Here is a 72,089-nt window from a genome sequence, read left to right on the forward strand (position 1 = left end):
TCATCTGCACCCACGCTGAAAAAAATCAAAATAAATACTAGAAAAATTCAAAAAAGTTACATTTTTTTGTGAGGTAGACAATTTGATGCGTGATGCCCACTCCAATTTTCAAATCATTTGGACATCCGAGGAGCTCTCAGCAAAAAAGACAAATTGAGGGTTTGTAAAAATGTTTACTATTCATGTATTATTTTGGTCCGATTAGTCTTTTTTCTGAGAACTGCTCAAATGCCCAAATGACTTGAAATTTGGAGCGGACCCCAGGCATCAAATTTTCTACCGCACAATTTTTTTTAATTTTCTTTTTACGAATTTTTTGAATTTTTTTTACCAAAACACCCTACTCATTATATACCTACTATGCAAGTTTCATTGATGACTTTAGCAAGTACATATGGATATATCTTATTAAGAAGATATCTAATGGTTTTCAGATATTTTCATAAATTTCAAGCACTTGTTGAGTACAAATTGATAGAAAAAATATTGTTGCACAATATAATCGGGGTGGCCAATATGAAAACTTAAGTTCCTTAAGAAATAATTCCCCATCATGTCTATTACACCATGATCACCAACAAAATGGTTCAACAGATTTCTAAAAAATTAACACATTGTTGAAGTAGAATTACTCTTGCAAATGCTTCTATGCCATTAAAATTCTTGGATAAAGCATTCCTTATTGCAACCCATCTCATCAGCATGTTGCCAACCCGAGTCATCAACTTTTTGACAACCATTGAATGCCCCCTAGTTACCAGACATGATTCTGCATCTGTTCACATATTTGCGTGTATTCATTGGCCAAATTGTAGGCCCTACAATGCCCGCAAACTTTATTTTAGATATAAGTAGTGTGTTTTCTAGGCTATATTGCTCTTCATAAGGGATTCAAGTGCCTTGATGTTCATTCTAGATGAGTTTATATATGTAGGGATATTGCTTTTTATGAAAACTTGTTCCCGTTTCAAACCATATGTGCTAATATCGCCGTTCTACTTCACAAAGAAATTTTGCTAATAGGACTAGCTCTATCCTTAATCTATCTTTGATCAAGGTGGCAAAAAAATTGTGATGATCAATAGATTAACTCTCCCGCCTCACCCTGTACATGGCCTGTATGGTGCGGAGTCATATGTCTATTTGTCTATAGCCTTGTACGAGAATAGCAGAGGCGTGTGATCACACTTCAATTAGCCTGGTGATAACCCACAAGTGTAGGGGGTTGCAACAGTCGATGAGAAGTATGGAAACCCAAATCTATTGATTCAATACAAGGGGATCCAAATAATATATATAAGCTTCAGCAATTGAGTTGTCAATTCAACTACACTTGAAAACAAATACTTGCCCATGAGAGTTTATTAGTAGCAAATGTGATGGAGTGGCCGTAGTTTGATGGCAATAAAGTAACAGAAAGCAGCAATATCCAATAGTTGCTAAGTACAAAGATCTTAACAAGAGCAATAATTATCAAAAGCATAGGCATGAGGATGGATAACGGGACGTTGGCTGGATTGAATCAATTAAACAACAACGGTACATAGGCTGCTAATAATATAGCTCAAATTTATCAACTCATGTAGGCATGTACTTCGTATGTGGTTGTACATGCTAGCAATAAGTACTTGCACAACATCTTTTGTCCAACCCCCCATTTTTGTGTGATCCTAATGAAAAATAGTGGTAATCAAGGAGCTACTTTTACGAAGCACGAGATAACAACATTAATGCCTAATTAATACATGTAAATACCCCGATTATTGTCACTTTCATATTTGGAAGATGATGTTTACATGAAAGAACCGCTTGGGTTTGAAGATAACCATGCACCATTCCATGTGTGTAAGTTTGACAATGCCTTATATGGACTTAAGCAAGATCTTGTCTCTTGTTGTATCTAGTGTTTGTGTGTGCGCACGCGTGTGTGTGTTGTTTATGACCCTAGTAGGTGTGTAAGTTTGACAAGACCTTATATGGACTTAAATAGGCTCCTAGGGGATGGTATTATCATTTAAGCTCAAATCTTCAATATATGGTTATATTCATTCCAAGTTTGATACTTCAGTACCCATTTATATTAAATTTGGAGTAGTAATTTTGTGCTTATTTATGCTGATGACATAGTTATCATCACTAGCTCATCTAATGAAGAAGCAAAAAACCTATTAAACACATACTTTGTCGTGAAGAACTTGGGAGGCTTAGATTTCTCTGTGCGATTGTAATTAAGAAGATTGAGGATGGTGCCATCACAGGGAAAATATGCACTAGATCTTTTGACTCCAGTTGGAATGTAGGGGCTTAAGCCTTCTCCATCTCAACTCTCAAAACACTGAAAACTTGTCGGTTCTTGAGGGAGAACCCTTGGGATAAGAACATATCACAACAAGTAGGAGCATAGTTGGTGCACTTCAACACTTGAGTATCACTAAACTTGATATCCCTCTCATTGTAAGTAAGGTATTCCAATTTCTGCATTCCCCTATCATAGTTTAATGAACTGTTGCAGAACGTATTTTGAGGTATGTCATGAACACTTTGAGTGTTGATTTGACATTTAATAAGTCATCACCTACCTTGGAAAATGTCTTCGCTGATGTGGATTGAGGTGGAAGCTTGGATGATATATGTAGAAGATCAACTAGTTATTTACAATATTTTTTTCGACTAAACTTATTTTCATGGTATGCTAAGAAACACACAACAATGTCAAGATCAAGTATCGAAGCATAATATAAATCCCTTGAAAATGCCACGACATGAATCATTTTGGTCCAGTCTTTGCTCGCCAAACTTGGAGTGCCTCAAGCAAAAACTCCTTGTATTAGGTGCGATAATTTAGGCGATACCCATTTATGTGTTAACCTAGTGTTTGATACCCATACGAAACACATAAAAATAGACTTGCACTTTGTGAGAGGGCGAGGCACCAACATGTTGATGTACGTTTGATTTATTCATTGAAGAAATGAAGTTACACATGACTTTAGAAGCATTGCCCACGAGAATTCGAAAGAATTAAAATGTAATCTCGACTTGAGAAAGTTGTGATTAAGAGAGGTTGTTAGAGTTTGAACTATTGCATCATTTTAAACATGTTGAATTAGCACGTGTGTGCGTGTCGGCTAGGATCTTGTCAGGTTGTTAGCTTTCCTTATCCCTTTTTATGTTCGAATCAAGTTTGTAACCAACACGATGTTCAGGTATTCGGGAGAATCTCCAACCTATTAAATCAGCGAATGCGGCCCTCTGCATAGGTTGAGACGCTTCCATCAATTTACTAGGCTTCACCTTCCACCTTGAGCTAAGCACCTAACCCGTGGGACAGGACCGAATAATTCTGATAAAGAGATCTAAAATTGTACGGTCCATGATTATAAGAGTTTCGATTACTAATACATTATGCCATTTTCTTATAAGGATTAATATATTAATGTAAATTTGGTATTACCTTCATGGATATATTTGGAGATTTAATGTTGACAATACATTATACCAAAAATATATATGTTAAGTGCCTTACAAATCATAACATTAATTTTTTTTTTGAATGTACAAATGGCCTTTGCACCAATACAAAGTCAAGAACTAGTCAAGACATTGAGAATGCACACAACTAAATTATTAAAAGAAAAATTATACTAAGGTGATTCTTTATATGAATTTAGAAAGGAGAGATACTTGGGTCTGTCTGAATTGATCATGCTCGTCGTTGACGCTGGCGTCGGCTGCGCCTTCTAGGTGTTTGACGAATGACGTGGGCGGACATCTCACCAAATGGGATATTACCGTTGGGTAACAACGCCATATCCGCATGTCCCCCGTGTGGCCGTGTCCCCGCTGTCCGTGTTCCCTACTCATCAAAGGGATAAAAAGTGAATAAGGGATAAAAAGTGAACAATACTCGCGTCCGTTTGGGTCGCCGTCAGGACTCAGGACGGTCGGCCTGGTCCGGATGCAATCGTTTTCTCCCTAAACAAAGCACGCACTCGAATCCTCGTGCTGGCATCCCATATCCATCCATTCTCTCCCGCTCTAACCGATTCATTGCGCTCTAATCACACGATCCTCTTTTATTTCGATCCAATCCAAATCCATCCAACTACTACTAATGATTACGTTCCCTGTATATATAGGAACCAAACACTATACGGATCGATATCTCCATCACCAATCAGGCACTCCCCTCCCTAACAAAAGCCATGGCCAGCGAGGCGGGGAAGGCTCCGGCGATCCCCGGCCGGCGCGTGCTCATGTTCCCGCTGCCGTTCCAGGGCCACCTGAGCCCGATGCTGCAGCTGGCGGCCGTGCTGCACGCCCGGGGCCTCCGCGTCACCATCTTCCACGCCGCCTTCAACGCGCCGGACTCCGTGGCGGGGTACCGCTTCGTGCCCGTCGGAGCCGGCGTGCCGGCCGCCGACCTCGTCCCTACGGGCAGCGATGCTGACTTCGTCGGGGCGCTGCTGCGCTTCAACGAGCGCCTGCAAGGAGCTTTCCAGAACAGCCTCCGCGAAGTGCTGGAGGAGGAGGAGGGAGCGCGGCCGGCGTGCCTGGTGCTGGACTCCAACCTCCGAGGCATGCAGGTGGTCGCCGACCGGCTCGGCGTGCCGACGCTGGTGCTTCGCACGGGCGGCGCCGCTTGCCTCGTCGCCTACATGGCCTTCCCGGCGCTGTGCGACAAGGGCCTCCTCCCGCTACAAGGTACTGTACTACCACACCTACCTAACAAACAAACAGTTCGCAGCACTTTCTGCATCGGGACAGTTGACATGCAAGTAGTACTGCAACTTTTTTTAGCCGATGCAAGTAAAACTTTAGCCTTGAGAATGCCTACTTCAATTAGACTTTTAACACAGAAAAGTAGAAAATCCAGATAATTATAAATTTTGTATACAAACACCATATAAATCCTTAATACGAAATACTTTTGTTTAATATATGAAGTAAACATAATACACCCATTTATATCTATGCATTAATAAGGAAAAACAAGATATGCTTTCAGTGAGTGAGATAAAATGTTTAGCAATTTAGATGAGTATGCAATAGCAAACATTGCATTAGACAGAGAGGTGACATAGCAATTTAGATGCATCATTGAGATGCATGACATTGTAACCGATGGTACAAGTACAACGTAGTTATCTAGATGCATGACATTTTTTGTTATTTTTCTCCTTCACTACATTAATATTCCTTTATGTGTTTTACCAATGTTGAGTCATCAAGTAATTTCCTTTTATATATGACGTGCCTAAAATTTCCTATGACGCTTTTGGATGTGTTTTGAATAGTTACAACATTTTCGGTGGACATTTCTATGGCGCTGGATGAAAAACATCATTTAATGTATGGGGCATTGTTCTGAACTATTGACCTATTTTCTAACTTAAGGTGAACACATCATTTAAAAAACCGCCGCAGTTTGATGTAACAGTTGGAGAGTTTTTCTTGAACTAGCGGCCCATTTTTTAAGGCGTGTTTATAATTATATTGACATTGTCGAACATTTTTCTTGAACTAGTATTACACTTCCTAATGTGAGATGAAGTTAAACATTGGAATTTTTTTTCTTCAACCAGAGGAACATTTTCGAAAACCAGTTGAACGCTTTTGTTGCGACGCTTTATTTTTTTAAAAGAAATGATGCAACATTTGTCAAAACAAAATGTTCCTTAGCATGGAACAACTTTTTATGACCCATCAGAACAACCTGTACTAATGCTTTGTTTGTGTTTTTTTCGAGTTTCTTAGTGCATTAATAGAATTTATGTTTTCTTTATGGAATCCAGAAATTAAGATACACTTCTAGAACAGACTAGCTACCTTTTTTTAGCAAACTGCACACTGGCTAACTAGTTCAGCTCACATCGATGTAAAGCGTTAGAGATGCTACATAGAAACATATCGTGGGCCAGCCCAAGTGAGCAGCGCTAGGGGGTCCCTCAACTACGTCTCTCCTTCCACTAAAAAAACTTACGACTCTTGCGGAGTATCTAATTAAGGGTTATGCCTTGGAGGGCTACCGCAAAGGTCTCTTTCTTGGGTTAGGAGCGTGTCAACTGATGCGCCCAACCCCCGTCGCTATTCACACTTTGGGTGCACCCTCGCGTTTTCAGTATTTTCCACGCGTTTTTGGGTTTTTTTTTGGGTTTTTTCGCCTTTTTGGCTTCTTAATTTTTTTCTTTGTTTTCCCTAGTTTTGGAGGATTTTTTTTTGCCGAAGCAGCGCTTTTTCGTGAGAAGCATAGCCTGTGCTTCCACGAGATGCATAGTTGTTCTTCCCCAAAACTGGGGAAAATACAGAAGCGGAGTGCATCTGCACATTAGGATGCAAGGTAAAATCGTTTAAAATAGTATTTCTTTAAAAAAATCAGTTTTTTTGTTTGTGACTCATTTGCATGAAATCCACGCTGAATTTCGCGGAGTTTGGACATTTCAATAGCTCTTGATAAAAAGACAAATTTGGTGCCTGTGAAAAAGCTTACAGTTTGCGCACCGTTGGACCAAATTTTGTTTGCCACGAGCTGAAATTTGACACGGACATCACATGCTCGAACATCTTCCACGTAAAAAATTCCAGATTTCCTTTTGGGTTTTAGTATTTTTTTGAATTTACTGTTCACCAGGAGCAGATGAGCCCCGGCTCATAATTGATTATTCAGGAAAATACGACCTATGCTATTAGAGGAGCACGATTGTGTTTCAAGGTTCTGGTTTATTTAGTTTCCTTTTTCTATTTTTTTGTCTTTTTTGGTTTTAGGTTTTCATATTTTGTTTTTCTGTTCTCTTCCTGTTTTTTATTTCTTTTTTGTTTGATTTTTTATTCCACGTATTTCATTTTTTAAAGTTCACATAAACCTATTAACTTGTGATCTAGTTTCAAAGATCTCAACGCAAGAAATCCAACAATGAAAATGGTTAGGGCTTTGGACGCATGGTTCAAGAGATAAACCGTTAAAAATGAATCTGTTAAAAAAAAGGAAAACTCCTAGTTTGTGACAAGTGGGGCAAATATAGTGCGTTATTTCTCAGCAACAGAGAAAGTGGGAGTGACATTTACAAGGGTAACCCCTTAATTAGTGATTTCATGGCTCTCGTGCCAACAAAGCCATGGCCTATCAATCTAGTAACAGCCCCGGGCCAAAGTAACGAATATATCAAGCCTATTTTTTCAGACATGATCAATCATGGTAGCGAAAGCTCCTTTTTTTCCAATCAAAGGTAGCGGAAGCCCCTATATGACGCATTTTGCCTCAAATAAGAATCCAATGCACATGCGAGGCCACAACTGGTCTGGCCCACTTAACGCGTATTGTAGCGACCGATGTACTGACTAGTGCACCGTATCAAGTTGGTTCGTTGCAACAACTACCACCATAGTGAACCGGTCACTGTAGTGACCCAGTAACTATAGATATCAATTCTTTATGTTCCTCTTTTTTTGTTTTATTGAAAATACGAATATTTCTTACAAAAGCTATAATATTTTGAAAACACAATTTTTTTTGAAATTTCTAAGATTTTTTTGGAAAATGCAATTTTGTGGAAGTCCAAATTTTGAAACTCGGTACATTTTTTATAATTTCAAAATTTTGACAAGAAGTACATTTTTAAAATTCTCCAACATTTTTTGAAACATGAATATTTTTACATTTGTGAATGAATTTTGATAACATGGATATTTTAGAACCATTTTTAAGTAAAATTCCTGAACATTTTTTAAAATTTATGAATAAAGTTTGAAAATATTATCATTTTAAAATTCTGAAAATGATTAAACATGATTTTTTTATTGTCCTACATCTTTCAAAATTGGAAACAATTTTTCAAATTTCTTAACTTTTTAAAATATTTTTGTAAAAAAGAAACCATAGAAAACCGGTAAAAGAAACAACATGAAAAAAGGCTATGAATCTTTGAGAAGGTTCCAAAAACCGATATCCATGCTGACTAAATGGGCGCGCCATAGGTGAGCTCTTTGCAGAACTGTAGCCATTTGACGCAATGTGCGTCTAACCGGAAGTACTCACGATAGCTAATTACCGAAAATGACCATAAAAAAGCAATCACACAAAGTAAGGACGACTATAATTGAATGTTTTCATAAGGAAAACGATAAATGGGACTTCTTTTTTGTCATAAATTTGACTGTGGTTGATACAGACAGTCGCTTGAATACTCGAAAAGTACCGTGTACCGAGGTGCGGCTCCAAGAAACTAGTGGCAACAACCAAGCAACATATCCTATGGTTCAATAAAATTTAGAAAAGAAATGCTAAAACCAAAAAGTCCACTGAACCAAGCACCAATTGAAAGGGAGATAGTGCAAGCTCCAAGAACGAGTCATACAGAAAAATAGATGGCACATGGAGTGAAGTGAAATTGCATGCAAAAGAGTCGCCTCAATTTAACACAACTCATTGTATTGATTCCTTCGTTTGATATGATATGATTTGCTTCTGTATATTCTTGTTTTTCTTAGAGGCATAAGCCTTGTAGTACCCCAACCCGTCCGTTCATGCTCAAAAATTAAGATAATAAGCAATAGGAAACCTACTTTCCTCCTCAAACACCAAAAAATAACACAACTGGTATTTGGTAAGACTCATGGTAAGAGTATACCGATGGGGTGACTTGCATTAAGATGGAAGAAGAAAAAGCGAAGTAAAAGTAGCTACCTATGGATATAGAACATTTTATAAGCACAAATTATTACTCACATTACATATCTACACTACCACACACAACCACAATCACCTACAAGTATCAACATTTGTTGAAAACCCGACTCACATGTTTAAGGTTCCTAATTTCCTAATGGTGCATTCTCAAATAGTCAACCAATGACTGGCCATTTTTTTTTACCAAATTTTCAGATCATGCGCAATTGAACATGCCACTGGATGATCTCCAACCACTCCAGCTAGGAGACATGGTCTTCTCAACCACAACTCCGCATGAAACAATGTCCAATTGCCTTGAACGCATTATGGAATCTGCGAGGTATTCTTCTGGTGTCATCATTAACACCTTTAGTGAGCTTGAAGGCGCCGACCTCCAAAAGATCATCCATGGTCTAGGTGTTCCAGTGTACGCAGTTGGTCCGCTTCACAAAATATCTCCAAGTGCCCAGAGCAGCCTGTTGGATGCAGACAAAACTTGTTTGAATTGGTTGGATAAGCAGGAGGCGAAGTCCGTTCTATTTCTGAGCATTGGGAGCTTGGCATCCATGACCCAGGAAGAGCTAGTGGAGACCGCATGGGGCTTGGCCAATAGTTGCATGCCATTTCTTTGGGTGATTAGGCCAAACTCGGTTCAATGTTCAGGGAAGGTAGGCCTACCTGAAGGCTTTGAGGAGGTGACACGTGGTAGGGGAATGGTGGTGAGTTGGGCCCCTCAACAAGAAGTTCTTGGGCACCAAGCAGTTGGTGGCTTTTGGACCCATAACGGCTGGAACTCGACGTTGGAAAGCATATGTGAGGGTGTTCCGATGATATGTAGACCCCATTTTGCCGATCAGATGATAAATGCCAGGTATGTCCAGGAGGTCTGGAAGGTAGGATTTGAGTTAGAGGGAAAGTTGGAGAGGGGGAAGATTGAGAGGAGTGTTAGAAAGTTGTTTTGCCACGAAGAAGGTGGAGAGATGAGGTGGAGGGCGAAAGATCTCGAGGACAAAGCAACCGAGTGTATGAAGAAAGGAGGCTCTTCAGAAACTAGAATCAATTTGTTGGTGAATTTTATGATGTCATTACCTTGTTCCATTTAGATGAGACTTGTTTTGTATTTTCATATGAATTCATTCCTGAAACTTAGAATGTTGTTACCGTACATGGACTTGTTTGGCATATGTGTGAACTCTTACATATTGCCTAATACATTTCTGCAAATTCCTCATAATTTCATTTCGCACACAATATTATTTATGTTATATTATAGAGTTATAACATACTTCATCTGTGCTTAAAAAGAAGATCTATAATTTTTTATCTCAAGTCAAACTGTGTGAAGTTGAAAAATTATCACTAACTACGTACCAGATTAGTACCATTAAATACATAGTAAAAATATCATATTGTATATTTTTAGTTTGTAGATGTTCATAAGTTTTTCTATAAACATGCTAAAACTTTGCAAATATTTAGAAACTAGCAAATTGATATTCCATTCATTACCATTTAATATCTGGCAACCGGAAAAATTTCCAGCATAACAATATTAAGTTAAAGAATTAAATGTAAGGTGATGCAAAGAACATGGATGACACAATATTAAAACACAACTATTCTTCGAGCGAGTGAAATAAAATGTTTAGCGAGTTAGTTGAGTATACACTAGGAAGCCGTCACATTAGATGGAGAGGGACATATAAAATTAGGGGAATCATGTAGATTCATGACATTGCACTAATGGAACAACATAATCATTTAGATGTGTAAAATTTTTATTTTTTGCTATTTTGCCTATGTTGAGTCATGTCCTTTTCTCTTATATGTGATGTTCCCGCGGAAATTACTAAATGAACTCGAGCTCCATGGAGCCATTTGTTACAAAAGTTAAAAAATAGGTTTTAAAAATTATGAAAAAAATTCAAGCATACATATGGATGTATACTACTTGTTTGCAAAGTTTCATGGCGAAATAATTTTTTATGCGAATCACAAAAAAGGCAAAATCATGTATTTCTAGCACATGTACTATTCACTATAAAAGTACATGTTTTTTGTTCTTTCTGTACAAATCACATCGAAACACATTTCATGATAAAATTTCACACGTATCATGTATACATCTACAAGAACTTGTGTGTTTATTTTCAGATTTTTCTTGAAATTTAGAAAGTTGATTTTCGAATTGTTTTTGCTCCATGGAGCCCCAGAGCAAAAAATCCAGTCTCACGTTCCCTATATTTTTTAGAATGCTTTTGGATGTGTCTTCAATAGTTATAACATTTTTCTTGGATATTTCCGTGATGCTGGATGGATAGTTGGGACATTTTTCTTGAACCCGCAACACATTTTTGAATGACATGTTTACAATTTTGTTGAGATTGGTGAACATTCTTCTTGAAGTAGCATTACATTTCCTGATGCGAGATAGACGTTTTAAGTCAGTAACAGGACCTTTTTCTTTAACTAGTGGCACATTTCCAAAAGCCATATGAACTCTTCTGTTGAGATGATTAAAAATCTTTTTTATGAATGATGCAACATTTGTCAAACAAAAAAGTTCGCTTGCATGAAAAATAATTATGACCTGTTGGAACAATTTGTGTAGTTAAATGATCAGCTTATAGCAATGCTTTGTTAGCATTTCCTTTGCAAAATTCTTAGTCCACAAACATAATCTATGTTTCTTTATGGAAATAGAGAAATTAAGGTATATACTAGTTTAGCTCACATCAATGTAAGGCATTAGAGATGCACACGAGTGGGCTGACCTGTGTATTGTAGTCCCTCAACTGAGGCCCTATGCTAAAAGTCATAACTTATCATTGGAATAATGGGCCAGTCAGAAAGCAGTGAATTGATGATCAAAGTATATATTTTTGGCAGGATCGAACAACTCACACACCAAGCAAAACTATAAAAAAATAGTTGATTTCATTGTGGTAACAAGTAGCGGCAACCTAGAAGCATATCCTGTGGTGCAAGGAAATTTGGAAAGAAAGGATAAGCAAACAATAAAGAAATCAAAAAATACACTAGAGCAAGAATCGGTTGAAAGGGAATATAGAACATTTCCATTAAATGCAAGCCCCAAGGATGAATCGTAAAATAAATATAGATGGCACATGGAGTCGAGTGCAACTGCATGTAAGACCATACTTGTATATAGAGTGACCACCATTGAGATGGAGTAGACAAATCAGAGTAAAAATAGCTTTCTAATAATGAGCAAGCATCCTCATATACATTTTGTAAACTTGCACTACTACTCATATTCACATATGCATGCACATTGCCACACACAACGACAATCACAATAACATCAATTGTAAACTAGACTCGCATATTTATATTTCTTAGTTTCCTAATAATGCAGATGCATCCTCACATACGTCACCCGGTAGTTGATTATTTTGTTAACTAAATTTCAGATCGTTTGCAACTGAATATGCCACTGGATGATCTCCACCACTCTGGTTGCGAGACACGGTCTTCTCAACCACAACTCCATATGAAACGATGTTCACCTGCCTAGAATGCATTGTGAAATAATCAAGGTGTTCGTACGGTGTCATCCTCAACACATTCTGTGACCTCAAAGATGCTGAGCTCCAAAGGACCATCGATGGCGTAGGTGTCCGAGTGTACGCGATTGGCTTGGATCCCAAGATATCTTCAGGTGCCTAAAGCAGCCTATTGGCTCAAGATAGAAGTCGTTTATATTGCTTAGACAACTAGGAGGCAAAGTCTATTATGTTCATGTGCATCGCCATCCTAGAGGAGCACCGGCGCGCATGGTGCCGCCGCAGCAACAATTCCTACAATATGGTCTATTTTGCAAAATAAAATAAAATTGTAACGTAACATTTTTTGCAGAGGTTTCTGCAACATGACTTATGTTGCAAAGGTTTTTGCAACATTAGCTCTTTTTGCAATGGTGGAGGGCGCCGGTCAACGACTCAATGGCGTCAGATCTTACAGCTTGCAACCCGGCCGATCTATTCAAAAGATCAGCCCAGGGACACATAGCACGCCCCACATAGTAATATATCGCAAGTTTATTTCCAACACATGTGTTAAGATGTATTATACAAGCCAATTACGTGCATTGCCTTATCAATGTTGAGTCAAGAAATTCCATATGTTCATGTGACATATTCTAGAAAATTCCTCTGACCCTGTGGTTTGTATAGGGTCATTTGCACAACTTATGAGAGAGGGATAAAAAGATGTAGCCCAAGGGTAGAGCGGTCCGTTTTACTAGTTTTATAAAAGAGGCATGCATCAGGTGGCACTCGAAACTATGCCCCATCAACAGGTGAGAATTGCTGTCATCTTCATGGTTCAAAATATAATTATGTACATTTTGACAATAACATCTAAATACACATTGTCTCATAGGTGTATATGCACCATGCGTGTAAATTCGGACATTATATGTGTGTGCACCAAGTTTCAATGAAAAAAAAGGACATTTTTTGTGGCTTGTGTAAAAAAATGCAATTTTCAATGCTTGATTACAGCTATTCACGGGGCATTTTTTCATCTTTTTTATACATGCCATAAAAATTTCCCTTTTCACTGAAATTTTGTGTGCGAATATAGCATGTCTGGATGTACATGCGGGTTTTTTTTCTCGAACTTTTAACATTTTGAAATGTGTTTTTATACATATTTCATAATTGGTGTATTTACACCTAGGATCCAAAACGCCATTCTCCTAGAAATACTATACATGAAGGGCAACCTCATATTATAATTGCATTAGTTGATGCTGCCGCTACTGTACAATTAATATTACACAATGGCAATGATGGTGCCCATCATCAAACACATTAAGGTAGAGTGAAACGCCGCTGGTCAGCTATGCCACATGGTGCATGTTGGTTGGCTGCGGTGAGAATTTTTTTGATTTTTTTGGAGCATGTAAGTGAGACTTTTTTCCTTATTCTCTTTGAGGAAAGTTTTTCTAGTTTTTTTTTTCTTTTAAATTTGGATGTGATGTCCATCTGATGTGATATTTTTCCCCCAGTTTTGAGATGAAAGTGAGGTTTTGTTTCCTTTTTCCCTTTAAGATGGAGAAACACACGCACATCTTTCTCTCAAGCGGCCCGCAGTAGCGGGCCCCAACCTCTAGTCCTCTTCATAGGGCTTACTTTTTGGTGCCATGAGAAAGAGCCTACATGTGATGTCATGAGAAAAGAGACTACAGATTAAGAACGAGGCTCCGTTGCCGCGGTTGGAATCTTTTTGTGGTGAAAAAGTAGTGGATGAGATAGGGTGTGTCTAGGGCACATTTAGATATGCCCTAGTTATTGCACATCTAAGTGAGTGAATTCAAGCACAAAGAGAAAAAGAAAAGAAAAAGGAAATATCCACACACGAATCTCGACGTAAGATCAATGACATAAAACTTAGATGTGCAATACTTATGGCACATTTAGATGTGCTTTAGCAAAACTGGATGGGATATTAGGGGCTATTATTGGAGACAGAAAACACGATTCCAAATCGGATTTTGATACCCAACTGGTGATATTTGTCAAACATGCCAACATCAGCAATCAATTAGAACAATCAACCAGATGTGCCGGCTTTTGGGAGCTATCTCAGTTCTGAAGTCAAAAGCAACAGACCAGCAATACCAAACACGAGTATTAGTGCCTTACATGATGAGCATGGATAATTCATTTACGCGGAGATTTATTTTGTCGTCATACTTTATTCTGCACTATAACATTTTACATCATGCCACCTTCCCAAACCCAAACACAGAAATGATGTAACGAAACTAACTTCAAAGAAAGGAAATGGGATGTGGCAGCATCATGGAACAATCTTCAAAACCTTCATCTTATCAATCCATGCGTTGAAGGACTTGGCCGTGTTACGGAATCCAAGGAATCCATGCTCCTTGCTCTTGTTCATGCTATCCAAATGCTCACACTTGACATTGAACACGGCATCGAGGAACCACCAATTGGCAATCTCTTGGAGCTCAGTCGTGACAAGCTCGTTCTCCTGGAGGATCTCTGCCCACACCGCCTCCTTCCCGGCCATGGCGTCGGCGAGCATGAACTGGCTGTCCTCTCCCTCGTATCCCGCCCACTCCACCCCGAATCGGTCAGCCACCATCGGCCAGAGCTGCTTCCACTTGTATAAATCTCCATTGCTGCAATTGAAAGCCTCGTTCCTTGCCAACGGATCGACGGCTGCCCAGATCTCCTGCTCGGCGACAAGATCCGCGTCGGAGGCGTCGCTGAAGCCCTCCCATGCAACCCTGCTCCCAGGCCACCTCAGCATGGCGCCCTCCTTGCGGCAGATGGCGGCATAGACGGATAGGCTGGCCACGACATTCATGGCGCTCCGGGGAGAGAACCCAAAGACCACGGAGGGACGGTGCACAGACCAGCTGACGGCGCCGTCGCGGCGGGAGACCTCCTCAAAGAGGACGTCCTCCTGGTCGTAGTAGAAGTTGGGGTAATCGAGGCGGGGCATATCCTCGGTGTAGGGCGGGTCTGGGACGGGGATCTTGCCGATGGCCTCGTACGGGCCGATGTAGTGCTTGCGGCCGGTCTGGAGGCAGACGTGGGCGAGCGCGGGGCAGCCCGGGACGAGGACGGAGAGCACGTTCCGGAGCATGGCGGAGTTGGCCTCCCGGTTCTGAGCCTCCGTCGGGTGGCTGGACCACGCAGCGTAGAAGACATGGGTGATGTCGGTGAGCGGCTTGAGGGCCTCCGCCACGGCGACAGGGTCGGCCAGGTCCAGGAGCAGATGCGTGACGGCGGGGGAGGGCTGCGGGGACCAGGGAGGGAGCGGGCGACGGGAGACGGCGTACACCTTCCAGGGCCCGCCGGGGGTGTCGTCGCGCGGGAGTATGTCGACGAGCGATGTGCCGACGATGCCGGTGGATCCGATGACGAGGGCGACGCTCTGGAAGGAGAGCTCGGTGCGCTCCTCCTGGCTCTTCTTGACGGCGCCCACCGCGCCCTCCCACCACCAGCTAGCTCATCGCGGGAGTCAGCTAGGCTAGGCTACTATGGCTCACTCGGCACTGAAGCTCACGTATAGGCACAGCACACGCTCGAAGCCTTGGTTGCTTGCATTACAACGGAGGACTCTGGTCATTTTATACACTATATAGTATGAGCTAGTACGTACGCAGTGACGCACGCGTCGTGGCATCTGGAAGAAGGCAATTGCCCTACAACAAGAAGATAGACTAGCAACAACACAAGATAGTTCTAGGTGGCAGCATTATTCAACGACCAGTGCTACGTGTTGGACTGCTTTCCTCGTCACGCGTGAGCGTTCTTGTTGTTTTTCTTGTTCAGATCCACGTGTTTCTTTCTTGTGGTGGCGGCATGGGTGTCGAGGGCGGTCGGGAATTTCTTTTGAAAAAGCCTTAAGCCATAAAATAAGGCGCGGAAGTTCTCTGTTAGCCCACCAGGATACAAGTCTCGGCTTGAGCGTTTGGTGCTCATGAAGTTTTTTCTATAAAGAAATACCAGGATACCCTAGATGGAACGAATAGCCTTCTAAAGAAGGAACGGAAGGCAGACCCTATTTGATGCTCCAGACACTGTTACTATTGTCGTCGAGGTAGCATAGTTAACCACCACGCCCATCACCAGGATCTGTTAGCTTTCATTTCTTTCTTCTTTTATTGGTCCTGTTCCTTTTTCTTTTTTCTTTTCTTCTTTTTCATTTTCGGTTTCTTTATTTTTGTTCTTACTGGCTCGATGAATTGTTTGTAAATACGTGAACTTTTTTTTTCAAATCGATGATTTTTTTAAACTTGATGAACTGTTCCAAATTTGTTATTTTTGGCAAATCTATATATTTTTTAAAAAGTCTATGAACTTGTTTCAAATTTCATGATTTTTCCAATTTGATGATCTTTTTTAAAACTTCAAAGAACCTTTTTTAAAATTGATGAACTTTTATTTAAATTTGAAGAACCTTTTTTAGTTCCGTGAACTTTTTTCAATATCGATGATTTTTTTTGAAAAATAGATGATTTTTTATGAAAATCGGTGATTTTCTCAAATTTGATTTACTGTTTTTCATAATGATGAATTTTTCAAATATATCATTTTTTGGTTTTTCGATTTCCCCCCTTTTTTCTCAAAGGCGGACGTATAAATGCACCGGCCCACCAGCTCCGGCATGTGGGCGCCAGGGAGCTTCCCTGGTGCCTAAAGCGCTGAATAGGAGCTCCCTGAACGGAAACCCCTATACGGCGCACATTGCGGCAAACTGTCGGGAGCTCCGCACAGGTTCGCCCCTGTCTGGGCCAGCCCATTTTTTTATGTTCTTTATTTTTCATTTTTACTTTTCTATTTATGTTTAAAATTATCATTTTTGGTTTTTCTTTTATTTTTTCAGCTACCATGTTTATTCTTCTTTTCAAACTTAGGTGAACTTTTGTAACATATCTGGACCCTTTTTCGCCAAAAAAACTAGAGGCACGTTTTCGGAAAACATTTGAACACTTATATTAAGATGCTTGAACTATAGTTTTATATTAAGAGGCACATTTTTGGTTTCATGTCTGATGCACTCGTCGATTTTGATGTCGCAAAAAACAGATTGTCCGTACTTTGTTAAATAAAAAATGCTCTTAAACTGTAAGGAATTAGAGAGAGTGTTCTACATTGCGCCTCATTGATGTCTTTCCAATGGTGTACCGTTTGCATTATTTCAATAAGAGGTTTGGAAAAAATCATGAAAAAACGATCGTTGTCACTCGTCAGCTGTAACACTATATTAAAAATTCATTTAAAACCGTAAGGAATCTCAGAAAATGTTCTATTTATGAAAGTTGAGCCTCTTCCACGGCCTTCCGACGGCGTATCACACGCCTTGTTTCAACAATCGGTTATAAAACTGCAGCGAAAAGCTTGTCGACCCCTACTTAGCCACCATCCACATGCAGTGCGGCGCAAAGGCCATGTCGAACTATTGGGCGATCATTCCGACGGCCCCCAACAAATGGCCTGGGTTCGTCGAGGAGATCGCGGCTCGCGCGGAAAGCGGTGCCAACGTCGAGGGTCAGGTATGTACAGCCGCCGGCTCTCGCTTCTTTTCGCCGTGCACGTCACCGACACTAATTCTTCGGCTGCGCAAATGGTTTGGATGTTCACCATGTACCGCCAGGACAACAACGACCAAGAATTCATGTTCCTCCACATATTAACCCGGATCGAGAAGTGCGAGAAGTGGACGGATGTCTGGCGCACCCTTGCCAAGGCCTTGGAGATGTACAAGCCGGACGCACCAGCCCTGGGGGCGGCGGATGGGCGCCCTGACGACAGCAAAAGAGCCAAGACGGCGAAGGACGCCGCACCAGCTGCCGAGCGGCTGCTATCGTCGATCGAGCAGTGCATCGCCAATGCCAAGAAACACGCCGCCAAGATGGAGCAGAAATCCGAGGCCCGGTGGTCGGCGTTGATGACGAACAGCGCCATCAAACTTGACCTACTCCGGACCAACGTCACCGCGAAGAAGAGGAACACCGACCTGGCTTTCTTGATGGGGGCGGACATGTCGACGATGGACGTGCAAATCAAGGCGTGGTCTTGACAGAGCGCGGCCTCATCTTGCACCAGATGCCTTGGACCACCGCGCCTACGCCCACGCTGACCCCAACGCCGGGCCGACACTCAGCCCGAGGGGTGAAGCCACGCCGACGCCCAGCCCAGAAGCCACGCCGACGCCGAGCAGCCCGAGCACAGAAGCCACGCCGACGTTGAGCAGCCCGAGCATAGAAGCCACGCCGACGCGGACGCCTGCCAGTCCCACGCTGGAGGAGCCCGTCGTTTGATGCATTCCTTTGTCTACGCGTCATTCCTTTTGAGCGCCGAACTATCGTTTATGTTTGATCGCCGAACTGTGGTATGGTGATCCTCAAACTTTGTGGCAGATCGCCGTTGATCGCCGAACTTGTGGCATTTTTTTGGCAGCGAGAAAAGACAAATTTGAATTTATGTGCGTCTTGGGGCCAAAATTGTTGGGGAATGCAGTATTTTAAAAAATTTCCTACGATCACGTAAGATCTATCTAGGAGATGCATAGCAACGTGACGGGAGAGTGTGTCCACGTACCCTCGTAGACCGAAAGCGCAAGCGTTTAGTAACACGGTTGATGTAGTCAAACGTCTTCACTATCCAACCGATCCAAATACCGAACATACGGCACCTCCGTGTTCAGCACACATTCAGCACGATGACGTCCTCCCTCGAGCTCTTGATCTAGTTGAGGACGAGGGAGAGTTCCGTCAACACGACGGCGTGGCGACGGTGTTTATGAAGTTGCCGGCGCAGGGCTTCGCCTAAGCACTACGATGATATGACCGAGGTGTTAAACTGTGGAGGGGAGCACCGCACACGGCTAAGAGATTGTTTGTTGTGCTTTGGGGTGCCTCTCTGCTCACGTATATAAAGGAGGGGGAGGAGGAGGCCGGCCAACGAGAAGGCGCGCCAGGGGGGAGTCCTACTTGGACTCCTAGTCCAACTAGGATCCCCCCTTTCCTTTCTTCCACTGGAGGGAAAGGAAGGAGGGGAGAAGGAGAAGGAAGGAGGGGGCCGCACCCCCACCCCTTGTCCAATTTGGTTTGGGCAGGGGGAGGCGCGTGCCACCTCATGGCCCTTCTTCCCTCTTTGCACTAAAGCCCACTAAGGCCCATTAACTTCCCCAGGGGTTTCGGTAACCCCTCAGTACTTCGGAAAAATTCTCGGATCACTCGGAACCATTTCAATGTCCGAATATAACCTTCCAATATATGAATCTTTACCTCTCGACCGTTTCAAGACTCCTCGTTATGTCCGTGAACTCATCCGGGACTCTGAACAAATTTTGGTCATCAAATCACATAACTCATAATACAAATCGTCATCGAACGTTAAGCATGCGGACCCTACGGGTTCGAGAACTATGTACACATGACCGAGACACATCTACGGTCAATAACCAATAGTAGAACCAGGATGCTCATATTGGCTCCTACATATTCTACGAAGATCTTTATCGGTCAAACCGCATAAGAACATACGTCATTTCCTTTGTCATCGGTATGTTACTTGCCCGATATTCCATCGTCGGTATCATCATACCTAGTTCAATCTCGTTACCAGCAAGTCTCTTTACTCGTTCCGTAATGCATCATCCTGTAACTAACTCATTAGTCACATTGCTTGCAAGGCTCATAGTGATATGCATTACCGGGAGGGCCCAGAGATACCTCTCCAATACTCGGAGCGACAAATCCTAATCTTAATCTATGCCAACTCAACAAACACCATCGAAGACACCTATAGAGCATCTTTATAATCACCCAGTTACGTTGTGACATTTGATAGCACATAAAGTGTTCCTCCGGTATTGGGGAGTTGCATGATCTCATAGTCAGAGGAATATGTATAAGTCATGAAGAAAGCAATAGCAATAAAACTAAACGATCATTATGCTTAGCTAACGGATGGGCCTTGTCCATCACATCATTCTCTAATGATGTGATCTCGTTCATCAAATGACAACACATGTCTATGGTTAGGAAACATAACCATCTTTGATTAACGAGCTAGTCAAGTAGAGGCATAGTAGAGACACTCTGTTTTGTCTATGTATTCACACATGTACTAAATTTCCGGTTAATACAATTCTAGCATGAATAATAAATATTTATCATGATATAAGGAAATATAATAACAACTTTATTATTGCCTTTAGGGCATTTTTTCTTCAGAAACCTGGGGGCGCGGCTGGGAACTGCATCGCCCCCGGGGCGAAAAAACCACCGGCGCATTGACCAAATCGCTATCACCGGGTGCGCTGGGGGCCAAACGGCTGAAGATGCTCTTAGTATTGCAGTACTCTTGCTTAAAAATGTTATGCATTCGCGTTGAGCGGCGCGGTTATTAGCAGAATAGACATCATACTTTATTTAACATATGTATCCAATTTAAATGAGGTAAAAACCATTTAATATTACGCAGCAATTAGTTAGATTAATTAATGTTATTCCTGAAAAATAATTTAATACTAGTTAGCAGGAGCGACTAATCGAACAGTTTCAAGCTAAGCATTTTTCTGGTCAAATTACATATATAAATTATTTTAATCTGAGTTGTGGTTGCAAAGTTATAGCATGATCATTTTAACATATTCGCTGTAACTAAAAAAGACCATGGACCTCAACGGTTGAAAATAGAGTGAACTAGGCCTACTGCAGCTAAACGTAGAATACTAACCAGCACTCAGTGGACACAGAAGTTGGGCCGAAATGTAACAACTAAAGAGAATGGAGAGGGACTTAATACTGTACCATGGGTTATCAATAGAAACACCAGTGGCTTTTTAAAAAAACGTACCAAGAAACACTCCGTACTTTTTTGTGGCGATTTGTTTACTGTTCATGATACAACTAGCTATACATGTTAATAGTGGTGGTACAAATAATTTCCTATACTTCTTTTCCTTTGTTAAAGTGTTACCATTTGTGATTTTATGTAAGATTGGTCATAGTGGGGAATAACTTATACTAGTGTCATGCATATGACACTAGTCTAGTGGAGGTGGATTAGGAGCACTCGGCGACGCACACCTACGAAATCGCTGCCGCACGGATGCAACCTTGGGATCTGTGCCGATTTGCTGTAAAACATTACAGCCTGTTAATACGTCGTACGCGTTGTATGAAGCAACAGTCTATACCTGTTCTTGCTCATTTATTGTTTCCTGTCCGAGCTGACCTGCTACAGTAAAGTTGTCCCTACCTAATTAATTTACTCTACCATCGCCTATCTGTGGAGTCTTCTCCTTGCACGCAAACACTCCATAGCCAGATCTGTAAAACAATTCTCCTCTCGGCTGCCGGTAGTGATTTCCGCACTAACAAAATCGCCACAGAAGAAGGGTATTTCAGTTTGGTAGTACTCGGCCTGTGCGTCAGTTGTTTATCAGTAATCTGTATCTTGAGTACTTTTTCGGCATGAGAAGACGAGCAGTCCAGCAGATCCGCTTGACCACCAACGCACCGGCATCGATTCCATGCAAGTTCTTTAGGTTTAGAACAGATTGGAAAGCAGAACTGCTTTATTAGATGATTAATTGTTTATTTTGCTTTTGCTACTGTCCCCTTCAAGATCGAATGAAGAAATAAGAGCCGACGAGTGCGCCACGGGCATAGCTCAGATGTCCGTCAAAGAGGCGCGTGCACTGTCGACGGTAGCCGAAGCTGACGAGCTGGATTCTTCTAATGGAAGCACAGAGCAGCACATCTCAACAGTTCTAGATGGAGATCATGGTTCGAAATCAAGGACTCCAAATGTGATTGATGTCGAAAGGGAAAAGAGCGGCTGGGTTTGACGGTAAGTTATCTCTGTACAAGTTCCATCATTAACTTGATTTATGAGCTTGATGCACACGTATAGAAGAAGGCTAGAAGTCTGAAAAATTTAATTATATTATGGACATATCCACAACATTGAAATTAAATATGTTCTCCTAATTGTATGTACCGTTAAGCAAATTTATATGATATTGACACGGGGCATTTGTTTTTTTCAATTACAGTAACAGACACGGCGCAATGCCTGACAAACGAGCGGCTAGTGCAGATAGGATTAATGCACTGGAACTAGCATTTAGAGGATTTGCTGAGAGGAAAGGAGATGCAGTTGTGGTGCCTTCTTTGGGCTTGACATTTGATTCGCTAGGAGAAGCTTACGACTACTGCAACCTGTATTCATCAGAGTGCGGTTTTGGAATCAGGTACCGGAAGAGCCGTACAAATGTCAAAGGTGCTAAAAGCATACAAGAGCTGTTGTGCAACTGCGGGGTAATCAAACAATCTATATATTGTTTGGTTATTTATATTTTTTTCAGAATTTTTTCTGCTTATTGAATTTAGTTTTCTTTCTCAATAGGGGAAACCAAAGAAAGTGAGTATGTGGGGACAGCTGCCGGGCGAGATTGATGGTTGTACAGATGCAGTTCTGGCTGTTCAAGCAGGCTTTTGGGCAGGGAATTGTTGACTTGGTGGGGAGAGGTTATTTATTGAGAAAGGGTGCAACGTGACGTGGGCCAACGGTTGGACGTAAGTAATGAACATTAATGATGGAGTTAATCTGGAAAATGATAGTAATAGTTAAGTGTAATAATGGATAAGGTGGACAATGAAAAATAATAATATCATACATCTGATTTCGAATTTATGAATGGGGTACTAGTTGTGATACATGATTACAACATATAATCAGAGGGTGGATAAATATAAAAACAGAATTTGCCAGAGTAAGACAACTGGTTTTACACAATACAGATAAACATATTTATTCAATAAAAAACGGCTTGAACTTGAAGGACAGGCAGGAGTCGGGAGAGGTCCTGGCGGCTTCAAGCGACCTTGCAGCATACGAAGAACAGAGCGAGCAGATTGACTAGGAGGAGAGCGATGATGATGCGGTGTAATTTCCCGTCTTCGCGGGAAGGGACGGTGAACAGCCTCAGCCACTTGGCATGTATGACGTTGATGTAGTTCTCCTCTCATTTCCAAAAGTTGCATTTGCGAGTCTTGCAAAAACGGAAGAAAAAAGGAAGATGGGATCATGCAGTAGAACAGGATAGTACACAAAAATTGATTAAAGTATTAGGACATACCCACTCGTGCTCGCACTTGTAAAAGTGCTTTCCTGGATTGTTTGTCGTGCGAGACACCCACCACTAAACCATCCCATTGTTGCAGAAAGGGCATATCATTAGTGAAAGTGGTGGCTGCTCCTCAAGAGAAACAAGGGGGGAGCTGGAGCTTGACATGGGATGGGTTGAGCTAGACATGGCAATGAGAACCATGTACAAGGGAGGAAGCTGTACTTGATGGCTGGTATGAACTGTTCTTGATGGTATGATATGCAGTAGTGAGGAAGCTGCAAGCTGCAAGTATTTTATATCTGACGAGAGGAGGAAGATGACCGTTGTAGTGAGGATTGAGCCGTTGCGAGAAATTGTGAAGCGTGAGCATTAAATTCAGATGGGTAGTTGGGAGTTGGCGGATGAGAGGGGGAGAAGGACAGGAGGATGTGAATTTGTCTGGACGAGGGGAGAAAGCGCGTTGAACTGTTCAGGTGATATACCTCACTGTGCAAATGAATACTAGATGTTAAACGGTGTGAATACAACGGAGCTAATATAGCGAGTGCGAATCCCAATGCTAGTGGATGGGATGGATTCCAGTGGGGGGAGTCGCTGAGAGCTCCTAGGCATTTTCGCTAGTCTAGGTTACTATCTTCGCAGTGCAAAGTAATATAGTAGTAGTGTCATATTAGACTTTATTGATTAGTTTGTAGACTCATCGTGTCTTGTGAAGCACTATGTTACCACTTCTCATTAACTACATGCCACATAGTAAGTAAAAATTTCTTGAAGTATGTTATGTTACTAGCTAAATTACTCCTACTATGACTGGCCTGAGGGGCGTGTATCAGACCCAACCAAACGCTGTTTACGAGGGACACATGCCTTCGGTACGACACCAGCCGACCTGAGAAGAAACACACACACACACACACATCTAACTTGTTTGAATTGGTTGGATAAGCAGGAGGCGAAGTCCGTTCTATTTCTGAGCATTGGGAGCTTGGCATCCATGACCCAGGAAGAGCTAGTGGAGACCGCATGGGGCTTGGCCAATAGTTGCATGCCATTTCTTTGGGTGATTAGGCCAAACTTGGTTCAATGTTCAGGGAAGGTAGGCCTACCTGAAGGCTTTGAGGAGGTGACACGTGGTAGGGGAATGGTGGTGAGTTGGGCCCCTCAACAAGAAGTTCTTGGGCACCAAGCAGTTGGTGGCTTTTGGACCCATAACGGCTGGAACTCGACGTTGGAAAGCATATGTGAGGGTGTTCCGATGATATGTAGACCCCATTTTGCCGATCAGATGATAAATGCCAGGTATGTCCAGGAGGTCTGGAAGGTAGGATTTGAGTTAGAGGGAAAGTTGGAGAGGGGGAAGATTGAGAGGAGTGTTAGAAAGTTGTTTTGCCACGAAGAAGGTGGAGAGATGAGGTGGAGGGCGAAAGATCTCGAGGACAAAGCAACCGAGTGTATGAAGAAAGGAGGCTCTTCAGAAACTAGAATCAATTTGTTGGTGAATTTTATGATGTCATTACCTTGTTCCATTTAGATGAGACTTGTTTTGTATTTTCATATGAATTCATTCCTGAAACTTAGAATGTTGTTACCGTACATGGACTTGTTTGGCATATGTGTGAACTCTTACATATTGCCTAATACATTTCTGCAAATTCCTCATAATTTCATTTCGCACACAATATTATTTATGTTATATTATAGAGTTATAACATACTTCATCTGTGCTTAAAAAGAAGATCTATAATTTTTTATCTCAAGTCAAACTGTGTGAAGTTGAAAAATTATCACTAACTACGTACCAAATTAGTACCATTAAATACATAGTAAAAATATCATATTGTATATTTTTAGTTTGTAGATGTTCATAAGTTTTTCTATAAACATGCTAAAACTTTGCAAATATTTAGAAACTAGCAAATTGATATTCCATTCATTACCATTTAATATCTGGCAACCGGAAAAATTTCCAGCATAACAATATTAAGTTAAAGAATTAAATGTAAGGTGATGCAAAGAACATGGATGACACAATATTAAAACACAACTATTCTTCGAGCGAGTGAAATAAAATGTTTAGCGAGTTAGTTGAGTATACACTAGGAAGCCGTCACATTAGATGGAGAGGGACATATAAAATTAGGGGAATCATGTAGATTCATGACATTGCACTAATGGAACAACATAATCATTTAGATGTGTAAAATTTTTATTTTTTGTTATTTTGCCTATGTTGAGTCATGTCCTTTTCTCTTATATGTGATGTTCCCGCGGAAATTACTAAATGAACTCGAGCTCCATGGAGCCATTTGTTACAAAAGTTAAAAAAATAGGTTTTAAAAATTATGAAAAAAATTCAAGCATACATATGGATGTATACTACTTGTTTGCAAAGTTTCATGGCGAAATAATTTTTTATGCGAATCACAAAAAAGGCAAAATCATGTATTTCTAGCACATGTACTATTCACTATAAAAGTACATGTTTTTTGTTCTTTCTGTACAAATCACATCGAAACACATTTCATGATAAAATTTCACACGTATCATGTATACATCTACAAGAACTTGTGTGTTTATTTTCAGATTTTTCTTGAAATTTAGAAAGTTGATTTTCGAATTGTTTTTGCTCCATGGAGCCCCAGAGCAAAAAATCCAGTCTCACGTTACCTATATTTTTTAGAATGCTTTTGGATGTGTCTTCAATAGTTATAACATTTTTCTTGGATATTTCTGTGATGTTGGATGGATAGTTGGGACATTTTTCTTGAACCCGCAACACATTTTTGAATGACATGTTTACAATTTTGTTGAGATTGGTGAACTTTCTTCTTGAAGTAGCATTACATTTCCTGATGCGAGATAGACGTTTTAAGTCAGTAACAGGACCTTTTTCTTTAACTAGTGGCACATTTCCAAAAGCCATATGAACTCTTCTGTTGAGATGATTAAAAATCTTTTTTATGAATGATGCAACATTTGTCAAACAAAAAAGTTCGCTTGCATGAAAAATAATTATGACCTGTTGGAACAATTTGTGTAGTTAAATGATCAGCTTATAGCAATGCTTTGTTAGCATTTCCTTTGCAAAATTCTTAGTCCACAAACATAATCTATGTTTCTTTATGGAAATAGAGAAATTAAGGTATATACTAGTTTAGCTCACATCAATGTAAGGCATTAGAGATGCACACGAGTGGGCTGACCTGTGTATTGTAGTCCCTCAACTGAGGCCCTGTGCTAAAAGTCATAACTTATCATTGGAATAATGGGCCAGTCAGAAAGCAGTGAATTGATGATCAAAGTATATATTTTTGGCAGGATCGAACAACTCACACACCAAGCAAAACTATAAAAAAATAGTCGATTTCATTGTGGTAACAAGTAGCGGCAACCTAGAAGCATATCCTATGGTGCAAGGAAATTTGGAAAGAAAGGATAAGCAAACAATAAAGAAATCAAAGAATACACTAGAGCAAGAATCGGTTGAAAGGGAATATAGAACATTTCCATTAAATGCAAGCCCCAAGGATGAATCGTAAAATAAATATAGATGGCACATGGAGTCGAGTGCAACTGCATGTAAGACCATACTTGTATATAGAGTGACCACCATTGAGATGGAGTAGACAAATCAGAGTAAAAATAGCTTTCTAATAATGAGCAAGCATCCTCATATACATTTTGTAAACTTGCACTACTACTCATATTCACATATGCATGCACATTGCCACACACAACGACAATCACAATAACATCAATTGTAAACTAGACTCGCATATTTATATTTCTTAGTTTCCTAATAATGCAGATGCATCCTCACATACGTCACCCGGTAGTTGATTATTTTGTTAACTAAATTTCAGATCGTTTGCAACTGAATATGCCACTGGATGATCTCCACCACTCTGGTTGCGAGACACGGTCTTCTCAACCACAACTCCATATGAAACGATGTTCACCTGCCTAGAATGCATTGTGAAATAATCAAGGTGTTCGTACGGTGTCATCCTCAACACATTCTGTGACCTCAAAGATGCTGAGCTCCAAAGGACCATCGATGGCGTAGGTGTCCGAGTGTACGCGATTGGCTTGGATCCCAAGATATCTTCAGGTGCCTAAAGCAGCCTATTGGCTCAAGATAGAAGTCGTTTATATTGCTTAGACAACTAGGAGGCAAAGTCTATTATGTTCATGTGCATCGCCATCCTAGAGGAGCACCGGCGCGCATGGTGCCGCCGCAGCAACAATTCCTACAATATGGTCTATTTTGCAAAATAAAATAAAATTGTAACGTAACATTTTTTGCAGAGGTTTCTGCAACATGACTTATGTTGCAAAGGTTTTTGCAACATTAGCTCTTTTTGCAATGGTGGAGGGCGCCGGTCAACGACTCAATGGCGTCAGATCTTACAGCTTGCAACCCGGCCGATCTATTCAAAAGATCAGCCCAGGGACACATAGCACGCCCCACATAGTAATATATCGCAAGTTTATTTCCAACACATGTGTTAAGATGTATTATACAAGCCAATTACGTGCATTGCCTTATCAATGTTGAGTCAAGAAATTCCATATGTTCATGTGACATATTCTAGAAAATTCCTCTGACCCTGTGGTTTGTATAGGGTCATTTGCACAACTTATGAGAGAGGGATAAAAAGATGTAGCCCAAGGGTAGAGCGGTCCGTTTTACTAGTTTTATAAAAGAGGCATGCATCAGGTGGCACTCGAAACTATGCCCCATCAACAGGTGAGAATTGCTGTCATCTTCATGGTTCAAAATATAATTATGTACATTTTGACAATAACATCTAAATACACATTGTCTCATAGGTGTATATGCACCATGCGTGTAAATTCGGACATTATATGTGTGTGCACCAAGTTTCAATGAAAAAAAGGACATTTTTTGTGGCTTGTGTAAAAAAATGCAATTTTCAATGCTTGATTACAGCTATTCACGGGGCATTTTTTCATCTTTTTTATACATGCCATAAAAATTTCCCTTTTCACTGAAATTTTGTGTGCGAATATAGCATGTCTGGATGTACATGCGGGTTTTTTTCTCGAACTTTTAACATTTTGAAATGTGTTTTTATACATATTTCATAATTGGTGTATTTACACCTAGGATCCAAAACGCCATTCTCCTAGAAATACTATACATGAAGGGCAACCTCATATTATAATTGCATTAGTTGATGCTGCCGCTACTGTACAATTAATATTACACAATGGCAATGATGGTGCCCATCATCAAACACATTAAGGTAGAGTGAAACGCCGCTGGTCAGCTATGCCACATGGTGCATGTTGGTTGGCTGCGGTGAGAATTTTTTTGATTTTTTTGGAGCATGTAAGTGAGACTTTTTTCCTTATTCTCTTTGAGGAAAGTTTTTCTAGTTTTTTTTTTCTTTTAAATTTGGATGTGATGTCCATCTGATGTGATATTTTTCCCCCAGTTTTGAGATGAAAGTGAGGTTTTGTTTCCTTTTTCCCTTTAAGATGGAGAAACACACGCACATCTTTCTCTCAAGCGGCCCGCAGTAGCGGGCCCCAACCTCTAGTCCTCTTCATAGGGCTTACTTTTTGGTGCCATGAGAAAGAGCCTACATGTGATGTCATGAGAAAAGAGACTACAGATTAAGAACGAGGCTCCGTTGCCGCGGTTGGAATCTTTTTGTGGTGAAAAAGTAGTGGATGAGATAGGGTGTGTCTAGGGCACATTTAGATATGCCCTAGTTATTGCACATCTAAGTGAGTGAATTCAAGCACAAAGAGAAAAAGAAAAGAAAAAGGAAATATCCACACACGAATCTCGACGTAAGATCAATGACATAAAACTTAGATGTGCAATACTTATGGCACATTTAGATGTGCTTTAGCAAAACTGGATGGGATATTAGGGGCTATTATTGGAGACAGAAAACACGATTCCAAATCGGATTTTGATACCCAACTGGTGATATTTGTCAAACATGCCAACATCAGCAATCAATTAGAACAATCAACCAGATGTGCCGGCTTTTGGGAGCTATCTCAGTTCTGAAGTCAAAAGCAACAGACCAGCAATACCAAACACGAGTATTAGTGCCTTACATGATGAGCATGGATAATTCATTTACGCGGAGATTTATTTTGTCGTCATACTTTATTCTGCACTATAACATTTTACATCATGCCACCTTCCCAAACCCAAACACAGAAATGATGTAACGAAACTAACTTCAAAGAAAGGAAATGGGATGTGGCAGCATCATGGAACAATCTTCAAAACCTTCATCTTATCAATCCATGCGTTGAAGGACTTGGCCGTGTTACGGAATCCAAGGAATCCATGCTCCTTGCTCTTGTTCATGCTATCCAAATGCTCACACTTGACATTGAACACGGCATCGAGGAACCACCAATTGGCAATCTCTTGGAGCTCAGTCGTGACAAGCTCGTTCTCCTGGAGGATCTCTGCCCACACCGCCTCCTTCCCGGCCATGGCGTCGGCGAGCATGAACTGGCTGTCCTCTCCCTCGTATCCCGCCCACTCCACCCCGAATCGGTCAGCCACCATCGGCCAGAGCTGCTTCCACTTGTATAAATCTCCATTGCTGCAATTGAAAGCCTCGTTCCTTGCCAACGGATCGACGGCTGCCCAGATCTCCTGCTCGGCGACAAGATCCGCGTCGGAGGCGTCGCTGAAGCCCTCCCATGCAACCCTGCTCCCAGGCCACCTCAGCATGGCGCCCTCCTTGCGGCAGATGGCGGCATAGACGGATAGGCTGGCCACGACATTCATGGCGCTCCGGGGAGAGAACCCAAAGACCACGGAGGGACGGTGCACAGACCAGCTGACGGCGCCGTCGCGGCGGGAGACCTCCTCAAAGAGGACGTCCTCCTGGTCGTAGTAGAAGTTGGGGTAATCGAGGCGGGGCATATCCTCGGTGTAGGGCGGGTCTGGGACGGGGATCTTGCCGATGGCCTCGTACGGGCCGATGTAGTGCTTGCGGCCGGTCTGGAGGCAGACGTGGGCGAGCGCGGGGCAGCCCGGGACGAGGACGGAGAGCACGTTCCGGAGCATGGCGGAGTTGGCCTCCCGGTTCTGAGCCTCCGTCGGGTGGCTGGACCACGCAGCGTAGAAGACATGGGTGATGTCGGTGAGCGGCTTGAGGGCCTCCGCCACGGCGACAGGGTCGGCCAGGTCCAGGAGCAGATGCGTGACGGCGGGGGAGGGCTGCGGGGACCAGGGAGGGAGCGGGCGACGGGAGACGGCGTACACCTTCCAGGGCCCGCCGGGGGTGTCGTCGCGCGGGAGTATGTCGACGAGCGATGTGCCGACGATGCCGGTGGATCCGATGACGAGGGCGACGCTCTGGAAGGAGAGCTCGGTGCGCTCCTCCTGGCTCTTCTTGACGGCGCCCACCGCGCCCTCCCACCACCAGCTAGCTCATCGCGGGAGTCAGCTAGGCTAGGCTACTATGGCTCACTCGGCACTGAAGCTCACGTATAGGCACAGCACACGCTCGAAGCCTTGGTTGCTTGCATTACAACGGAGGACTCTGGTCATTTTATACACTATATAGTATGAGCTAGTACGTACGCAGTGACGCACGCGTCGTGGCATCTGGAAGAAGGCAATTGCCCTACAACAAGAAGATAGACTAGCAACAACACAAGATAGTTCTAGGTGGCAGCATTATTCAACGACCAGTGCTACGTGTTGGACTGCTTTCCTCGTCACGCGTGAGCGTTCTTGTTGTTTTTCTTGTTCAGATCCACGTGTTTCTTTCTTGTGGTGGCGGCATGGGTGTCGAGGGCGGTCGGGAATTTCTTTTGAAAAAGCCTTAAGCCATAAAATAAGGCGCGGAAGTTCTCTGTTAGCCCACCAGGATACAAGTCTCGGCTTGAGCGTTTGGTGCTCATGAAGTTTTTTCTATAAAGAAATACCAGGATACCCTAGATGGAACGAATAGCCTTCTAAAGAAGGAACGGAAGGCAGACCCTATTTGATGCTCCAGACACTGTTACTATTGTCGTCGAGGTAGCATAGTTAACCACCACGCCCATCACCAGGATCTGTTAGCTTTCATTTCTTTCTTCTTTTATTGGTCCTGTTCCTTTTTCTTTTTTCTTTTCTTCTTTTTCATTTTCGGTTTCTTTATTTTTGTTCTTACTGGCTCGATGAATTGTTTGTAAATACGTGAACTTTTTTTTTCAAATCGATGATTTTTTTAAACTTGATGAACTGTTCCAAATTTGTTATTTTTGGCAAATCTATATATTTTTAAAAAGTCTATGAACTTGTTTCAAATTTCATGATTTTTCCAATTTGATGATCTTTTTTAAAACTTCAAAGAACCTTTTTTAAAATTGATGAACTTTTATTTAAATTTGAAGAACCTTTTTTAGTTCCGTGAACTTTTTTCAATATCGATGATTTTTTTTGAAAAATAGATGATTTTTTATGAAAATCGGTGATTTTCTCAAATTTGATTTACTGTTTTTCATAATGATGAATTTTTCAAATATATCATTTTTTGGTTTTTCGATTTCCCCCCTTTTTTCTCAAAGGCGGACGTATAAATGCACCGGCCCACCAGCTCCGGCATGTGGGCGCCAGGGAGCTTCCCTGGTGCCTAAAGCGCTGAATAGGAGCTCCCTGAACGGAAACCCCTATACGGCGCACATTGCGGCAAACTGTCGGGAGCTCCGCACAGGTTCGCCCCTGTCTGGGCCAGCCCATTTTTTTATGTTCTTTATTTTTCATTTTTACTTTTCTATTTATGTTTAAAATTATCATTTTTGGTTTTTCTTTTATTTTTTCAGCTACCATGTTTATTCTTCTTTTCAAACTTAGGTGAACTTTTGTAACATATCTGGACCCTTTTTCGCCAAAAAAACTAGAGGCACGTTTTCGGAAAACATTTGAACACTTATATTAAGATGCTTGAACTATAGTTTTATATTAAGAGGCACATTTTTGGTTTCATGTCTGATGCACTCGTCGATTTTGATGTCGCAAAAAACAGATTGTCCGTACTTTGTTAAATAAAAAATGCTCTTAAACTGTAAGGAATTAGAGAGAGTGTTCTACATTGCGCCTCATTGATGTCTTTCCAATGGTGTACCGTTTGCATTATTTCAATAAGAGGTTTGGAAAAAATCATGAAAAAACGATCGTTGTCACTCGTCAGCTGTAACACTATATTAAAAATTCATTTAAAACCGTAAGGAATCTCAGAAAATGTTCTATTTATGAAAGTTGAGCCTCTTCCACGGCCTTCCGACGGCGTATCACACGCCTTGTTTCAACAATCGGTTATAAAACTGCAGCGAAAAGCTTGTCGACCCCTACTTAGCCACCATCCACATGCAGTGCGGCGCAAAGGCCATGTCGAACTATTGGGCGATCATTCCGACGGCCCCCAACAAATGGCCTGGGTTCGTCGAGGAGATCGCGGCTCGCGCGGAAAGCGGTGCCAACGTCGAGGGTCAGGTATGTACAGCCGCCGGCTCTCGCTTCTTTTCGCCGTGCACGTCACCGACACTAATTCTTCGGCTGCGCAAATGGTTTGGATGTTCACCATGTACCGCCAGGACAACAACGACCAAGAATTCATGTTCCTCCACATATTAACCCGGATCGAGAAGTGCGAGAAGTGGACGGATGTCTGGCGCACCCTTGCCAAGGCCTTGGAGATGTACAAGCCGGACGCACCAGCCCTGGGGGCGGCGGATGGGCGCCCTGACGACAGCAAAAGAGCCAAGACGGCGAAGGACGCCGCACCAGCTGCCGAGCGGCTGCTATCGTCGATCGAGCAGTGCATCGCCAATGCCAAGAAACACGCCGCCAAGATGGAGCAGAAATCCGAGGCCCGGTGGTCGGCGTTGATGACGAACAGCGCCATCAAACTTGACCTACTCCGGACCAACGTCACCGCGAAGAAGAGGAACACCGACCTGGCTTTCTTGATGGGGGCGGACATGTCGACGATGGACGTGCAAATCAAGGCGTGGTCTTGACAGAGCGCGGCCTCATCTTGCACCAGATGCCTTGGACCACCGCGCCTACGCCCACGCTGACCCCAACGCCGGGCCGACACTCAGCCCGAGGGGTGAAGCCACGCCGACGCCCAGCCCAGAAGCCACGCCGACGCCGAGCAGCCCGAGCACAGAAGCCACGCCGACGTTGAGCAGCCCGAGCATAGAAGCCACGCCGACGCGGACGCCTGCCAGTCCCACGCTGGAGGAGCCCGTCGTTTGATGCATTCCTTTGTCTACGCGTCATTCCTTTTGAGCGCCGAACTATCGTTTATGTTTGATCGCCGAACTGTGGTATGGTGATCCTCAAACTTTGTGGCAGATCGCCGTTGATCGCCGAACTTGTGGCATTTTTTTGGCAGCGAGAAAAGACAAATTTGAATTTATGTGCGTCTTGGGGCCAAAATTGTTGGGGAATGCAGTATTTTAAAAAATTTCCTACGATCACGTAAGATCTATCTAGGAGATGCATAGCAACGTGACGGGAGAGTGTGTCCACGTACCCTCGTAGACCGAAAGCGCAAGCGTTTAGTAACACGGTTGATGTAGTCAAACGTCTTCACTATCCAACCGATCCAAATACCGAACATACGGCACCTCCGTGTTCAGCACACATTCAGCACGATGACGTCCTCCCTCGAGCTCTTGATCTAGTTGAGGACGAGGGAGAGTTCCGTCAACACGACGGCGTGGCGACGGTGTTTATGAAGTTACCGGCGCAGGGCTTCGCCTAAGCACTACGATGATATGACCGAGGTGTTAAACTGTGGAGGGGAGCACCGCACACGGCTAAGAGATTGTTTGTTGTGCTTTGGGATGCCTCTCTGCTCACGTATATAAAGGAGGGGGAGGAGGAGGCCGGCCAACGAGAAGGCGCGCCAGGGGGGAGTCCTACTTGGACTCCTAGTCCAACTAGGATTCCCCCCCTTTCCTTTCTTCCACTGGAGGGAAAGGAAGGAGGGGAGAAGGAGAAGGAAGGAGGGGGCCGCACCCCCACCCCTTGTCCAATTTGGTTTGGGCAGGGGGAGGCGCGTGCCACCTCATGGCCCTTCTTCCCTCTCTGCACTAAAGCCCACTAAGGCCCATTAACTTCCCCAGGGGTTTCGATAACCCCTCGGTACTTCGGAAAAATTCTCGGATCACTCGGAACCATTTCAATGTCCGAATATAACCTTCCAATATATGAATCTTTACCTCTCGACCATTTCAAGACTCCTCGTTATGTCCGTGAACTCATCCGGGACTCTGAACAAATTTTGGTCATCAAATCACATAACTCATAATACAAATCGTCATCGAACGTTAAGCATGCGGACCCTACGGGTTCGAGAACTATGTACACATGACCGAGACACATCTACGGTCAATAACCAATAGTAGAACCAGGATGCTCATATTGGCTCCTACATATTCTACGAAGATCTTTATCGGTCAAACCGCATAAGAACATACGTCATTTCCTTTGTCATCGGTATGTTACTTGCCCGATATTCCATCATCGGTATCATCATACCTAGTTCAATCTCGTTACCAGCAAGTCTCTTTACTCGTTCCGTAATGCATCATCCTGTAACTAACTCATTAGTCACATTGCTTGCAAGGCTCATAGTGATATGCATTACCGAGAGGGCCCAGAGATACCCCTCCAATACTCGGAGCGACAAATCCTAATCTCAATCTATGCCAACTCAACAAACACCATCGGAGACATTTATAGAGCATCTTTATAATCACCCAGTTACGTTGTGACATTTGATAGCACATAAAGTGTTCCTCCGGTATTGGGGAGTTGCATGATCTCATAGTCAGAGGAATATGTATAAGTCATGAAGAAAGCAATAGCAATAAAACTAAACGATCATTATGCTTAGCTAACGGATGGGCCTTGTCCATCACATCATTCTCTAATGATGTGATCTCGTTCATCAAATGACAGCACATGTCTATGATTAGGAAACATAACCATCTTTGATTAACGAGCTAGTCAAGTAGAGGCATAGTAGAGACACTCTGTTTTGTCTATGTATTCACACATGTACTAAGTTTCCAGTTAATACAATTCTAGCATGAATAATAAACATTTATCATGATATAAGGAAATATAATAACAACTTTATTATTGCCTTTAGGGCATTTTTTCTTCAGAAACCTGGGGGCGCGGCTGGGAACTGCATCGCCCCCGGGGCGAAAAAACCACCGGCGCATTGACCAAATCGCTATCGCCGGGTGCGCTGGGGGCCAAACGGCTGAAGATGCTCTTAGTATTGCAGTACTCTTGCTTAAAAATGTTATGCATTCGCGTTGAGCGGCGCGGTTATTAGCAGAATAGACATCATACTTTATTTAACATATGTATCCAATTTAAATGAGGTAAAAACCATTTAATATTACGCAGCAATTAGTTAGATTAATTAATGTTATTCCTGAAAAATAATTTAATACTAGTTAGCAGGAGCGACTAATCGAACAGTTTCAAGCTAAGCATTTTTCTGGTCAAATTACATATATAAATTATTTTAATCTGAGTTGTGGTTGCAAAGTTATAGCATGATCATTTTAACATATTCGCTGTAACTAAAAAAGACCATGGACCTCAACGGGTTGAAAATAGAGTGAACTAGGCCTACTGCAGCTAAACGTAGAATACTAACCAGCACTCAGTGGACACAGAAGTTGGGCCGAAATGTAACAACTAAAGAGAATGGAGAGGGACTTAATACTGTACCATGGGTTATCAATAGAAACACCAGTGGCTTTTTAAAAAAACGTACCAAGAAACACTCCGTACTTTTTTGTGGCGATTTGTTTACTGTTCATGATACAACTAGCTATACATGTTAATAGTGGTGGTACAAATAATTTCCTATACTTCTTTTCCTTTGTTAAAGTGTTACCATTTGTGATTTTATGTAAGATTGGTCATAGTGGGGAATAACTTATACTAGTGTCATGCATATGACACTAGTCTAGTGGAGGTGGATTAGGAGCACTCGGCGACGCACACCTACGAAATCGCTGCCGCACGGATGCAACCTTGGGATCTGTGCCGATTTGCTGTAAAACATTACAGCCTGTTAATACGTCGTACGTGTTGTATGAAGCAACAGTCTATACCTGTTCTTGCTCATTTATTGTTTCCTGTCCGAGCTGACCTGCTACAGTAAAGTTGTCCCTACCTAATTAATTTACTCTACCATCGCCTATCTGTGGAGTCTTCTCCTTGCACGCAAACACTCCATAGCCAGATCTGTAAAACAATTCTCCTCTCGGCTGCCGGTAGTGATTTCCGCACTAACAAAATCGCCACAGAAGAAGGGTATTTCAGTTTGGTAGTACTCGGCCTGTGCGTCAGTTGTTTATCAGTAATCTGTATCTTGAGTACTTTTTCGGCATGAGAAGACGAGCAGTCCAGCAGATCCGCTTGACCACCAACTCACCGCCATCGATTCCATGCAAGTTCTTTAGGTTTAGAACAGATTGGAAAGCAGAACTGCTTTATTAGATGATTAATTGTTTATTTTGCTTTTGCTACTGTCCCCTTCAAGATCGAATGAAGAAATAAGAGCCGACGAGTGCGCCACGGGCATAGCTCAGATGTCCGTCAAAGAGGCGCGTGCACTGTCGACGGTAGCCGAAGCTGACGAGCTGGATTCTTCTAATGGAAGCACAGAGCAGCACATCTCAACAGTTCTAGATGGAGATCATGGTTCGAAATCAAGGACTCCAAATGTGATTGATGTCGAAAGGGAAAAGAGCGGCTGGGTTCGACGGTAAGTTATCTCTGTACAAGTTCCATCATTAACTTGATTTATGAGCTTGATGCACACGTATAGAAGAAGGCTAGAAGTCTGGAAAATTTAATTATATTATGGACATATCCACAACATTGAAATTAAATATGTTCTCCTAATTGTATGTACCGTTAAGCAAATTTATATGATATCGACACGGGGCATTTGTTTTTTTCAATTACAGTAACAGACACGGCGCAATGCCTGACAAACGAGCGGCTAGTGCAGATAGGATTAATGCACTGGAACTAGCATTTAGAGGATTTGCTGAGAGGAAAGGAGATGCAGTTGTGGTGCCTTCTTTGGGCTTGACATTTGATTCGCTAGGAGAAGCTTACGACTACTGCAACCTGTATTCATCGGAGTGCGGTTTTGGAATCAGGTACCGGAAGAGCCGTACAAATGTCAAAGGTGCTAAAAGCATACAAGAGCTGTTGTGCAACTGCGGGGTAATCAAACAATCTATATATTGTTTGGTTATTTATATTTTTTCAGAATTTTTTCTGCTTATTGAATTTAGTTTTCTTTCTCAATAGGGGAAACCAAAGAAAGTGAGTATGTGGGGACAGCTGCCGGGCGAGATTGATGGTTGTACAGATGCAGTTCTGGCTGTTCAAGCAGGCTTTTGGGCAGGGAATTGTTGACTTGGTGGGGAGAGGTTATTTATTGAGAAAGGGTGCAACGTGACGTGGGCCAACGGTTGGACGTAAGTAATGAACATTAATGATGGAGTTAATCTGGAAAATGATAGTAATAGTTACTCCCTCCTTCCATCTATATAGGGCCTAATGCGTTTTTTAAGATCGCCTTTGACTATTGACAAGATTAATAGGACATGACATGCACAATGTGAAAATTATATCATTGAAAGCTCCTTTCACACACGAATTTAACGACGTGCTTTGTGTAAGTTGCATGTCATATATTATTGCTCTAATATTTGGTCAAAGTTGGTCTCGAAAAACGCATTAGGCCCTATATAGATGGAAGGAGGGAGTAAGTGTAATAATGGATAAGGTGGACAATGAAAAAAAATAATATCATACATCTGATTTCGAATTTATGAATGGGGTACTAGTTGTGATACATGATTACAACATATAATCAGAGGGTGGATAAATATAAAAACAGAATTTGCCAGAGTAAGACAACTGGTTTTAGACAATACAGATAAACATATTTATTCAATAAAAAACGGCTTGAACTTGAAGGACAGGCAGGAGTCGGGAGAGGTCCTGGCGGCTTCAAGCGACCTTGCAGCATACGAAGAACAGAGCGAGCAGATTGACTAGGAGGAGAGCGATGATGATGCGGTGTAATTTCCCGTCTTCGCGGGAAGGGACGGTGAACAGCCTCGGCCACTTGGCATGTATGACGTTGATGTAGTTCTCCTCTCATTTCCAAAAGTTGCATTTGCGAGTCTTGCAAAAACGGAAGAAAAAAGGAAGATGGGATCATGCAGTAGAACAGGATAGTACACAAAAATTGATTAAAGTATTAGGACATACCCACTCGTGCTCGCACTTGTAAAAGTGCTTTCCTGGATTGTTTGTCGTGCGAGACACCCACCACTAAACCATCCCATTGTTGCAGAAAGGGCATATCATTAGTGAAAGTGGTGGCTGCTCCTCAAGAGAAACAAGGGGGGAGCTGGAGCTTGACATGGGATGGGTTGAGCTAGACATGGCAATGAAAACCATGTACAAGGGAGGAAGCTGTACTTGATGGCTGGTATGAACTGTTCTTGATGGTATGATATGCAGTAGTGAGGAAGCTGCAAGCTGCAAGTATTTTATATCTGACGAGAGGAGGAAGATGACCGTTGTAGTGAGGATTGAGCCGTTGCGAGAAATTGTGAAGCGTGAGCATTAAATTCAGATGGGTAGTTGGGAGTTGGCGGATGAGAGGGGGAGAAGGACAGGAGGATGTGAATTTGTCTGGACGAGGGGAGAAAGCGCGTTGAACTGTTCAGGTGATATACCTCACTGTGCAAATGAATACTAGATGTTAAATGGTGTGAATACAACGGAGCTAATATAGCGAGTGCGAATCCCAATGCTAGTGGATGGGATGGATTCCAGTGGGGGGAGTCGCCGAGAGCTCCTAGGCATTTTCGCTAGTCTAGGTTACTATCTTCGCAGTGCAAAGTAATATAGTAGTAGTGTCATATTAAACTTTATTGATTAGTTTGTAGACTCATCGTGTCTTGTGAAGCACTATGTTACCACTTCTCATTAACTACATGCCACATAGTAAGTAAAAATTTCTTGAAGTACGTTATGTTACTAGCTAAATTACTCCTACTATGACTGGCCTGAGGGGCGTGTATCAGACCCAACCAAACGCTGTTTACGAGGGACACATGCCTTCGGTACAACACCAGCCGACCTGAGAAGAAACACACACACACACATCGACGCTGGACATGGCGACAAAGATAAAAAAGTTTGCACAAATATTTAAGCCTTTTAATCATGCGGTGAAGAATTTATATGTGACATAGTAGCTAATTCTCATCGAGACGAGAATTAGCAAATCCAAAAAAAATCAAATGATGTCGCAGCTAGATGAGACTTACTTAAATCGACATTAATGTGTTTTTCTTTGCTATAAAAAACAAATAAGAACAATCTTCAACTGTTCTATCAAGCGGCAACTTCTTCGATTAAAATTCTCAAATATCACCCTTCAATCTTTTGAATCCGCTTCATAGTACATTCATCCAAGCACTAGTACTAAATAATACACAATTGTGCCAAACTGCCGATTTACTTATCATCAAGGCGGTTACAGTAGTCGAGGAAAACCTTAGCAAGACTGAGAGGAGCAATCCGAGTGAGAGGGCTAATCAGGTCGTCAGAGACGTGCTCTCGCATGCCATCTGTACTGAGGTCATACATGTACATTGCATGGTACATAAGCACTTCACCTCCAAGATGCATGTCTTCAATATATATGCAGTTGCGATCGATGGATGGGAACTTGTCTGCGTCAACGGAGAGGCACCTGCTGACGCCCAGGAATAGCGCGCGGCTGCCGATGCTGGCCAGCGGTTCCAGCACCTTGCGATCAACGTCGACCCTGTAAACTTGAGCGGCGCGGCGGCCATGTGAATATTTCGGTAGGCTGACCACCAACAGCTCCCCGCCTGACTCAACGAGGTACACATGGGCATACGGCTCCATCTTGCCTATCAGCTCGCCGTAACCGAAGGATGGACGCTCCGCTTCAACAATCCTGAACACGCACCTCTCGGTGTCAGCCACATAGACATGGCCGGCGTGGGCGAGCATGCTACGGACGCAGAATGCCTAATATTGGGGGGACTGCACCACCCGTACTTCGTTTGCCGGATAGGGGACGAAGTAGACGGTGTGGGGCACGAAATAGTAGTCTTCGTCGTGCTCATCTTCGTCCTCATGGCCGTCGTCCTCATTGTTGCCGTCCTCATTGTCACCGTCTTGCTCCTCTTCGTCCTGGTACGGCGTGCGGAGCACCGAGCCTGTGAAGGGCTCAAAGACGCAGATGGTGCGCGGGGATTTTTTCTCCTTGAGGATGAGGAGGCCGTCGGAGACTTGAAGCAGCTGGTGGTCGTCGAGCATGGAGACGCGGCGGCGGAGGAAGCGTCCTGTGGAGACGTTGACGAAGAGGTGGCGACCGTCGGCGGCTTCCCGGAACTGGTACTCGTGGAGCATGATCCAGTTCCTGGGGCGGAACCGAGGGTCGGCGCTGACGCCGAGCGGACGCGGCATGGCGAGTGCCGAGCGCCAGCCGTGGCACACGGCGCGCATGCCCATGTAGTAGTCGATGTCGCCGGCTTCCAGGAGACCGTCACCGAGGCGCCGGAGGAGGTCCGGGGGAAGCAAGGACCAGTCGGCAGCCATGGCGGATCGGTAGGATGGCGTATCGACTATCGGTCGCTGGTAGGTAGTGTGGCAGCGAGACTGGCCGAGCTGTATACTGGACGGGGGAACGAAGGCGTGGGAGGAACACCCTATTTATAGACGGATGGATCGATGGCCGGCGCTTGGTTCACCACCCGGCGCCGCCGTTGGTTTAATGGACTCGGAAGACGAGAAGAGAGGAAGCACAGCATGCAGCTTAATGGGCTCGGAAGTCGGAGGAGTTGACCTTTTGCATGCATGACCGCCGCTTGCACCAATGCCAACCTCTGGCTGTTTACTGGAGGACGACTCGGGAAACCACAAGAGAAAAAGTGCGTGCAGCCATTTCCGCTTCTGTCGTGCATTCCCAAGCGCTTGTACTCAAAGTAAATAAATGAGTCAATTACATTGGTGATGCTAAAACATGACGTAAATAGTCAGTTTAGTGCTAGAATTTACAGCATACATTAAAGTGGTGTAAAAGATTGGGTTAAGCGTGCAAATACGGTGTAAATGTCGTTTGTATACGCCGGCGAAGCTGACGAGGTATGACAGTGTGACATAGGGCCCGCTGTTAGTGACTATATGGCGAAGATTGGGCGTGTGGTGTTCTCTTTGCACAAAAGAAAACCTCATTTTTTATTTTTATTTTCTCACGTAAACAACTGCATGTATGGCATTGGGTGGTCCTACCTGTCAGCCCACATCACAAATTTTATTAGTATTTGAAAAGAAAAATAGGAGTCACAGGGATTCGAACCGTTGACCTATAGTCAGCCGTGAGCTCGTCTAGCCAACGCACCAGATAATAGGTGTGTCATATAAGGATAATCAGTCTTTATATCTTTGTTAAATAACGTAAAATAAAAATTCTAATTAAAAAAAAGATAAATCCCTGGGATTTCGTACCAGCAACCTAACAGTTATCACGAGGAGGACCTAGCATATACTTCCTCCGTCCAAAAATACTTGTCATCAAAATGGACAAAAAAGGATGTATTTAGAACTAAAATACATCTAGATACATCTCCTTTTATTCATTTTGATGACAACTATTTCCGGACGAAGGGATTACTATACAACAAAACAAAAAATGTAAATTATAAAGTGTACATATAATTGTAAATACGTTTTCATTTGAGAATCTGCAGTCCGAGGCACACTAGGCTAATTTTTTGCACATATATTTATATTAATTTAAAACTACATATCTAATTTTTAGAAAACACACAAATTTTATTAAAACAACATAAAAACATTAAAGCTTGGAAAATTTTATATACAACATGAATATTTTATTAAAAAAACTTGTACATTTTTTGAACTGATATGATTTTAAGTAAACATATTTTCTAAAATTACTTTGATATTTTATTTAATATGGAAAAAAAATTAATTATACAATTAATTCGTAATTTAATTTCATGGATTTTTAAAAATTAATAAATGAGCATTGTTTTAGTCTAATATATTTATTTATATGTATATTATTTATAATTATAATTTACATTTCTTTACAACTTTCGGAAAGTGGAAAAAAATAACATAAATTGTAGCCCAGGAGCACGTTCTGTTATAGACATAACTGTAGCAATTATATTTACACATGTGAGTACATGGTTGGAGTGGCACGCCGTCTTAATTATTTTACTCCCTCCGTTCGGAATTACTTGTCTTAAAAATGGATGTATCTAAAACCAAAATACGTCTAGATATATTCATTTCTGCGACAAGTAATTCTGAACAGGGGGAGTAGTTGGGTAGCTGGCTTGAAACACCGTGGGCGTAACCCCTTTTACGATTAAGATTCTTTAGTTATGTAACCTAATTCAAATATATAAAACGTGTGTATGCTTCTATCTCGTGATGTGAGGTCTTGACTGATGGTTAGATGCACATGCTGTTTAGGCCGAGGTTATTGGTACGAATCCCTTGGCTGCATATTTTTCATTCTAATAAAATTTGTGATGTTTCGCTGACGAGTGGGACCCACCGGATGCAATACACCTGACAGGGGCCTTTTTGTGAGAAAATAATAATAATAAACCGAGATTTTTTTGGAAGTCACCGACAGCGGGCCCTATGCCACGCTGTCATGCCTTGTCAGCATCGCAGCCGTATACAAACGAGATTTGCACCGTATTTGCACGTACGAGCCAAGTTTTTGCACCACTTTAATGTATACGCAAGTTCTAGCACTAAAGTGACCGTTTGTGACAAGTTCTAGCACCACCGGTGTAATTGACTCTAAATAAATGTGTCACCATATTTCGAGGCTTATCCGTTTTCCTTGTGTAGTAGTACGAATATTGGAGGTAATCAAAGTAAATACCACGATGCATCAATAACTCAAATATAAATATTCCGACGAAACTATAATTTTAAAACAAAAATATTACAATCCAAACATAATTTTTGAAATAAAATAGTTTGAATTTGAATACAGTTTACTCAGACACATGTTGTAATTATCCATACGAAACACCTACAAATGGCCACAAATGCTCACCGAGATCATTTTAAAGTTATGTATGAGTTTGCTGATTGCGAATCTGATGATGCAGTTGAACAAATTCCTCAAACATCCTTGGAATCTGATCTAGAGGCTATATAGGATCACCCATGTTTTGAACTTCAAGGCCAAGGCATACGCCCTCACCCTCATCCTCCACAATCATATTATACATGATCACACAAGCTGTCATCACTTCCCACAATGTCTCTGGATCCCATTATTTAGCAAGTCTGCAAAGAAATGCAAAACAAGCTTGGAGCACTCCAAATTTCCTCTTCACATCCTTACTGGCACCTTCTTATCTTGTAGCAAAGTGGCATTTTTTACCTCATGGCATGGAGATGGTCTTGACAAAGGTCACCAATGAGGGATAGATACCATCACAAATATAGTACCCCATATTGCATTCATGTCCATTGATGATAGTTGCACACAGGAGCTTTTCCCTCACACAACCTTGCAAGCAATGAAAACTATTACAACATGTCAATGTCATTATGAGACCCGGATATGTCAATGAAAGAGTGTCAAATTCAGAGGTTTTGTGATGTAACCGCTTCAAGATTAATATTGGGCTTTTTATGATGGCCCTAGTACTATTACTGTCCTTGCTGAGCATATGGGCAGTTCTTCCCTTTCCAGTTCATTCAATCCAGAGATCTGAGCATATATGGAAACCCTCATGATTCTCCAAGTGCCATGAATAGTATTGCTTTGTCTTCGGCATTTGGTTCTCGCATATACTCCGATCCAAATTCCGTCACCATTATGATGGCAAATCTAACCATGACCTCCAACCATGTGCTCTTATACATTCAGAGGTACTTGTCCAACAAATCTACGGTTCTGCCATAGGCAAGCATCCTCATACCAGCTGTACAGGACTAGCTGAACTCTCCAGAACAAACATAACCTAGGTGGTTTGACTAACGTTTTGGCACATTAGACTAACCTAAGACAACTCCTGGCTACATTCAGTCCTATCGAGATACAAGCTGTTACCAACCTGATACAACGCAAGTCACAAGCTTGACACAGCGAGAATGGCTGCAACTGACAACTCCTGCATCTGAGATTGACAACTCTAGTAACAGAGAATGACAACTCCTGCAACAGATATTGACAGAGCATGACACTCTCAACTGAGCTCAATCCAGCTGTGAACAATAAACAACACTGAAAGTAAACAGACCTGAGAACCCAATGTGACCAACACCATCTTTCTTCAGTTTGAAGTAATCATCATATATAGACACTGGCACCTGTGTAGAGGCGCCTGAATAATAATGGTTCCTGCATCAGGAATCAACGTGGAAAAAATTATTTTGAATGGTGCATCGGGGGAAATTAGTCATCATAGTCATATGACCTTTGTTGAACCCTTGAAATGAAAAATATGCTCACTATGGCTTTTTCAAGAATAGATGTTATCGCCGCTATTTCATCCTCATCTTTGTTATCGTTTAATGAAGATGAATCTAGGAACTCAGCGTAGCAGTACTCATTGTGTGAACCCGTCATGTTTGTTTCAAAGTGAACAACGAGTACATCAAATATGGCCGATGGACTTTAACCGAACAATTGTCGGGTGCGGTGTCCACCATGGATGACATCTACAGAGGCGGAGGGTACCTTTGTGGCGACTGGACCCATGGGAGTACGTTGTTCGTGTGGCGACTGGATCCACGGGAGTAGGTTGTTGGATCCACGGGAGTACGTTGTTGGGCAGCGGCACTGGCGCTCGGCGCCACTCCATCGCGCAGTTCCATGGCACTCGCTCCACTTCGGCGCGCACCTCTGAGGCCACTCGGGCAACTCCGGCTGGCACCTCAATGCACCGCCGGCACCTCCTCAACCTGCCACCTCGCGCCGTTCCGGTGAGATGCCTTCAGGCCTCGTCTCCAGCGAGGACCACTGCCTAGAGGATTTGGGCAAGTAGTGGCTGCCGGGAGGATTCGCCGCGCAATTGATCACCGCCACGGACTGCTGCGAGATGGCGTCCGCCTGCGTCGTGCTCCAGGTGGAGCACCTCCGGGCCAAGGCGCGATGCAACCCAACCTCGTCACCGCGACATCCGACCTCCTCAGACCACGGCCATCTACGTGTCGGACACTAGATCAAGCGTGCACTTGCGCATGCGCTGTGCGGCAAAGGAGTCTCGGCTGCCGCATCTGCCGCTAGCCTCGCTCCTAGCCGCGCGCTGCGTGTGCTGGGCATGCTCGTCGAAGACGTCGTTGACGCGAGCGTTGTCCGCGCTTCCAAGTGTTCGACGAATGATGCAGGCGGGCATCTTACCAAGTGGGGCAGCACCGTTGGGTGCAGAAGCCGTATTCGCCTGTCCGTCCGTGTTCGTTGTCCGTTTTGCCAACTTGAACGGACAAAAAATGGACAATATCCACATCCGTTCAGGCTGCCCCATTAGAATTGGCTTAATAGCGTCCAGACTGGACATTTGCAAACGTTTTCCCTAAACTGTTAGAAATAAGTTAGTGTTAATCCAGCCAGTAATTGCTTAGTTATTAAGCAGTACTTGTCAGCTGTTTGTGTCCAAACACTATACGGATCAGTATCTCCATCATCAAGGAACCATGGAGATGCATGAAATTGCACCGATGGTACTAGTACAACGCAATCATCTAGATGCATGACATTTTTGGTTATTTCTCTCCTTTACTACATTCCTTTATGTGTTTTGCCAATGTTGAGTCGTCAAATAACTTTCTTTTATGTGTGACGTGCCTGAAATTTGCAATGGTACGTTTGGATCTGATTTGAATAGTTACAACATTTCGGAGCACATTTTTATGGTGTTGTATGAAAAAAAAACTTCATTTAATGTATGGTTAATTGTTTTGAACTATTGACATATTTTTTTACCTTAAGGTGAACATATGATTTTCGAAACTGACAAACATTTTCATGCACAGGCTCGAAGCCTTGGTTGCTTGCATTACAACGGAGGACTCTGGTCATTTTATAGAGGACTCTGAGCTAGTACGTCTGTACGTGTGCAGTGACGCACGCGTCGTAGCATCTGGAAAAAGGCAATTGACTTACAACAGCCGGACTGCAATTGAGCTAGTTCTAGGTGGCAGCATTATTCAACGACCAGTGCTACGTGTTGGACTGCTTTTGTGGTCTTTGGCTCGATGTGTATCTCAACAAGATAGACTAGCTAGCAACAGATATTTTTGCTGGCAAGATTAATCAACAACAATAATATTATTCAACCCGAGAAGTGCTGCGTGTGTTGGACTTCTTTCATTTGGCTCGATGTATATGCGCTGTTGTTGTTTTTCTGGTTCAGATCCACGTGTTTCTTTCTTGTGTGCAGGCATGGGTGTTTTTTTTTTGGACAAGGTGCCGGCATGGGTGCTGGGGGCGGTCGGGAGTTATTTTCTATTTTCGGAAAGGCCTAAATCCGTAAATTAAGGCAATGTTTGACGGAACGTTAAATTTCTGAGGTACCCTGGAACGAATTGCTCGAAATCTGACCAACTGTTTCCTTTTTTCACCTTTTTTCCTGTTTATTTTCTTTACATTTCTTATTTTGTTGTTTCTTTTTTACTTTACTTCCCTTTCCTTTTTATATTCTTTCATTTTCATTTCTCTTTTTCAAAATTATTTTTATTTTTCAAGAAATGTTTAGCAATTTAATTTTTTTTGCATAATTTCTTTGAATTTTCATATACTATTCCTGTTTTCCAAATTTTGTTAATATTTTTAGAAAATGTTAGAAGTTCAAAGTTTTGTTTGCTTCTTTAAAAAATCAATAATTCAAAAAACATTTAGTATTTCCAATTTTCGATAAATTATTCATTTTAAGTTTTGTTTATGTATTAAAAAATTGTTCATGTTTCCAAATTTTGTTCAGATTTTCAAATTGTTCTTGATTTCAATTTTTTGTTCTAAAAAGTGTTTGTGTTTTTTAAATATTTGGGATTTTCAAAATTTTGTACCCATGTAAAATTTGTGTTCTCTATTTCAAATTTTTACATCTCAAAATTAAAAATGTGCTTGCTTCCAAAAATGTGCTGGATTTTTCATTTCTCTTCCCATGTTCAAAATTTGTTCTTGAATTAAAAATTTTGTTCTCTCAATTCGAAAAATGTTCATGATTTTCAAATATATTTTCCCATGTTAAAAATTTTGCTCCAAATTTAAAACAAGTTCGGATTTTTCTAAAAATATTCTGGAAATTCAATTTTTTTTCACATGCATCATATTTTCTCCAAAATTTAAAAATATGCAGAATTTTTTGAAATTCCGTCGGGTTTGTCAAAATTGTTTGCAAGTTCAATTTTTGGGTCCAGTTTTTGCAAATCTATCCGTGATTTGTTACTTATGTCAGTAGAACTCGAGAGACACTTGGCCAAGCAGCTGATGCACATAAGTGGGCGGTCGCATGTTTGAATCATGCCAACTCCCTTTTTTCTCGTGTTCGTCATTTTCTACCTCACGTCTGTGGGACAGCCCAGTTTGCGCGGCGCCCCTACGTTAGTTTCCTATATGACACAGATTGCGTCGTATAGGATGCTCCCGAAGCACTCCTTCGAAGGCGGAGCAGAAAACCCTATATGCCGCACATTGCGGCAAACTGTCGGGGGCTCCGCATTGTTTAGATTGGTTGGACAAGCATGATGCGGAGTCTACTATATTTGTTAGATTTGGGAGCTTGGCGTCTATGGATCAGGAAGAGCTAGTGGAGGCTGCATGGGGCTTGGCCAACAGCCAAGTACCGTTTCTTTGGATGATCAGGCCGGGCTCGGTTCAAGGTTTGGGGAAGGTAGGCCTACCTAAAGGCTTTAAGGACACAACTCGTGGTAGGGGAATGGTTGTGAATTGGGCCCCGCAACAAGAAGTTCTTCGGCACCAAGCGGTTGGTGGCTTTTGGCCCCATAACGTGTGGAACTCTACATTGGAAATCATATGTGAGGGTGTTCCGATGATATGTAGACCCCATTTTGCTGACCAGATGAGAAATGCCAGGTATGTCCAGGAGGTCTGGAAGATAGGGTTTGATATAGAGGGCAAGTTGGAGAGGGGGGGACATTGGTACAAGTGTTAGAAAGTTTTTTTTCCAGGAAGAAGGCAAAGAGATGAGGCATAATGCAAATGATCTCAAGTACAAGGCAACCCAATGTATCAAGAAAGGAGGCTCTTCAGAAACCAGAATTGATTTGTTGGTGAATTTCATAATGTCGTTATCTTCTTCCATTTAGACGATGCGTGTTTCCTACTTTCATATGAATTCATTCATAAAACTTAGAATGTTGTCATCATACGTGGACTTGTTTGGAATATGACTGAAGTTGCATATTGCTTAATACATTTCTGCCAACATTTGCATACTTCCATTTGGCACGTAATGTCATTTATGTTTGAAGAGTTACAACATACTTCATCAATCTTAGAAAAATTGCATGGCTAGGATGGACATATGACGAGATCAATCGCGAGGCAAGTTGCATGTTCTGGATGGACATGCAATTAGGTTGGGATGGTGCAAATTACATGTCGAGAGTGTATGTGCAACTAGGTCGGATGAACTATACGTGTTAAAGATGGAAGAATACCTTCAGTGAGCTCGAGGGCGCATACACCACGTGGGGCGAATACCTTCAGTGGAAGAATACCTTCGATGATCACCTATACATGTGACATATACAACACGTGTCACATTAAAAATAATAGGGAGGGATCAGATCGATCCTAGATCACTCACCACATCCGTTTGTCCTACCATCTCTTCATCGAGTGAACAAGAGCGACCCGAGTCGACTCCCTTTATACTCACCACACACTCTGCTAGATGGAAAATGGAATGAGGGTGGGAAAGAGAGAGCGTTGATTGGGGGTGAAAAGAATCCAAACGAGAGGCCCATGCAACTCTTCCAACTCTACAGCAAGCACAGACTTGTGAACGCAATCCACATAAGAAAAAACAGAGGCCCATGCAAACATGGAGACAAACGTCGACGCGGCCCAAAACAAGAAAATGGCCTGACAAACAACAACAAGGGGAGTCAGCGACACGGGGAGTTCCTATGTGCTGCTCGTTGCGGCGAATTGCCGAGCGGACGCACAGGCGCGACTCCAGCTGGGCCGGCCCATTAGCATAACACAATGAAAAATCCCCAAAAAAGTGTGCTCGAGGAAGGGATCGAACCACGGACCTGTTATTGCTTATGCAAGAGCATAGCCAACGGGATAGATGAGCTTCGTGGTTTGCAAAGGCGCGCGCAATTACAGGTAATATAGATCCGAGCATTTTGTCAAATTCTAAACGTGAACATTATTTTGGAAATATGTTTTTTTTAAAGCAAACACCTTTCAAGTTTGAGAAGAAGAAAAAAAGCTCGAACATTTATTGAATATCCGAACAAATTTTTGATAAACTGAACACTTTTTTGAAAATCACGAACATTATTGAATATGTGAACAAATTTTTGTTAAAAGTGACATTTTTTGAAACTCTGAACAATAATTTGAAAATGCGAATAGTTTTGGAATCCGTCAAAATTTTTTGAGACAAGAACATTTTTTCGATCTCGGAAACAAAATTTGAAAATTATTTTTTTAATTTTCGAACATTTTTTGAGAAATATGAAAAGTTTTATCAAATCAGGAACATTTTTTAGAACTTTGAAATACTCTAAAAAGAAAAAAGGAACAGGAGGAAAAAGCAGAAAAAAAAGAAAAGAAGATGAACAGTTTTCAAATTCGTTAACTTTTTTTTTAAAATTCGAACATTTTTGAAACTCCCAAACAAAATTAGAAACAGACACATTCTTGAAAATTGCAAACAAAATTTAACATAGAAACAAATTTTGAAACTACCGAACAAAATTGGAAAACACGAACATTTTTCTTAAATTTTCAAATGAATTTTGAAAGAGGAACATTTTTTCAAACTCCTAAATAAAATTTGAAAGGATGAACATTTTTTGAATTTTGTGAACAAAATTTTAGATCTATGAATATTTTGCATTTGTGAACAAAATTTGAGAACTCGAATACATTTTTGAAAGAAAGGAATTTAGATAGCACGAACATTTTTTAAATTGTAGAACAAATTTGAAAATTTAGAACCTTTTTAAAAATTTGGAAATTCAGACATTTTTTCAATACATGAACAATATTTTTAAAACCAGAACATATTTTTTAAAATTTGAACATATTTTTCAATAAGCGAACAATTTTTTAAACTTCAAACATTTTTGTAAAGAACGAATATTTTTTACATGCAAACAAAATTTGAATAGTTTGAACATTTTTAAATTTATGAAAAATGAAAAAGTGAAGATGAGGAAAAATAAAGAAAAGAAACAGAAAGAAAAAAGGTGAAAAAGAAAAGTTGAAAAAGTAGAAAAGGAATGAAAAGGAAAGATAGAGAAGAAAGAATAAACAGGAAAAAGGAAAACGAAAAATGAAAAGAAACAGAGAAAAAAGTGTTAGGAAGCTCCTAGAAGGTTCCCAAAACCGGATAAAACCAGCTGGGAACAAACGAGAAGGTTCGTAAAACCAGAATTGTCGAAACATTTTACGGGCCGGCCCACGCGCGAACCCTCCATTGATCTCCCTGTGCGTCTGCCGACAACTTGCCGCAGCGAGCGGCAAATAGGATATTTCAGCGACGCGGGACAATTTTTGTTTCTGCAAGAATCTCAACACCTCAGATCATGTGGAGGATAACTTAAGGGCTCCTTTAGTCCAAATGATTTTAGTAGGAATTCTAGAGGATTAGGATTCTTAGGATTTTTTTTCTATGTTGGTTGTTTGATTCTATAGGAATTTTTTCTAAGAATTTGTTTGTACTACTTGATATAGAATTTCTAGCATCCACTCTCACCTTTTTAAAAGAATCCTTTGTTTTTTCTATGCTGCAATCAAACAAGGATTGAGATGAACAAGACATTCCAATCCTAAATTAATACTAGTCCCGCGTTTTTAGAAACCTGCGAATGAAAGAGGTCTAAATGAGACATCAGTGAATCTCATCTACACGAAGAATTAATAAGTGTGTCTGTTAATTAGCTTGTGCTAATTAGTCGTGTCGCTTCTCGGTAACAATGGCGGCCCGCCCAACACCCAAGCCGCCACCACGCAAGAAACACGTGGATCTGAACCAGAAAAATAACAACACCTCGAGCCAAATGGCCACGAAAGCAGTCCAACACACGCAGCACTTCTCGAGTTGAATAATATTATTGTTGTTGATTAATTAATCTCGCCACCGAAAATATCTGGTTCTGTTGCTAGCTAGTCTATCTTCTTTCGAGTAAATTTCTGGTCTACGACGCGTGCGTCACTGCACACGTACTATAGCTCATAGTCCTCTATAAAACGATCAGAGTCCTCCGTTGCAAGAGCATCTCCAACAGGCGCCGGTCGCGCCACGCGCAAAAAACATATATACCGCGCGCATCGTCTGATTTGAAGCGGCGCGCAGCGCAGGTCTCCAGCAGCCGCGCTAAAATGCAGCGCGCGCCGCTCCAGTAGCGCGCCAAAATGCAGCGCGCATGACTCGCCGGTGCATTGCATATGTCATTTTTCTACACAAAACGATGAACATTTTTAACACAACAAAAATTTCACACAAACAAGTTGATGTCTTGCCCTTCTTTGACCGATGTCTTGCCCTTCTTTGGCCGCGCCGCATTGGGGAGCTTTGAGGAGGAGGGGGCGGCGGCTCGGGCCGGCGCCGGCGCGACGCCATCCGCCGCCGAGGTCATCCGCGGCGGCATGAAGAGGCCGCGCGCGAGGCCGCTCGTCGGAGGAGCTCCGGCGGAGGCGAGGCCAACGCCACCCGGGCTAGGGTTTGCGGCGGCGGCGACTGGGGGGTCGTGGCTATAGGACGGGATGAGCGGGGTGCCGGCGCGTGCGTCCATGGGTGCGGGTCGCCGGCGCCAACGCGCGCGGGGCTTTGGAGGGGGAGAAGAAGAGCGCAGCGCGAGCGTGTGTGTGCCGCGCACGGAAGCGGGCGCAGCAAATACATCGCGCGAGGTACCGCTTCCTAGCGTGCGCCCAACTGCTTATACCGCACGCGCGGTTATTGCACGCCCGCTGGAGCCATCCGCCGGGTTGCGCGCGCGCTAAAGTGGGTATATTTAGGGCGCGGCGCCTATTTAGTGCGCCTGTTGGATGGAGATGCTCTAATGCAAACAAAGCCTGTGCTGTACCTGTACCTGAGCGAGTAAATTGCTCAAAGCCACCACATTTGTGGCTAGAGTACTCCAAAACCACCGCTTTTGTCAAAAATCACAAAAAATCACCGACTCTGCGGCAAGTGAGTAACAAATCGCACTAATTTGAAACTGAGACGCGTCTAACAGCGGAACTGACGTGTTGGCCCCACATGTCAGGCTAATTTGGCATGCCTAGATGGATAATATGCTGATGTGGCAAAGGGCCCACATGTCAGCCCCACACCTTCGTCTTCCTCCTCACATCTCTCTTCCCTCTCTCCCTCTTCCTATCCGCCGGCGGCTTGAGCTCGATGCTGCTGCAGGACGGCGGAGCTAGGGGGTGCTCCTCGACGACTGGCGGCGGCGGACGCGGCCGTACCCAACTGTGAGATGCTGGCGAGCGGCTCGGGCGGAGCATCTCCTCGCGCGGCATGGTGTCGCGCAGGACGGCTCCTCGAGCGGCGGTGACTTGGACTCCGACGATGTGGGGAACAGCCGGATCCCGAGAGTAGGGAGGCAGGGGAGGTCGATGGGGAGGCGGGAGCCTGCCGCCAGAGTCGCCCGCAGCATGGCCGTACACGGACGAATCGATCTACCCTGGCCAGCAGCAGGTCGACGCCGCGGCTCCCGATTCATTCGATCCGCTTGCTTCTGCGTCCGTTTTCTGCCTGCAACAATCGATCTGCCACCACGTGACGCTGCAGGGAGGCGGTGCACGGCACTGCCGGAGGAGGGCACGAGCTGCCGTGCCCGGCTTCGACCAGCGGGTCTTGGTGGGCGGCCATGGCGTGGGCGAGTGGTGGCGTCGAGGCTCACCGCGCGCAGAGGAGGGGCGGAGCTCGTCGGGGTGCAGACGGAGGGGCAGCATCGCCGGAGAAGAGCTGGACCGACGGAGTAGGTGTTGTGCGTGCACACGAAGTACTCGACGAAATGCCAGAGCCTAGTCACCTCTCTACTGTTTATTCTTTGCCAAGTCAGCCTAACATGTGGGCCAAGCATGTCAGTTTTTCACTTAGTCGCGGCTCACAGCACGTTTAGTGCTTTTTGTTACTCACTTGCCAAGGAAGTGGTGGTTTTTTGAAATTTTCGACAAAAGTGATGGTTTTGCAGTATTCATGCCACAAATGTGGTGGCTTTCAGCAATTTACTCTACCTGAGCTTCTCCTTGCTGCTTCACCGCCGAGTGACGGGGTCAGCCTAGCTGCCATGACATCCGCGATGAGCTGGTGGTGGGCGGGTGCGGTGGGTGCCGTCAAGAAGAGCCAGGACGAGCGCGCCGCGTCCTCCTTTCAGAGTGTCGCCCTCGTCGTCGGATCTACCGGCATCGTCGGCACCTCGCTGGTCGACATACTCCCGCGCGACGACACCCCCGGCGGACCCTGGAAGGTGTACGCCGTCTCCCGTCGCCCGCTCCCTCCCTGGTGCCCGCCGCCCTCCCCCGCCATCACGCATCTGTACCTCGACCTGGCCGACCCGGCGGCCGTAGCGGAGGCTCTCACACCGCTCACCGACATCAGTCATGTCTTCTACGCCGCGTGGTCCAGCCACCCGACGGAGGCTCAGAATCGGGAGGCCAACTCCGCCATGCTCCGCAACGTGCTGTCTGTCGTCGTCCCGGGCTGCCCCGCGCTCGCCCACGTCTGCCTCCAGACCGGACGCAAGCACTACGTCGGCCCCTTCGAGGCCGTCGGCAAGCTAGGTGTCCCAGACCCGCCCTACACCGAGGACATGCCCCGCCTGGATTACCCCAACTTCTACTACGACCTGGAGGATACCCTCTTCGATGAGGTCTCCCGCCGCGACGGCGCCGTCAGCTGGTCTGTGCACCGTCCTTCCGTGGTCTTTGGGTTCTCTGCCCGGAGCGCCATGAATATCGTCGCCAGCCTATGCGTCTATGCTGCCATCTGCCGCAAGGAGGGCGCCGTGCTGAGATGGCCTGGCTGCAGGGTCGCCTGGGAGGGTTTCAGCGACGCCTCGGATGCGGACCTCATCGCCGAGCACGAGATCTGGGCAGCCGTGGATCCGTTCGCAAAGAATGAAGCTTTCAATTGCAGCAATGGGGATGTGTTCAAGTGGAAGCAGCTCTGGCCGATGCTGGCCGATCGTTTCGGGGTGGAATGGGCAGGGTATGAGGGAGAGGGCAGCCGGTTCGTGCTCGCCGACGCCATGGCGGGGAAGGAGGCCGTGTGGGCGGAGATTCTCCGGGAGAATGAGCTTGTCACGACGGGGCTCCATGAGATCGCCAATTGGTGGTTCGTCGACGCCATGTTCAATGTTGAGATCGAGCATCTGGATAGCATGAACAAGAGCAAGGAGCATGGATTCCTCGGCTTCCGTAACACGGCCAGCTCCTTCAACGCATGGATTGACAAGATGAAGGTTCTCAAGATTGTTCCGTGATGCTTTTATATTGTTTATACGCAGTCCCATGTTATAATCTAGAATGGGTCTGACTATATCACACCTAGACGTGAGATATTATCTCACATCTAAGTTGTGACGTCAGTAGATTGTTTTCTTATTTGTTTCTTTTCGCGTCGTTTCTTTCTTTTTTTTCTTTCGGCCGACTGACAAAAAAATGAACTGGCTCCTACCATTCCAATAGATAGCTGCTATTGATTATTATTAAGAGGGGAGTATATAAGAACATAGTATACTGTTGAGATTAGAAAACAATCTTGCAATTTTTTGAAACCTTTTTTTTAGAAATTGTGAGCAATTTGAAGTGTCCAGTATGTTTCAAAAACACAAAAAAAATTATAATTTGAAACAGTCTTTTTGAAATGTGAATAAACTTTGTAGTTCCGAACGTTTTTTTACAAATAAGAACAAAATATGGTATTCCGAACAATTTCTTCATTAACAAAATTTAAAAAGCACGAACAATTTATGAAAATCCCCAAACAGTTTTCAAAGTGTGGACACTTTTGAAAATTCCAATCATTTAAAAAAATACTAATTCATTGAGTTTTTTTAGTTTTAATCATAAACTGTCAATTAATTCTTTTGCACCATTTAAAAAATGTTCATGCATTTCAAATTAATGTTAGTGATGTTTAAAAAATGTATTATAGAATGAAAAAAAGTTTCATAATATTCAAAGAAATGTTCGTGGCAATTTTCTAAAGAAACTTCACGCATTAAAAAAATCTCGACATTTTCTAGAAGTTTGTGAGGGATTGTTCTTGTTTTTCGTCGAAAAGAATGTTGGACATGTGATTACCCCCCACAACGCCAATTTCGAAATCCAACCCAACCACGCCTAGTTGCATAGCATTGAAGGTGTGCAATTTAGTCGGGGGACAAGACTAGTAGTTGAGAACTGAGGGTGGGATGAAACAAACTATGGGACCAGTTGCGAGTCAAAGGTGGACTTGCAACTAGGATTAAAAACAATGCACATGCCTAGTTACGAGTCGAGGGTGCGCTTGCAACTAGGTGAACTACAAGCTGAGTTGTGACTCGAGGATGGGCACAAAACTGGGACAACTACAAACTACGTACGAGCCCAGCTGCGAGTCAAGGGTCAACTAGCAACTAGGATAAACAAACTACGGTCCTAGTTGCGAGTCAAAGATGGACCTGCAACTGAGATGAAAGACCAAACACGGGCCTAGTTGCGAGTCATGGGTGTGCTTGCAACTGGGATAAAACAAAATATGAGCCTAGTTGCAAGTCGAGGGTGGACTTATAACTAGGACAACAAAAACTATGAGCTCAGTTACGACTCAAGGGTGGACTTGCAACTGAGATGAAAAACAAAACTCATGTCAAGTTGTGACTCGAGTGTGGGCTTGCAACTAGGACAACAACAAAAATATGGACAGAGTTGCAAGTCGAGGGTGGACTTGCAACTGGGACAACAACAAAACTGTGGTCCCAGTTGCGAGTCGAGGATGAACTTGAAATTAAGACAACTACGACCAACGAACCCATTTACGAGTCAAGGGTCGACTTGCAACTGAAATGAAACAAACAATTGTCCCAGTTGCGAGTCAAGGGTGGACTTGCAACTGGGATGAAAACCAAAAACATGCCTAGTTGCAAGTCGATGGTGGCCTTGTAGATGGGAGAAATATGAACCCAGTTGCAAGTGAAAGGAGGACTTGCAACTAGGACAACTACGAAACTACAAGCCCAATTGCAAGTCAATGGTCAACTTGCAACTAGAACGAAAGACAAAACACATGCCCAGTTACGAGTCAAACTGGGCTTGTAGGGTGGACTTGCATGTCGGGGGTGGACTTGTAACAGGGACAAAAGTGGTCGGGACCCAGTTGCGTGTCGAGGGTGGACTTGCAACCAGGACAAAAAATGGGTCAGGCCAAGTTGCGTATGAACGGTGCACTCACAAAGTAGTGTTGGGGAACGTAGCAGAAATTCAAAATTTTCCTACGTGTCACCAAGATCTATCTATGGAGAGACTAGCAACGAGGGGAAGGAGAGTGTATCTACATACCCTTGTAGATCGCTAAGCGGAAGCGTTCAAGTGAACGGGGTTGATGGAGTCGTACTCGTCGTGATTCAGATCACCGATGATCCTAGTGCCGAACGGACGTCACCTCCGCGTTCAACACACGTACAGCTCGACGATGTCTCCCACGCCTTGATCCAGCAAGGAGAGAGGGAGAGGTTGAGGAAGACTCCATCCAGCAGCAGCACAACGGCGTGGTGGTGATGGAGGAGCGTGGCAATCCTGCAGGGCTTCGCCAAGCACCTACGGGAGAGGAGGAGGTGTCACGGGAGGGAGGGAGGCGCCAAGGGCTCAGGTATGGATGCCCTCCCTCCCCTCCACTATATATAGGGGCAGGGGAGAGGGGGGAGGCGCAGCCTTGCCCCTTCCTCCAAGGAAGGGGTGCGGCTAAGAGGGGGGGAGGAGTCCATCCTCCCCAAGGCACCTCGGAGGTGCCTTCCCCCTTTAGGACTCTCCCCTTTTTCCTATATCTTGGCGCATGGGCCTCTAGGGGCTGGTGCCCTTGGCCCATGTAGGCCAAGGCGCACCCCCTACAGCCCATGTGGCCCCCCGGGGCAGGTGGCCCCACCCGGTGGGCCCCCGGGACCCTTCCGGTGGTCCCGGTACAATACCGATGACCCCGAAACTTGTCCCGATGGCCGAAACAGGACTTCCTATATATAAATCTTTACCTCCGGACCATTCCGGAACTCCTCGTGACGTCCGGGATCTCATCCGGGACTCCGAACAACATTCGGTAACCACATACAAACTTCCTTTATAACCCTAGCGTCATCGAACCTTAAGTGTGTAGACCCTACGGGTTCGGGAGACATGTAGTCATGACCGAGATGTTCTCCGGTCAATAACCAACAGCGGGATCTGGATACCCATGTTGGCTCCCACATGTTCCACGATGATCTCATCGGATGAACCACGATGTCAAGGACTCAATCAATCCCGTATACAATTCCCTTTGTCTAGCGGTATGGTACTTGCCCGAGATTCGATCGTCGGTATACCGATACCTTGTTCAATCTCGTTACCGGCAAGTCTCTTTACTCGTTCCGTAACACATCATCCCGTGATCAACCCCTTGGTCACATTGTGCACATTATGATGATGTCCTACCGAGTGGGCCCAGAGATACCTCTCCGTTTACACGGAGTGACAAAATCCCAATCTCGATTCGTGCCAACCCAACAGACACTTTCAGAGATACCCGTAGTGTACCTTTATAGCCACCCAGTTACGTTGTGACGTTTGGCACACCCAAAGCACTCCTACGGTATCCGGGAGTTGCACAATCTCATGGTCTAAGGAAATGATACTTGACATTAGAAAAGCTTTAGCATACGAACTACATGATCTTGTGCTAGGCTTAGGATTGGGTCTTGTCCATCACATCATTCTCCTAATGATGTGATCCCGTTATCAACGACATCCAATGTCCATGGTCAGGAAACCGTAACCATCTATTGATTAACGAGCTAGTCAACTAGAGGCTTACTAGGGACATGGTGTTGTCTATGTATCCACACATGTATCTGAGTTTCCTATCAATACAATTCTAGCATGGATAATAAACGATTATCATGAACAAGGAAATATAATAATAATCAATTTATTATTGCCTCTAGGGCATATTTCCAACAGTCTCCCACTTGCACTAGAGTCAATAATCTAGTTCACATCGATATGTGATTAACACTCAAGGTCACATCCCCATGTGACTAACACCCAAAGAGTTTACTAGAGTCAATAATCTAGTTCACATTTACCATGTGATTAACACTCGATGAGTTCTGGGTTTGATCATGTTATGCTTGTGAGAGAGGTTATAGTCAACGGGTCTGAACCTTTCAGATCCGTGTGTGCTTTACAAATCTCTATGTCATCTCCTAGATGCAGCTACCACGTTCTATTTGGAGCTATTCCAAATAACTGTTCTACTTGGAGCTATTCTAAATTGTTGCTCCATTATACGTATCCGGTATCTCTACTCAGAGCTATCCGGATAGGTGTTAAGCTTGCATCGACGTAACCCTTTACGACGAACTCTTTTACCACCTCCATAATTGAGAAAATTCCTTAGTCCACTAGTTACTAAGGATAACTTTGACCGCTGTCCTGTGATCCATTCTTGGATCACTCTTGTACCCCTTGACTGACTCATGGTAAAGCACACTTCAGGTGCGGTACACAGCATAGCATACTGTAGAGCCTATGTCTTAAGCATAGGGGACGACCTTCGTTCCTTTCTCTCTATTCTGCCATGGTCGAGCTTTAAGTCTTAACTTCATACCTTACAACTCAGGCAAGAACTCCTTCTTTGACTGATCCATCTTGAACACCTTCAAGATCACGTCAAGGCATGTGCTCATTTGAAAGTACTATTAAGCGTTTTGATCTATCCTTATAGATCTTGATGCTCAATGTTCAAGTAGCTTAATCCAGGTTTTCCATTGAAAACACTTTCCAAATAACCCTATATGCTTTCCAGAAATTCTACGTCATTTCTGATCATTAATATGTCAACAACATATACTCATCAGAAATTCTATAGTGCTCCCACTCACTTCTTTGGAAATACAAGTTTCTCATAAACTTTGTATACACCCAAAATCTTTGATCATCATCAAAGCATACATTCCAACTCCGAGATGCTCACTCCAGTCCTCAGAAGGATTGCTGGAGCTTTGCATACTTATTAGCATATTTCAGGATAGACAAAACCTTCCGGTTGTATCACATACAACCTTTCCTCAAGAATCGTCGAGGAAACAATGTTTTGACATCCTATCTGCAAGATTTCATAAATAATGCAGTAATTGCTAATATAATTCCAACAGACTCTTAGCATCGCTACGAGTGAGAAAGTCTCATCGTAGTCAACTCCTTGAACTTGTCGAAAAACATCTTAACGACAAGTCGAGCTTTCTCAATGGTGACACTTACCATCATTGTCTGTCTTCCTTTCAAAATCCATATGTACCTAACAGCCTTACGACCATCAAGTAGTTCTTCCAAAGTCTACACTTTGTTTTCATACATGGATCCTCTCTCGGGTTTTATGGCCTTGAGCCATTTATCGGAATCCGGGCCCACCATCGCTTCTCCATAGCTCGTAGGTTCATTGTTGTCTAGCAACATGACTTCCAAGACAGGATTACGTACCACTCTGAAGTAGTACGCATCCTTGTCATCCCACGAGGTTTGGTAGTGACTCGATCCGAAGTTTCATGATCACTATCATAAGCTTCCACTTCAGTTGGTGTACGTGCCACAGGAACAACTTCCTGTGCCCTGCTACACACTTGTTGAAGTGACGGTTCAATAACCTCATCAAGTCTCCACCATCCTCCCACTCAACTTTTCGAGAGAAACCTTTCCTCGAAAAAGGACCCGATTCAAGAAACAATCCCTATTGCTTTCGGATCTGAATTAGGAGGTATACCCAACTGTTTTGGGTGTCCTATGAAGATGCATTTTATCTGCTTTGGGTTCGAGCTTATCAACCTGAAACCTTTTCACATAAGCGTCGCAGCCCCAAACTTTCAAGAAACGGCAACTTAGGTTTCTCCAAACCATAGTTCATACGGTGTCGTCTCAACGAAATTATGTGGTGCCCTATTTAAAGTGAATGTGGTTGTCTCTAATGCCTAACCCATGAACGATAGTGGTAACTCGATAAGAGACATCATGGTATGCACCATATCCAATAGGGTGCAACTATGACGTTTGGACACACCATCACACTATGGTGTTCCAGGCTGTATCAGTTGTGAAACAATTTCCACAATGTCTTAATTCTGTGCCAAACTCGTGATTCAGATATTCATCTCTATGATCATATCATAGATCTTTTATCCTCTTGTCACGACGATCTTTCAACTTCACACTGAAATTACTTGAACCTTTCAATAATTCAGACTCGTGATTCATCAAGTAAATATACTCAACATCTACTCGAATCATCTGTGAAGTAAGAACATAACGATATTCACTGCATGCCTCAGCACTCATTGGACTGCACACATCAAAATGTGTTACTTCCAACAAGTTGCTATCTTGTTCCATCTTACTGAAAACGAGGCTTTTCAGTCATCTTGCCCATGTGGTATGATTTGCATGTCCCAAGTGATTCAAAATCAAGTGAGTCAAAACGGTCCATTTGCATGGAGTTTCTTCATGCATATACACCAATAGACATGGTTCGCATGTCTCAAACTTTTCAAAAACGAGTGAGCCCAAAGATCCATCAATATGGAGCTTCTTCATGCGTTTTATACCGATATGACTTACGTGGCAGTGCCACAAGTAGGTGGTACTATCATTACTATCTTTTGGCATGAACATGTGTATCACTACGATCGAGATTTAATAAACCATTCATTTTAGGTGTAAGACCATTGAAGGTATTATTCAAATAAACAGAGTAACCATTATTCTCCTTAAATGAATAACCGTATTGCGATAGACGTAATCCAATCATGTCTATGCTCAACGCAAACACCAAATAACAATTATTTAGGTTTAACACCAATCTCTTTGGTAGAGGGAGCGTGCGATGCTTGATCATATCAAGCTTGGAAAAACTTCCAACACATATCGTCAGCTCACCTTTAGCTAGTCTCCGTTTATTCCGTAGCCTTTTGTTTCGAGTTACTAACACTTAGCAACCGAACCGGTATCTAATACCCTGGTGCTACTAGGAGTACTAGCAAAGTACACATTAACACAATGTATATCCAATATACTTCTATCGACCTTGCCAGCCTTCTTATCTACCAAGTATCTAGGGTAATTCTGCTCTAGTGGTTGTTCCCCTTATTACAGAAGCACTTAGTCTCGGGTTTGGGTTTTACCTTGGGTTTCTTCACTAGAGCAGCAGCTGATTTGCCGTTTCATGAAGTATCCCTTCTTGCCCTTGCCCTTCTTGAAACTAGTGGTTTCACCAACCATCAACAATTGATGCTCCTTCTTGATTTCTACTTTCGCGGTGTCAAACATCGCGAATACCTCAAGGATCATCATATCTATCCCTGATATGTTATAGTTCATCACGAAGCTCTAACAGCTTGGTGGCAATGACTTTGGAGAACCATCACTGTCTTATCTGGAAGATCAACTCCCACTCGATTCAAATGATTGTTGTACTCAGACAATCTGAGCACAAGCTCAACAATTGAGCTTTTCTCCTTAGTTTGCAGGTTAAGAAAGTCATCGGAGGTCTTATACCTCTTGACATGGGCACGAGCCTGAAATCCCAATTTCAGCCCTCAAAACATCTCATATGTTTCGCGATGTTTCAAAAACGTCTTTGGTGCCTCAACTCTAAACCGTTTAACTGAACTATCACGTAGTTATCAAAACGTGTATGTCAGATGTTCGCAACAACCACAGACAACGTTCGAGGTTCAGCACACTGAGCGGTGCATTAAGGACATAAGCCTTCTATGAAGCAATGAGGACAATCCTCAGTTTACGGACCTAGTCCGCATAATTGCTACTATCAACTTTCAACTAATTTTTCTCTAGGAACATATCTAAACAGTAGAACTATAGCGTGAGCTACGACATAATTTGCAAAAACCTTTTGACTATGTTCAGGATAATTAAGTTCATCTTATGAACTCCCACTCAGATAGACATCCCTCTAGTCATCTAAGTGATTACATGATCCGAGTCAAACTAGGCCGTGTCCGATCATCACGTGAGACGGACTAGTCATCATCGGTGAACATCTTCATGTTGATCGTATCTTCTATACGACTCATGTTCGACCTTTCGGTCTCCGTGTTCCGAGGCCATGTCTGTACATGCTAGGCTCGTCAAGTTAACCCTAAGTGTTTCGCGTGTGTAAATCTGTCTTACACCCGTTGTATGTGAACGTTAGAATCTAACACCCGATCATCACGTGGTGCTTCGAAACACGAACTGTCGCAACGGTGCACAGTTAGGGGAGAACACTTCTTGAAATTGTTGTAAGGGATCATCTTATTTACTACCGTCGTTCTAAGCAAATAAGATGTATAAACATGATAAACATCACATGCAATCAAATAGTGACATGATATGGCCATCATCACTTTGCTCCTTTTGATCTCCATCTTCGGGGCTCCATGATCATCATCGTCACCGGCATGACACCATGATCTCCATCATCATGATCTCCATCATCGTGTCTTCATGAAGTTGCCTCGCCAACTATTACTTCTACTACTATGGCTAACGGTTAGCAATAAAGTAAAGTAATTACATGACGTTTAAGTTGACACGCAGGTCACAAATAAATAAAGACAACTCCTATGGCTCCTGCCGGTTGTCATACTCATCGACATGCAAGTCGTGATTCCTATTACAAGAACATGATCAATCTCATACATCACATATATCATTCATCACATCCTTTTTGGCCATATCACATCACATAGCATACCCTGCAAAAACAAGTTAGACGTCCTCTAATTGTTGTTTGCATGTTTTACGTGGCTGCTATGGGTTTCTAGCAAGAACGTTTCTTACCTACGCATGAACCACAACGTGATATGCCAATTGCTATTTACCCTTCATAAGGACCCTTTTCATCGAATCCGATCCGACTAAAGTGGGAGAGACAGACACCCGCCAGCCACCTTATGCAACTAGTGCATGTTTGTCGGTGGAACCGGTCTCACGTAAGCGTACGTGTAAGGTTGGTCCGGGCCGCTTCATCCCACGATGCCGCCGAATCAAGATAAGACTAGTAACGGCAAGCATATTGAACAATATCGACGCCCACAACTACTTTGTGTTCTACTCGTGCAAAGAATCTACGCAATAGACCTAGCTCATGATGCCACTGTTGGGGAACGTAGCAGAAATTCAAAATTTTCCTACGTGTCACCAAGATCTATCTATGGAGAGACTAGCAACGAGGGGAAGGAGAGTGCATCTACATACCCTTGTAGATCGCTAAGCGGAAGCGTTCAAGTGAACGGGGTTGATGGAGTCGTACTCGTCGTGATTCAGATCACCGATGATCCTAGTGCCGAACGGACGGCACCTCCGCGTTCAACACACGTACAGCTCGACGATGTCTCCCACGCCTTGATCCAGCAAGGAGAGAGGGAGAGGTTGAGGAAGACTCCATCCAGCAGCAGCACAACGGCGTGGTGGTGATGGAGGAGCGTGGCAATCCTGCAGGGCTTCGCCAAGCACCTACGGGAGAGGAGGAGGTGTCACGGGAGGGAGGGAGGCGCCAAGGGCTCAGGTATGGATGCCCTCCCTCCCCTCCACTATATATAGGGGCAGGGGAGAGGGGGGAGGCGCAGCCTTGCCCCTTCCTCCAAGGAAGGGGTGCGGCTAAGAGGGGGGGAGGAGTCCATCCTCCCCAAGGCACCTCGGAGGTGCCTTCCCCCTTTAGGACTCTCCCCTTTTTCCTATATCTTGGCGCATGGGCCTCTAGGGGCTGGTGCCCTTGGCCCATGTAGGCCAAGGCGCACCCCCTACAGCCCATGTGCCCCCCGGGGCAGGTGGCCCCACCCGGTGGGCCCCCGGGACCCTTCCGGTGGTCCCGGTACAATACCGATGACCCCGAAACTTGTCCCGATGGCCGAAACAGGACTTCCTATATATAAATCTTTACCTCCGGACCATTCCGGAACTCCTCGTGACGTCCGGGATCTCATCCGGGACTCCGAACAACATTCGGTAACCACATACAAACTTCCTTTATAACCCTAGCGTCATCGAACCTTAAGTGTGTAGACCCTACGGGTTCGGGAGACATGTAGTCATGACCGAGATGTTCTCCGGTCAATAACCAACAGCGAGATCTGGATACCCATGTTGGCTCCCACATGTTCCACGATGATCTCATTGGATGAACCACGATGTCAAGGACTCAATCAATCCCGTATACAATTCCCTTTGTCTAGCGGTATGGTACTTGCCGAGATTCGATCGTCGGTATACCGATACCTTGTTCAATCTCGTTACCGGCAAGTCTCTTTACTCGTTCCGTAACACATCATCCCGTGATCAACCCCTTGGTCACATTGTGCACATTATGATGATGTCCTACCGAGTGGGCCCAGAGATACCTCTCCGTTTACACGGAGTGACAAAATCCCAATCTCGATTCGTGCCAACCCAACAGACACTTTCAGAGATACCCGTAGTGTACCTTTATAGCCACCCAGTTACGTTGTGACGTTTGGCACACCCAAAGCACTCCTACGGTATCCGGGAGTTGCACAATCTCATGGTCTAAGGAAATGATACTTGACATTAGAAAAGCTTTAGCATACGAACTACATGATCTTGTGCTAGGCTTAGGATTGGGTCTTGTCCATCACATCATTCTCCTAATGATGTGATCCCGTTATCAACGACATCCAATGTCCATGGTCAGGAAACCGTAACCATCTATTGATCAACGAGCTAGTCAACTAGAGGCTTACTAGGGACATGGTGTTATCTATGTATCGACACATGTATCTGAGTTTCTTATAATACAATTCTAGCATGGATAATAAACGATTATCATGAACAAGGAAATATAATAATAATCAATTTATTATTGCCTCTAGGGCATATTTCCAACAAGTAGGACAAGAAAAGAGGCAGGCTTCTTACATATTAGGGTTAGACTTCCAAAAAAGGGTCGTTGCCCGAAAAGTCCATTCTGCACCCGAACTCATATGCTCCCGCATGAACAGCAAAATCGAAAAAAAATCGAAAAAAATTCAAAAAATTCCAAATTTTTTTTGAGAGAAACATTGACAAAAGTTCTAAGTGCCTGCAAAAATTCATCATGAAATCACATTCCTGTAAGGCGTGGCAAAAAAAAAAAAACAAATTCAATGCTTCAAAATGCATTTGAAAGTAGCTTTTTCAGAGTACTATTTTTGTTTTTTTTTGCCACGCCTTCTAGGAATGTGATTTCATGACGAATTTTTGCAGGAACTTAGAACTTTTGTCAATATTTCTCTCAAAATTGTTTTGGAATTTTTTGATTTTTTTTCGATTTTACTGTTCATGCGGGAGCATATGAGCTCGGGTGCAGATTAGCCGCGTCCGTCGTTGCCTGTCATTGTAGGGTTTAGAAGTAGATCCATCCTCGTCTCACCTCTGCTCAAAGACAAAGAGGAATGTGTGTGTGTGTGAGAGAGAGAGAGATATGGATAGACCTGATGAGTCAGCGGTCGGCTCGTCTCTTCGACTTATACAAACAACTTATCTTTTCAACTACAACACAGGAAAAAACAAACCACAAAGAACGGCCGAACAAAAGAAATGCACGATGTTATGGGCCGCAAAATGGACAACGGGCGAGTGACACCGGACGCGCGGGAGAAAACAACCCTGATCAAAAAAATTACACGAAACTAATAGTGACGAATCAAATGGACTGGAACTTGGATGAAACATCGCTAAAAAGTTTTAGCAATTCGATACATAATTTACTGTTCCATAGAGACGTTGGATAGATAAACAGAAATCGAAACAACGACAAACAAACATGCACCAACGATTGAACGGTATATGCATGCACGCAGCATATGATATATACAGCATATGATATATATGCATATCATAGCATCGCAGGGTGAGAAAAAATAAAAAGTAAAACAAGATAAAATACCTCACAAAATGCAGGGTGAGAAAAAATAAAAAGTAAAACAAGATAAAATACCTCACAAAATGCAAAGGCTGGAGCGAATTGAAACAGTTCAAAAAAATAGACAAAAAGAACAAAAAGAAAAGGCAACGCCAGCCCACGCTGCCACACATGGGCCAGCCCACGCTGTCACGATCGCGGACAACGCGAGATAAGCCTGTGCATGAATTTTAGGGACAAAACAAATCCAAAATAAGGGAGTTAAATATGAGATAATTATTTTACATCTAGATCTCAAATAGCAAACCCGATCTAGAATAAGCTAGGACGATGGCAGGGCTGCAGAACGTAACATGGTTGCTCGGAACGTGACCTATTTCGCTTTCGTGTCAATCTTATCTCCACCCATTTTCGTATACGTCGGTCTTTAGGCATCACCAACTAGACGTACGCTCGCTCGCACAAACGAACGAATTGAGGTAGCCGCCAGGGGGCCATCTTTCAGCGCTGTCCTCCGGCGGCTCCCCTCCGCCGGCGACCTCAGTCGTCGGTGATGAGGGGTCACCGGATCGCACACGGGTGGATTGTTTTTACTTCCTTATAGTCTAGGTCTTTAGGTTGTTTCTCGCCTTGGCTTCGGTGGCGATGATGACGGCGCTGAATAAAGACTCTTTGGATCCATCCCTGACGAGGCCACGGTCCTATGGTTGGGGATGGATTTAGAAACCAGTCAGTTCAAGCAAGGATGACGTGGCAGCGGCATCCGTGTGGTGGACCCGAGTCCTCGGACTTCGCCGTTGCGACGACGTTTGCTCGAGCGTCGGCGTGGAACTTGGGAGCTAGTCCAGGAGCGGATGTAGATTGTGGTCTGCATCGACGACATCTGAAAGACGGAACATGTGCTGGGTTCGTGGTTCATGGATGGCAGGTATGGTTTTCTCCTTCAGCGTCTTAGTCGTGCTGGGGTGTCAGATGTGGAGTTTGATGACGTGTCCAGAGTGTTGCCCCGATCTGATTCGTTCAACGGCAATGGCTTCACTTTTGGTGAGTCACTTTGGAGGTCCGCAAAGCTGCATATCAGCGATGGAACCACGTCGAGTTCGGGTGAGGAGGTGATCCGTCATTCTTTTCTTCGGTGACTGCTGTGGTGGTACCGGACACAAGTGACGCGCGTGAGCTCAGAGATGTTCTATCATCTTTTCAGTTATGTCATGTCGATCATTACGTGACTTGTACTTTGCTCTTTATGACATAAATGAGACACGTATCACCATAAAAAAAAATGCTTCGTTCGCTCGCTCGCGCCGAACGCACAAACAAGGCTTCCCTTCAATTCGGCCCATACGTACGCACAGGCTGCTTCCCTTCGAGACGCACTTTGCTTTCGTTTCTTCGCGCACAAACAACGCAACGCCGCATCACGTCACGTCAGCTTGCCGCCACGTACGTATGTTTGACTCCCGCATTGGCGTCGGCGTCAACGCACGAGACCTCCTATATGCCGCATTTTACGGCCAATAGGTCGCGCGACGCACAGGGGTCGTGCAACTGGGCCGGCCCATTCGCTGTCCTTCAAGGAATGAAAAATTCGCAAAAAAAGAGCGTGATGTACTGATAAGATTCGAACCCATGACCTTCCTTAGTTGCACGCAGGGGCGGAGCCAGGATTTAGACCGGGGGGGAGGGGGGGCAAGCAAAGTTGGAAAAAAAATACCGCTTCAGTGCTATAGAGTATAGACACGTGCTAGTTACATTTGAATTAGTTATATAATCTCCATGATTTTCAATAACATAAAACACATTAACAATTTCATTAGAAGATAATTTAGTTGTGAATCCTTTTCGAAGCAAATTTTCATGCAATGCTCAAGCAAGTCGTCTCTCGTTTTACTTTGAAAACATGCCCTTGACAATTAAGTTGAAATAATATTTTTGGTGTTTGGCGACCCTTTTCTCTTGATAAATATAAATCTAAAAAATTACATCACAAGTCACATAATCAAAAGAATTGAAATTTGATGTACAAATTTGATAGGTATAAGGTGAGAACTGATCGAGATGAGTAAGCAGTTGTTAGTTGTGCTAACCTTGGCTAGTTGGCCGGAGAATTAACGAGCTCATGATCGCGGCGACGTCGCCTCTGATCTAATCTGGAATTGATCGCCGAAATTTGCACGAAGTCCAGGAAGTAGCAAGCATGTACGGCAGAGCCAATTTCCTTGATCGTTTGTGTAGTTGCTAATTGTGCAGATCCAATATCCTAATGCAATCACGCATCAATCACAGAGGGCGGCGTTTAACATGAAGACCTATCTTTTTTTAGGGAAACGTCAAGACCTAATTTGCAGATGAGGCCGAGAGTGGGCTTTTTTTTAGCTAAGAGAGGGCTTACTTATATAAAATACTACCTTAATTATGGGCCTTCTCGATTCCTTTCCTGATTTTACGTCTGATTAGGGGGGGGGGGGGGGGGGGCAGTACGCCTAATCACCTAATATTCTCGCTCATTAGTACTGCCTCGTAAAAGAAATCTCCATCGATAGGGGGGCATGCCCCTGCTCGCCCCCCCTTGTCTCCGCCACTGGTTGCACGTGATGCTCTTCCCACTGTGCGACGCTAAATACTATGAAACAATAACAGCGGGAGTTTAAATAAACTGCTGCAACGGCGAAAAATAAAAACCAATTCAGCCAATTCCATAAGTAAAAACTTGTGGGCAAGGGATTGAACTCGAGTCCTCCGGACAGGGAAGCGTGTTAATAGCCACTGTACTATCTAATATTTCGCAATTACAATGGCAGCCCGAAGTATATGAACTTTAACCTGTTGCACATTAAGACTTATTTTAAAATTTTGAAGCATATTTTTTTTAAAAGAAACTCTTTTAGAAACACAAATATTATTAGGAGACTCAATTTTTTAAACAAACAGGAACAAAAAGTAAATACATGAATATATGTAAATTATGAACTACTTTTCATAAACGCAAAACATATTTTGGAAAGAATAAAGAAATTGGAAAACTAAACATATTTCAAAATTAAACTATTTTTACAAAATCGAGCATTTTTTTAATCTGGGAATGGATTTTGAAAACATGACTTTTTTTAATTTGTGAACAAATTTTCAAAACTGTGTTATTTTTTCGAATATGTGAACAATTTTGGAAACAGGATCAATTTTTGAATTAGTAAAAAAATAAAAATGCAGACGATTTTTTGAATTTGTGAATATATTTTGAAACATGAACATTTTTTGAATATGTGAAAAGTTTTTATGAAAACGAATAAATTTCGATTTTCCTAAACATTTTTCAAAAACATGAACGTTTTTGGAATTTGTGAACAATTTTTTAAAGCACGAATGATTTTTGAATCTTGAGAACAAATTTGGAAGCGCGAACTATTTTTTGAAGCACAAACATTTTTGAATCTTGAGAACAAATTTTGAAATGACGATCAATTTTGAAAAATTCTTAACAAATTTGGAAGCGCGGGCAATTTTTGAAAGCACGAACATTTTTTGAATCTTGAGAACAAATTTTGAAACGAAGAACAATTTTGAAAAATCCCAAACAAATTTGGAAGCGCAAACACATTTTGAATATGTGAAGAAAAAAAATTGAAATCCGCACATTTTCTGAATTTCAAAAGTTTTGAACTTTTTTGTGTATCGAGAACAATTTTTTATTTTTGAGAACATTATTTCAAAAACGATTTTTTTTGGAAACACTAATAATATTTAAAATTTTCGATTTTTTAAAAAAGAGAAGAAAAGAAAAGGTTATAAAAAAGAGAATCCTAAACATTTTGTAAAACTATGAAGATGTTCTGAAAAAGAAAAATAAACTTGAAAAAGAAAAGGAAACAAAAAACGAAAAAATGAAAAAAATGAAAAAGAAGCAGAAAACAAAAAAAAGAAAAGAAAAAGAAACTGAAAACTGAAAAAAATTGGAAAACCAATAAAAGAAAAAAACCGGTTCATGGAACCTTCTAGATGGTTCACAAAACCTCGTAAGCTATGTTGGTAAGTGGGCCGGCCCAAAGCATCGCTCGGTCGCTCGCCCTAGTGCGAAGCGCCGGCAGGTTGCAGCAACAAGCGGCCAATAGGATTTTTCGTGACGCACTGCCCTTTTTCTTCTTTTTCCGGCGACCAGGCCTGCTGCATGCGCAAGCCACGTGCCCAAGCCCAGCAGATTGGTCGATCGCGCGCCTGCTGGGGACGCCCTGGTTTCCGGCGAAAGATCGAGCCACCCGTGCCTAGAACGAGCCCAAGTTTAGGTAGAAAATGGCCAGAACTTGTATTTTGATAGATTTTGTCTATTCGACCCACCTGAGGCGAAAATTACGCCGGTTTCCCCGTTTCAGGCCGGCGCTTCGCCTATCTCTCTTTTTTGTGTCTGCTACCCCGCTAGCCGACTAGGGCTTTTGTTTTCTTGTGTCTGCTTCTGCCCGTGTATACCACCACCAGCTCATGCGCTTCCGGCCCGTGTGTGTTCCTCCAAAAACTAAAATCACCCAACGCATCATGCATGATGCCCAACATTTCCCCGCCATCAGTTAGCTTCGCGCTCGGTTGCGTCATACTGGCGAACAGAGAGCGGGCACCCACTTGATTCACGCCCGGCGTTCGCAACTAGACAAGCTGCGGGGATGGCGAGTCAGCTAAATGGAGGGACGCGTCCAGGTCGCCTGTCCATGGCACAGACATGTCGGAAAGTGACCGAGATCTGGTGTTGATAGCCGAGCTGCGATGCGGCGTACTAGTACAATAGCTGCATCTCCGCCGGCCAAAGCAGCGAGTGCATTGGCGATGGCGTCCCTTGCCTGGCCCCTGGCCTCCGTCCCTGCTTCGCCACCTTTCTTCGAAGATGTCGGGTGGCCGGCTGCCGCAACTGCTTTCTCTGTGCTCATTTGGACGCATTTTTGTGCGCGTTGCGGACCTTGGAGGAGGGGTTCTCGGTTGGACGAAGGGGATTGTCGGTTGGAGGAAGGGGACGACTGGGAGTTTGAGACATGAGAGATGGAGGTGGATGAAGACGTGTGGATCGAATGTGGGGAAGGCGGGGGGGGGGGGGTCTAATATAGCAGTGCATGACTAGGAGAGATAGCCCAATCGCCAAAACCTCTGGTACCGTAAGGGGACGCGGCAATCGCGCACCACATGGTCGCGAGCCAGGCAACGATAGCAGCGCGCCGTTAGGTTCAGGTTTTTGGGAGGTATCAAGGGACGGGTAGGGGGATGGGGTGGGCTGTGCATGCTATATGAGGAAGAGATCAGGGCATGGGCATAAGAT

At 43.3% G+C, this 72,089-nt stretch overlaps 4 protein-coding genes and 1 pseudogene across 4 annotated transcripts; 3 read left to right on the forward strand and 2 right to left on the reverse strand.

Moving 5' to 3' along the window:
• The first annotated feature begins 4,086 nt into the window (after window positions 1-4,086).
• On the forward strand, window positions 4,087-24,985 carry LOC123063547 (DIMBOA UDP-glucosyltransferase BX9). Its single transcript, XM_044487353.1, has 3 exons — window positions 4,087-4,704; window positions 8,882-9,176; window positions 24,260-24,985. Exons 1-3 carry the CDS (start codon window positions 4,206-4,208, stop codon window positions 24,852-24,854), a joined length of 1,389 nt encoding a protein of 462 aa, XP_044343288.1. The 5' UTR covers window positions 4,087-4,205; the 3' UTR covers window positions 24,855-24,985.
• LOC123063548 ((S)-8-oxocitronellyl enol synthase ISY1-like) lies at window positions 14,329-15,785 on the reverse strand. The gene has a single exon (XM_044487354.1). The coding sequence runs from the start codon at window positions 15,311-15,313 to the stop codon at window positions 14,498-14,500; it is 816 nt and encodes a 271-aa protein (XP_044343289.1). The 5' UTR covers window positions 15,314-15,785; the 3' UTR covers window positions 14,329-14,497.
• A 2,215-nt stretch (window positions 24,986-27,200) lies between the features above and the next one.
• On the forward strand, window positions 27,201-48,767 carry LOC123063550 (UDP-glycosyltransferase 76B1-like; annotated as a pseudogene).
• LOC123063549 ((S)-8-oxocitronellyl enol synthase ISY1-like) lies at window positions 29,411-30,867 on the reverse strand. Its single transcript, XM_044487355.1, has one exon. The coding sequence runs from the start codon at window positions 30,393-30,395 to the stop codon at window positions 29,580-29,582; it is 816 nt and encodes a 271-aa protein (XP_044343290.1). The 5' UTR covers window positions 30,396-30,867; the 3' UTR covers window positions 29,411-29,579.
• A 5,184-nt stretch (window positions 48,768-53,951) lies between the features above and the next one.
• Window positions 53,952-55,133, forward strand: LOC123059503 ((S)-8-oxocitronellyl enol synthase ISY1-like). The gene has a single exon (XM_044482059.1). The coding sequence runs from the start codon at window positions 53,952-53,954 to the stop codon at window positions 55,131-55,133; it is 1,182 nt and encodes a 393-aa protein (XP_044337994.1).
• Window positions 55,134-72,089: the final 16,956 nt, after the last annotated feature.

This window comes from Triticum aestivum, chromosome 3A (genome assembly GCF_018294505.1).
Source record: "Triticum aestivum cultivar Chinese Spring chromosome 3A, IWGSC CS RefSeq v2.1, whole genome shotgun sequence".
NCBI lineage: Eukaryota > Viridiplantae > Streptophyta > Magnoliopsida > Poales > Poaceae > Triticum > Triticum aestivum.

Coding starts and splice junctions, on each gene's coding strand:
- LOC123063547 (XM_044487353.1), top strand. CDS start 4,206: ATGGCCAGCGAGGCGGGGAAGGCTCCGGCGATCCCCGGCCGGCGCGTG. Junction 4,705..8,881: donor GGGCCTCCTCCCGCTACAAG/GTACTGTACTAC, acceptor CCAAATTTTCAG/ATCATGCGCAATTGAACATG. Junction 9,177..24,259: donor GACAAAACTTGTTTGAATTG/GTTGGATAAGCA, acceptor TTGTTTGAATTG/GTTGGATAAGCAGGAGGCGA.
- LOC123063548 (XM_044487354.1), bottom strand. CDS start 15,313: ATGCTCCGGAACGTGCTCTCCGTCCTCGTCCCGGGCTGCCCCGCGCTC.
- LOC123063549 (XM_044487355.1), bottom strand. CDS start 30,395: ATGCTCCGGAACGTGCTCTCCGTCCTCGTCCCGGGCTGCCCCGCGCTC.
- LOC123059503 (XM_044482059.1), top strand. CDS start 53,952: ATGAGCTGGTGGTGGGCGGGTGCGGTGGGTGCCGTCAAGAAGAGCCAG.